This window comes from Amphiura filiformis, chromosome 7 (genome assembly GCF_039555335.1).
Source record: "Amphiura filiformis chromosome 7, Afil_fr2py, whole genome shotgun sequence".
Taxonomy (NCBI): domain Eukaryota; kingdom Metazoa; phylum Echinodermata; class Ophiuroidea; order Amphilepidida; family Amphiuridae; genus Amphiura; species Amphiura filiformis.
The window spans coordinates 70,019,776-70,082,974 of record NC_092634.1 but is presented as its reverse complement, the minus strand read 5'-3'; the positions used below and the strand labels follow the sequence as shown (position 1 = coordinate 70,082,974).

The 63,199-nt window shown below is 38.6% G+C and overlaps 1 protein-coding gene across 2 annotated transcripts; it reads right to left on the bottom strand.

Annotated features, from left to right (window-relative positions):
• Positions 1-20,862: 20,862 nt before the first annotated feature.
• LOC140157557 (protein GDAP2 homolog) lies at positions 20,863-62,502 on the bottom strand. 2 transcript variants are annotated; one of them, XM_072180786.1, is made up of 12 exons: positions 62,378-62,502; positions 53,564-53,834; positions 50,349-50,491; positions 46,840-46,993; positions 42,867-42,955; positions 41,594-41,670; positions 39,951-40,110; positions 34,837-35,014; positions 34,046-34,199; positions 32,065-32,259; positions 31,161-31,304; positions 20,863-24,974 (listed from the first exon to the last, which is right to left on the bottom strand). In XM_072180786.1, exons 2-12 carry the CDS (start codon positions 53,713-53,715, stop codon positions 24,915-24,917), a joined length of 1,506 nt encoding a protein of 501 aa, XP_072036887.1. In that variant the 5' UTR covers positions 53,716-53,834; positions 62,378-62,502; the 3' UTR covers positions 20,863-24,914. The 2 variants fall into 2 exon arrangements, with proteins under 2 accessions (XP_072036887.1, XP_072036889.1); XM_072180788.1 differs by having other exon boundaries at positions 39,963-40,110.
• Positions 62,503-63,199: the final 697 nt, after the last annotated feature.

Sequence of the window (63,199 nt, the reverse complement as noted above, 5' to 3'; positions counted from 1 at the left end):
TGGTGAAATATCAAGAAGAGAGAGTGGGAAGACAGACAGACAGACAGACAGACAGACAGACAGACAGACAGACAGACAAATAAACAGAAGCAGATAGACAAAAAGAGATACACGGAAGACTGAAGAAAAAAATATAGAGACAACACTGCACATGATGAGGCATATAATAAAAACGACATTGGCGCCTGCATACTGGCAATTCTTGCTATCTACTGAAGATAGCTTTTGACTAGTGTTGATCAAACCAGAAAACACAAAAACGTTTTACAGAAAGGGTAAATAAAAAAGGATATTTAGCATTTAAAAACATTTTTGAAAATTTGCTACAAAATATTCTAACATTATAGGCCTATTTGGCAAAAATGTTTGTCACGCAAAAAATATTTTACAATAACATTTTGACAATACTTTCAAAATGTTTTTGTAGAGTTTTTACAAAACGTTTTAAAACATGTTCATGACCTTTATAACCCCGACATTTAAATGTTATTAAAATGTTTTGAACAAAACCAAAACACGTTTATAGCGACAATACACATGGGGTTCCGGGATGGGGTTATTGGACGAATTTTTGATTTTCAAAAGATTATTTGAATTTGAAACAGGGTATATCAACATTGAATATTTAGTGTTTCCTTGCTTACGAAAGAAGACAATTCAAAATAATTTTCGCAGTTTAAAAAGTGTGTTTATCATCGAGGCATTTGTATCAAGACCTCACAGGAAAAACAACCTCCTGTATTTAGCAGACACCATAACTCTTTCCACGCGGGTGTCGACTGCAGACGACAAGTTTCCAAAAATTTTTTAAAAATTAAAAAATTAAAAAAATTCAGAACTGTAAATTTTCATGACCATATTTGGAATCAGCATGAAAAATGCATCAAAATGAGTACAAACAAGCATATTATTGGTTCAGTGGTTCTTAAGATAGCTCTTGATATTTCGACAAAATATCTCAAAACTTGAACTTTTTATGTTGAAGCTTATGGCTAGCACGCAGAGTAATAACAAGAAAATTGTGTCTCATTCGGGAATTGTAGCAAGCCTGCAAACAGACTTACAGTAGCTATGCACCAATCCCTTGCAGCTATCATGTGCTTGTTTACTACGACACTGATTGAATTTACAATGCAACTAATCACATCGTTAGCACCGAGCACGTTGCTTTGCCGTGTAAATTGACTAATTAAAAGACGTAATTAGTTCAAGAAAGACCTTCAATATGGCGACCTCCTTCCGAAGGGCGGGCCCCATTTGATACAAGGACATGTTTTCACCAAACCACGCGAGATTTGATTACTTTGAGCCTGCCACTTGTGAATCACCATGACGCACAAAGAACAGGATTTTTGTTTTCCTTTTGTTTTAAAATTAATGCATTATCGTAGCTTATTTGTAAATATTTCATGTCACTTTATACTGCGGTTGTGAAATGTGCTGGTAAGGGTTTGACGCACGCATTCTTAAAAAACTACTACCGGAGTGTTTTCTTTGTGTTTTTGTTCTTCTGCATGTTACGTGTCTCAGTCTGGCTGACATGTGTGTTCTCTCTCCTCTCTGTTTCTCCCTCTCATTCCCGTCTCGTGTCTCCTCATCACGCAACACAGCAAAATCCTGTCTTGTTATCTACTGCTGATGGGGGTGTGGATGACATACTTGGTATGCTATCTACTGCTGATAAGGGTGTGGATGACATACTTGGTATGTTATCTACTGCTGATAAGGGGGTGGATGAGATACATTGTATGCTATCTACTGCTGACGGGGGTGTGGATGACATACTTGGTATGCTATCTACTGTTGATAAGGGTGTGGATGACATACTTGGTATGCTATCTACTGCTGATAAGGATGTGAATGACATACTTGGTATGCTATCTACTGCTGATGGGGTGTGGATGACATACTTGGTATGCTATCTACTGTTGATAAGGGTGTGGATGACATACATGGTATGCGATCTACTGCTGATATGGGTGTGGATGACATACTTACTTGGTATGCTATCTACCGCTGATGAGGGTGTGGATGACATGCATGGTATGCTATCTACTACTGATGGGGGTGTGGATGACATACTTGGTTTGCTATCTACTGTTGATGAGGGTGTAGATAACATACTTGGTATGCTATCTACTGCTGATGAGGGTGTGGATGACATACTTGGTATGTTATCTACTGCAGATGAGGGTGTAGATAACATACTTGGTAAGTTATCTACTGCTGATGAGGGTGTGGATGACATACTTGGTATAACATTATGCTAGTATATTTTGCAGTAAATTAAAAAAAAGTTTTTGATTGTTATGAAAACGTTATATATATATATAGGCCTACGCTTTATATAACCCAATACGGTATGTAAACGTTTTTCTGGCAACCTTTCATAACCTTTTGCGAATAATGTTGGAAACGTTTTGTGTTTGCTGGGTAAGTTGGTAGGCCTATGCTATCTATACTGCTGATGATGGATGGCGTAGATACTTGGTTAATTGTTTACTGCCGAGTGATGTGTCAATACTAAAGGTATCTTCTATACAGATGAGGATGACATATCTACTGCTGGTAAAGATGTGTGATAGCATAATTGTCAGATCAGCTGTGCAGGGACAGATCCTGGTTTTCTCGCTTCGCTCGTCAAAATCTTTATGACTAATGCGCCGACTCTTATTGTCATTCTGGGGGTTGGCCGAGGTATACCTCCCCTATTCGGACTAAAATTGCAAAAAAATGAACAAAATCGCCGAAAATTGGCTTCATAGAGAAGGCCTAGGAGCTTGGGTCCAAACGGCCTTATATTTGCGACTAATTGAGCCAGGGACGTACGTACAGTATATACCGCATGTGAGGCAATTTTGCTGATCTGACATATTTGCCACGTGGTTGTATTGTACCAAAGTCTAAATAACACTAACCTATGTGAACCTATACTACACTGACCCCCGAGACTGCAAACACGACAAATCACATGTGAATAACATAATAGGTTGTCTCGGTCCCAGCCAGTTTGTGTTCCTCCGTCACTAGTGACGAAGGAGCACAAACCGGCTGGGACCGAGACTACAGAATAGGTAACAGGAACACCAAAATAAAATAGCTATCATGTGGATATCTCATGATAAATAATAACAATATTTGATTGACAAGTCCAAAGTCTAACGTGTAAACAGGAGCACGTGTCGGCACAAAGTAGTTCCGTATCATATTAATGTACCGGCCTCCAAAACGTTTTGAGGTAATGAATCAATAGGCCTACAAACATTTTTATCCAAATAAAATATTTATCCCCCCCCCCCCCCAATCCCCGGGATCTATCATCTGCGCCTATGCTGAAGGGCGCGGGTGCGGAGAGGTGATAGGATGCTGTCGATCTTGCAAAATTATTGCATCTTTGTTCTCAACTCGCTTGACCAACATCATCGGGCATCATTGTAGGCCTAATATACCAGACCAACCGGCCTTATCCCCCCCTCCCTCTTTTTTTTTTTGATAAGGGGCTATATGCTACTGGATGGAATCATGATATGCCAATTAGGGTCAGGGGTTGCTGGGGTTAGGTTTAGGGTTAGAGTTAGGGAAGCCTTTCAGCAATCAGTTGTCCCCCATGCCGTACGGAACCTATTAAAACCGGGATTTGAGAACCACATAAAAGTGAACCACTGCTGCCTATTCTAGAATTCTGACAATTGCAAGTTTTTGACAGGCTGCGTCAGAATCTTGGAATTGTCCAAATTTCGACAATTCCAAGATTCTGATGCAGCAGAGGTACAAAACATAACATGAAACAAAGCTGACCACTCGCCTTTAAATTTATCATGCCTGAGTATGAAAAATAAACTATTTACAGTCTTTGGCTTCAATATATCAATTAAGAAAGTGACTATTCTCAGTAATGCTTTCAGCCTCCCTCAGAATGCTGCCGCCGTGCTTTTAAAAATGATAAAGAATACACCGGGAGAATACAACGCAGGCTATACTGCGCCAATAAAGTATCCTTACAGTTGGAAAAATAATCACAATTTCAAAACTGAACAATATTGGGGTAAACTTATTTTTTTAATAGATGCACTATCTAATCCTGCACATTATGACACCACATTGAATCCAATGTGACCTCAAGAAGTAAAGTTACAAGCAATTGAATAGACGAAGGTCCAGTTTTAAAAGTGACAAACTGGCCTATACAAGGCGCAAAAAGATTCCAACAAGCGCAACAAAGAGACAACACAGTTTCTTCAATGAAGCGTTATTAAAGCAGTTTTTATTTCAGTTTTTACTTCTCTGTACTTGTCATAACTTTCATTTTATTTGTCAGTTCTTTTGTTTCAGTTTCCTTTTGTTCCTTTTGTTTTAAATTAAAGCCAAACGCATAAATTAGCCATTCACCACTCTCAAACCAGATGTCTAGTCTGTGGAGTTTTGAATAGGACAGTTTGTCACTTTTAAAACTGTACCTTCGTCTAATCAAATGCTTGTAACTTTGCTTCTTGAAGTCACATTGGATTCAATGTGGTGTCATAATGTGCAGGATTAAATAGTGCATCTATTAAAAAAACAAATTTACCCAAATATTGTTCAGTTTTGAAATTGTGATTATTTTTCCAACTGTAAGGATACTTTATTGGCGCAGTATAGTACAAACACTTTCTTTCACTTGCTACTTAAAGGCTTAACGGGTTATGTCAATATAAATCGACTTTCGAAAAGTTTTTTGATACATTCATTGATTTCTCAAAAAGTAAAAATCGCAGTTTAACAAATAACGGTTCAAATGAAAGCCATTATTGGGGGCTAATTGTTGTATCACTATGATAGGCCTGACACCAATATAAACACTTGTTTCGGTGACCCAAGTTCATGGTCATTTCTGCTCACGCACTTTTTTACAGATGGCCTGGAATTTCATATTTCGGTTTCAGCGATTGCCCGAAAAAGGTGGTATGTTTTTGAAAAGCGTTTCCGCTTGGAATGTAGATAGTTATTGTTGCTATTAGTATACTCTTCGCGATTTTAATTTATGCCCTCTTTAGCCGACAATTTTCAATGCATTTTACACAATAGATACGTCGCTTGCATAAATACCGCTATTTTTAACAGTATCGTTTTTGTTAACCAACATAACATCCAAAAGAGTTCTCAAGACTTTGATGAGACCATAGATACCAAATCGGACTACATGTGATGAACAGATTTTACACTAGAATCAAAAGAACCAGCGTAGGCCCTCTCAAAATGTACTTTTTAAAATATCGCGTTGTGATAAAAATGACTGCCTTTTCCTTGTTTTTTATAACAAGGAAAAGCTTTACTACCTCAAACTTCAAACGTAGTGCTGTCTCAGTGTCCGTTACTGGTTAGTATTATTCCGATTAAGCGATTTTCATGATTTAGGCCTACTTAGCCTACATTTGAGCAACTATTTGCCCACACCGTGTACGAATATATTCCAAATATGGCGCTGCATTCAGTATCACACTAACGACAAGGTTATACTAAGATGTGTAAGACTTTCTGACACTATATTCACGGTTGTTCTAATGGCTATTCAAACTTATGACAAATTTGGCTGGTTTGCGTTGTTCAATACCATTTCACCTAGTCTTGGTACCAGCCGGTTTGTGCTCCTCTGTCACTAACGGTGACGGAGGAGCACAAACCGGCTGGTACCGAGACTACATTTCACCCTGATGTGACAGTGACGTCACATCCGGGGTCACGTCAGTATAAAGCTGGTTTCCACAGAGGAGTAAGATATCTTACTCCTCTGTGCTGGTTTCATACTACCATGCCGGTTGCAATGAGCGGCGTGGCGCACGCGCATTGCAGACAAACGGACACAATCAAGACTTGTCATTGGTTGAAACGCTCTGCCGCTTGCCGGGTGTTCGCGCGCCATTATCGTGATGATCGGGGATTCCTTTTTTGTGATGAAGGCACCAGCCGAAATGTCCGTTTTCCAGAATGCAATGAACATAACTCTACTCCCCGGGGAGATGATGTATTTTGCGACACTCATGGCGGGAAAGAGATATGAAACGAATTTTATTAGGCGCAGCATCACTCGCTGGAGTTCGATGGCGCTGGTGTAGGCCCTACATACGCACGCGCTTAAGACACCGCATAGATGCGAGAGCGAAACAGCTGTTCACAACGCGTTGACATCACTGCCACATCGGGGTGAAAAATGGTATAGGTAATAGATGACTATGAAACCGCAAACTCGCCCCTCGATAAAGGTTGGCAAAGCAGGCCTCAGTTTAGCGAACTTTGTCTAGTTTAATGCGATGCGAGTGCAAGCGCCGCTCAGACTGTGAAGGTTTCTGGATACCGAATATGGGTTTAGATTAGGCCTATTCGCTACTTGCACGGTTCCGCCATTATGCACTATGTGCGGGGAGAGCCTCGAACTGGCAGCATACATGAATGGGAATTGAACTAGTCATAACGTTCTGTGTAAGGTTACATAATTCTTCCTTTCATGTATGCTGCCAGTTCGAGGCTCTCCCCGCACATAGTGCATAATGGCGGAACCGTGCAAGAAGCGAATATCATGTCCTCTAGGCCATATAATTTATTTTTGGAAAGGAAAGTCTAATCTCGGAGCCTATTCAATTGAGAAGGGACTGGATTTTGTCATAATAATATAAAAATTAATACTTAATGCCTCGCGATTTTTTTGATATCCAGCCATAGTATTTTAATTGATTAAACTGAACATAAAGCTATATCTTTACTAGCTTCATGCACTAATTTGCAGACCCGCCCGGCCTTCTACATGTAGTGAGTACCACATTAGATTGTGTTTACAAGAAATAATAAGCGCTGCCTCCTCGAAATTTCTTATGCCATCAGCTTTGATGATTAAATATTATTTACAACTCGGCACCTGTGTTCAAGGCCTTTCTTTTATCTATTGACCTCAAAAGAAAGGATTAGAATGATCAGAATGCCGTCCCTGACCCCTTTCCACACATTAAGAGTCGGTAAGGGAACGTGCTACCGTTATACTTCAATGAGTAGGGCCTACGTATGGCTACTACGCAGTTCAATGGCCTTATTGTGATCTGGCGGGAGTTTTAAAAGCACGGTCCCTGACTGCGTGGGCATATTTCCGGACAAGGAACAATAGAGACCAATTGCCTGGCAATGACGTCACATGTAATCCCAGTCTATAGTGTGATTAGAACATTATAGGCTGGTGGTCACTATAGTACGATCAGTACGAAAAGTCCAATGCGATTATTAATGTATTTTCTAAAATTAAAAGAACCACTTTTTAGCGGGAATTTTTGTAAGTTACACAGCTGAAGTTGTGAAAGGGTTGAAAGACTACAATATTACGGCTTAAACAAGAATTTCTTTGTTTGGTCGTTATTCCTATAGACTCATCCCTTAATGTACGATTTCCTTCAAATTTTATATTTGTCATTATATACTCAAAATACTGAAATAATACTAGTGATAATGATCGGGAATGGTTTCTGTCCATTTTGAGCTGAAATAAGGAGGTAACGTGAAAGAAACACTGCTTGTTATTTTGGCCGTTTAACACGCAGTTCTATGGGCGGACATAAAGTCATAATTTCTTGAATTATGACTTTATGTCGAACTTTTTGCTCTGTTTACCTACAAACACAACAAATTTGGCTGATTCCATTTAGGTGCAAGTTGTGACATGTGTAAACATTACAAATATGCCAAAAAATCAGGTTTGAAAAAAAATTAACCAAATTCATATTATAAGATCGTACATTATGACTTTAAAAATGTGTTCCTTAAGGGATCTAAAATGAGCGTTTTTGCGTTTCGACAGTATTTTTGTGGGACATGAGAGCACCTCAGACCTATCGAATTGCATTCTGAATACGAAGCATGTCTTTCTGATATCAAATAATTTTCATTTTTGAAAATCACAATATAATACAAATTTTATGACAAATTATAAAAATTTGATATTTTTCAAAGTAAATTATATAAATCTAATATTATATTCTTAAAGTGTATGTAGCAGGGAGGAAAAGCCGACGGTCAATTGAAAATTTTGACCTTTCATATTGAAGATATGGATTTTTTCCCAAAAAGACCTATTTATTTTTGGTGTTTTTGGGAAAAAAATCATATATCTTCAATACGAAAGGTCAAAATTTTCAATTGATCGTCGGCTTATCATCCCACCCACATACACTTTAAGTATACATCATCAGATTTATAAAGTTTACTTCAAGTACTGTTAAATATCAAAAATATCAATTTTTAATGATTTGCCATAAAATGTGTATTAAATTGCGAATTTCAAAAATCAAAATTATTTGATATCAGAATGACATTCTTCGTATTCAGAATGCAATTCGATATGTCTGATGTGCTCTAATGTCCCAAAATAAATACTGTCCAAACGTTCATACCCCTTCCCTTAAAGGAGTATTTCGTGATCCTAGCACCCTCTCTTTATGATATTTTCCTGTAGGGCCTAGATATCCACGAAAAAGCTTATTCCCAGTCAGTTTATTCCAATTTTGTGTTTGTGAGTTATCCATGATTATGTGTACTATAGGCCTACCAGAACGTAATTCAAACGAATTAAAGGAGTATTTCGTGATCCTAGCATCCTCTTTTTATGACATTTTTCAGTACATATCCACGAAAAAAGCATATTCCCAAAATTTCAGTTGATTCCGATATTGCGTTTGCGAGTTATGCATGATTTATGTGTACACTGCTCCATAGACAATACGTTGTAATTTCGTTCTGGTGCACCAGAACGAAATTCAAATTTCACAATATCTTTGCTAAACGAATTAATCTACAAGAAATATTTTGTACATAAACATTATGTAGCCAGAGGTTTCCAGTGATATAAAAATCTCAACTTTTTTGAGAAAAGTGGGGGATGAGGCTGTGGATCACGAAATGCCCTTTTAATTTGCAAGAAATATTTTGTAGTGTACATAAACATTGTGTAGCTAGAGATTTCCAGTACCTATTTTTGAACAACCATTTCTTAGAGAGACACGGGCACCTTAAATTTAAAGATCTTTTGTGTCTTTTTTTAAGAATAAAATTTGATTACAGGGCTTGGTTTACCTGCCTTTCCTATTTGCTAAAGATTTTGGTATTGAATGAAGCAGACCTTTGTTCTAATCAGTGGCGTAACTAGGGTTGGTAGCGCCCGGGGCAAGAAACAAAATTTGCGCCCCCCCCCCGAGAATATCTTAGACCCGGGCAATTCTTGAAACAATTGCGAGCGGAGCGCGCGAAATTTTGGACAAATAAGGCCTACCACTAATTAATTTTGGTTACTATTAAAATGTTCTTTCAATTGATTTTGTGCCGAAATGCGCGCGAACATTTTGACTTTCATCGCTTGGAGGGGCGCAGAATCTATGCTGAATTGGTCAATTTGGCACCCCCTTAAGCAGTGGCGTACCGTGGCCGCCCCAACCCCGGGGGCTGAAGAAAATTCAATTTTGCCGCCCCTTCCTCAAAAGCCCGAAAAGGTTGACCCTATTTTTTTCTCAGTCGTTTGAAAAAGTGAAGAGCAAAAAAAAAAAAAAAAAAAAACGGTTTCAGGCGCTAGCACCCTGAAATCAGCACATTTTGTTGTATACTACCATTTTTTCAATATTTTTTATGCATTATCAAATTTTTCCGCCCTTTTTTATTTACTAATTCTTTTGCCGCCCCTTTTTCTTTCCCTTCCTTTTGGCCGCCCCTGTTTTTGCCGCCTCTTCTTCTTCCGCCGCCCCTTCATTTTGGCCGCCCCTGCTTTTACCCCCCGGGGGCTGGCGCTTCAAAGCCCCCCAAAAAATACGCGCATGCTAAGGGTAGCGCCCGGGGCACGTTGCCCCCTCTGCCCCCCCCGTAGTTACGCCACTGGTTCCAATCATTCGCATTATTTAAAATCACATTATTTGTAATATACTTCTCAGTGTTAGTGTTGAAGAAACGGTATTTTAAGGTAACTTGGTGTACACGTCCACCATTTCCAAAACATTACTTCATCCGCATTTTATTTAGATAAGACCGGCCCGAATTATAGAATACGTCTACCGTTCAGTGGCATAGCCAGGCTTCCCGTGTGAGATGTTTTGCCCTCCCCCTTCCCCCTGTGGCATAGCCAGGCTTCCCGAGTGAGATGTTTTGCCCTCCCCTGTGGCATAGCCAGGCTTCCCGAGTGAGATGTTTTGCCCTCCCCTGTGGCATAGCCAGGCTTCCCGTGTGAGATGTTTTGCCCTCCCCCTTCCCCCTGTGGCATAGCCAGGCTTCCCGAGTGAGATGTTTTGCCCTCCCCCTTCCCCCTGTGGGATGCAGGCTGCCCTGATATGGGATTTGTAGGTCAGTATTTTTTATAAGTCCAATTTCGTCAAATAGACTGGTTCTATTTTTGAAAAATCGTGTTCCTAGCGGCAAGTTTGCGTAAAAGTTGGCGACCAGCTTATTTCTGTTAATTGGGTATGCTGAACTCGAATCTGTTGTCTGCCAAGCAATATTTTGAGATCGTGACCCTCAAAAGACCCCATTTTATTCCAATAACACATTTTTATGCATAAAACTAAAAGATCATAAAGTGCCATATAATATATAAATTTGAGATCAGCCGAGGACAAAATGTAATTTCATCCCGTTACTTTGTTGTCGTTGCAAACTCATATGATAGCTTAGTGTTTATCAGAGGCAAAGACATATAGCACACTTGGGGAAAGCTAAGGTTACCTGATTATTTTACCAACTATGATTAATGGGTAATTAATCCACTTTATTATCTTTTGTATATATCCTGGAACCTTCCTGAACCGTTAACCCATTAGTGTTAATGAAATGTTGGAATGTCAAATTATGCGTCTGGCCCCACGGATCCCAGAAATGTAATGTTTGTGCGTATTCGACCTACCATTATTAAGAAGTTATGGGGCACAAAAGATCACAGGTCAATTTGCTTATTGTGTATGGGCCAAAAGTCAAAGTTGCTCAAATTTTCGTAAAAGTTGTGACAAATTGTTCGCCTAGTTTCAGAAAAAAAAAAAAAAGAATAGTTTGCACTATCTGTGATGTGGAGTTAGCATGTTACACAGCAACGAGTAAAAATATATGTAGGATTCAATGGGATTCAATGGAATTAGTATTTATTTCTTATCTATCTTCTGAAATTGACATCACAGATAGTAAAAACTATTCTTTTCCTGAATCGCTTGAACTTGAGGAACAGTTTTTATCCATTTTTACGAAAATTGGAGCAACTTTAATTTTTCACCCCTGTATTGACTGTGGACCTGCTGAGCCTCACACGCAAATATGTTCCATTTGTTTGTGATCCTCAGACCAAGACGAATAATTTGACATGTTTTTAGTGAATTTGGAACATTTTAAACTTTTGCTTCCTATATGAGCATGTAAGGAGTTGGGGCAGTGGCATGCGCAAAGGGGGGGGGGGGGCAGGGGGCCATGGTTCCCCCACTTTTGTTGGTCATTCGGGGGTTTCGGGAAAAAAACGTTATAAACGTCAAAATTTGCTCCTAATCAGACTCCATTTGGGGGATCTGAACAACCTGCCCCCCCCCCCCCACTTTCAATGTGCTGCGCACACCACTGAGTTGGGTCATTTTTTAGGGTCACTGGGTTCCAATATAGCTTGGCAGACAAAATATTTGAATTTAGCATACCCGAATTGACCAAAATAATATGGCTGCCAACTTTAACACAAACTTGCCGCTTGATGCTTTAAATTAGCACATTTCCCAAAATAGAACCAGTCTACAAGTTGTCCCCTTATAAGTTGCATTGTCTCCTCTCTGAACACGGTCCTGGCTATGCCACTGTTATTAAGCAGGGCTGTCAACTTTTTGGAATTGCTTGGCGTGAGACACAGGCGTACCGGGATTTGCCGACTCCAATGTTCATTTTGTACCATGATTATTTGAGCCACGGCGCTCGGGAATGTGAAAAGCAGGGGGGTAGGAGCAACAAATTATTCATGACGATCGTGAGATTTTACTCATTTCCAGCTTTTTGCGGGAGATTTACTACCTAGGCGTGAGATTATACTACCTTGGCGTGAGACCGTGAGAAAGTGACCCAATGCGTGAGACTCACGGCCAATGCGTGACAGTTGACAGAAACAAACATAATTGATGAGGGCATGAATAACTGGTTATTTTAGAATAACTGGTCTACATGTAAGTAACAATAACACCCTTTGTACAATTTCTGGGATATGATTTGCATATTTACAATAAACATCTTTATTATTTTTCCTTTCTCACACTGTATGAATCATTTTACATCTAAATCTAAACAAAGCAATATAATTATCAAAATATACATACCAAAATGTAAAAAACATCTGTGCATTACTTGAATTAAAGTTGTCATTGTTATATATCAACTCCATTACAACCATAGTTATATCATATAAGGCCAAAAAAAAAAGGTTTGTCTCAAAGCTCACGAGTGGTTTGAAAACAAATGCGAAATGCGATTTTTTTAATTTTTATTATTCCTGACTTTTTTTATGGTATTTTGAGAAAAAGTCTGATTTTCGCCGATTTTTCTGGAAAAACTATAAAATTTTTTTTTTTTTTGAAATAAAAAAAAATTCCACATTTCTTTTTTGTCAAATCGTGTGATTTTACAAACGCGCGAGAAAGCTTTGAGACAACCCTTTTTTTTTTGGCCTAATACATAATTAGCAAAGATGCAATCTTATTTTATCTTATGTATGCAAGCCCTAGGGGTCTACTCCGGATTCAAGAAAAATACAGCACTAATATTTTGGAATTAAAAAATATTATCTTGTTTTGCCAAATGAAACATCCTTATCCTTTATTTAGTTCTTACTGGCAATAAAAGTCCAATTTTAATATTTGTGCAATTTGAGTGAAAATGGGTGAAAAATGTCATCACACAATCCTAAGACTTGTCACCGTCTATGCATTCAAAATATTGAGTAGAAACCAAGAGTTAATTCATAATTTTAATATTTTACGTTATTTTTTATAACTGATAAAAAAAAAGATTAGAAAATGTGTTTTCCAAAACTTAGAATGCATATCTTGACATATTAGACTTTGTACAAGTCTTTGGCTTTGGTTGTCACAGTACGGGAGAAATGCTGTTTGCCCTTATTCCCAAAAATTAACCAAATATTACAACTTGACTTAGGATTAGGATTTAGCGGCTTCATTCGGCAAAACAGGATAATATTTTTTTGATCCAAAAATTTTCTGCTGTATATTTCTGGAATCATGGGGGCAGTAGATGTTGTGTAAAAACAAGACCTATGTGTACGTACAATTTACAACTAAAAGAATGATAGTACATACATGTCAACACACTGCACATTTTAGGCTGCATCTGGCATGTAACCTCATTAATATATGCAAAGCTGTGATCCAACAAAAGAAATTGATTGCCTGACAGCGCACTAATTGTGAGGTCATTAATAACTCACAATGACTCCAGACGCGCTACAATGACTTCTGCGCACGCGCGCATGCGTGTATACGCTAAGGGTTATGGCAACGCGCACGCCTACATGATTCAGTCACGCTTCTGCGATTGGTAGCTCTTCTTGTCGGCGCGAATGTTAAATTCACCTGGTTATCTCGATAGATGATTCACATCTATCGAGACTGCCCAGACAGGGTCCATTTCACTTTCTCTCACTGGCCATATGTCATTGTGACTCTCTCTCTCTCTTAATCGCACAACATGATCAGCTCGTAACAGGCGAGAATTATTTGTTTTTTGTTACTGCGCGAGTCAATAAAGTCCAAACTTACACTTGCGTAAATTCATTAAAGTGTGTATCAGTCATCCAATACGCAACTGCGCCCAGTTGTGTGTACACCGGACATTTCAACATTTTCTGACAAGCACCCTTTTGAAAATGCTGGGTCATTCATTTTACACCATTTTGCGAGTAATTCTAGTTACAGGACACTTGTGATACTTTTAATAACATTCTGTCATATAAACATGATCTACCAGCAAATGAAATATACATGCTTCTCTTTATTAAAAAAACAGCACTATTTTTGTGCACAGGGCAGTGTCATCTCCTGTAAAAAATTCTTTCATCATCCTAATTGCACATAATTGATAACACTTTATAATACCCATTCCAGAAACATAATCACACTAAATGCATTTATATAGGCAGAAATCAGACAAATTGAAAATAAAATACAACTTCATCATAGAGGAAAAGGTCAATTTAAAACCAGGGGCATAGCTACACAAATGTTTTCCTTCAGGCCAGGGGCCTTATGAATGAAAAGGCCCCTGCAGTACTCCACACAGTGGACTTGCTTATCCAAAAGTGATTCTTGTTTGTGAAATTATGTTCCAAATTGTCTTGTTTGTGAAATTATGTTCCAAATTGTCATGTTGAGAGAGAGCCGAATGCAGATGTCGCACCTGCACATATATGCCCCTGGTTAAAGCGATAATATACTGTAGTATATCAATAACTTGTAGAACAAGGGAAATTTCAACTGTCTACTAGATACATAGGTAGCGGAAGTGCATCTTCCTTTTTGTGTTTACGGCTGAAATAGGGTAATTGCACAATTGTATGTGCATTGCCTGCACTGGCCCTTCAAGGAGTTCACCGTCATTTGGGGCAAAATTAGTCTGAAATTGAAAATGCTTCACACACAAATGTTCCAGTAATAATATTTTCACCACCCCTAAATATGAATGCTTCCACTGTCTAGATGGCACCACAGCATGTGTCTTCACCACTTGCTTTAGTACTTATAGCAGCCCACATTATTTGATAAATATTTTTAGAGTCTAGATCAAATGTCTAGTCCTTTGTTTACAGACCATAAGGGACTATATGTCAAAGGTTACTAGCTATTGGGTTATCCCAGTTGAAATACCCAATATGAAAGACATTTTGAGTGGGGTTACCTTAAGCATCCGAAAAAAAAAACCACGATTTGGGAAGCCAAAAAACGCACCACGGTTTTCTAAAAAACACATTTTTTTTTATTTTTAAATTTAATTTAAAGTTATAGACCCTACATTTATTGTTATTCAAGGTTGGAACCAGAGAAAAACTGCTATTAAAAAACAACTATAAGTTCTGAGGTTTTGATTCAAAGCTGGATAAAGTTGTACATTTTAAATACTGTTGCTTCTATTGGAAAGCCAGGCACATATTGAATTAACATGCATTGCTAGCTGTTCATACACTCTCAGATAGCGAGAACCAATCAGAGCCATAATCAGAAAAATCCAAACCATGCATTGATTGTGTATATTGTGCACTAAGCGTACTACGCGCAGTGCTTGCAAGGCGTGCGCATCACATAGGCTTGATTCATTTTTCGGGCGGGTAGATGCACTTATATTTGGTTCTGTTTTCCAATAGTGGGAATATTGTTTAAAAAACAGCAAAAATCATGTGTTTTTTCTTCTCGTGTATGAAATAGGTTAATGAGCGCGTATTACTTGTACCTCGAGAAATTAGTCCAAATAATGCACTTGCGCTGATGTTGATGTTGATGCGTCTAATGCACTCCCCCCTCCGGGCTCATGCATTAGACGCATCAACATCAGCACGCATGCATTATTTTGTCTAATTTCTCTCCCAACAAGTAATATGCGTTCATTAACCTATAATTCAATAGAAGCAAAAGTATTTAAAAAGTACAACTTTATCCAGCTTTGAATAAAAACCTCAGAATTTGTAATTGTTTTTCTTTCTTTTTTAAATAGCAGTTAATCTCTAGTTCCAACCTTGAATAACAATAAAGTTAGGGTCAAAAACTTTTTAAAAAATTACAAAATTACAAAAAAAAAAAAAAACCCATTGCACTCAAAAAACGCAATTGCAGCCGTGAAAACCACGATCGTGTTTTCCTCCGGTGCTTAGGTTACCTGAATGGGTGACTATGTTTGCACCTGTATGGGAGTCTTCCATACGGTGTATGGATCGCAAGTGGAATATCCCATTGTAGGCCTGTAATCCACTGGCAGACATCATCTGTACACAACTTTCTGCAATGTTTGACACAAAATGCCCCAATAATAAAAATGATCATGTTCATATCGTTATGAATTTGGCAGACGGCGAATCCGGATTCGCTTTTGGTAAATTCATTTTACGCATGCATTACATTTGAATTAGAGAACAAGGGATCAATGCAGTACATAATAGAGGGCAGCATATCAATTTTTTAACGGAGATCAGATGATAACTGCATAATAAGTAATCAAAAGAGGGCGACATACAGGGTTAGCTAACGGTGCATCGTGAGTGCGGTCAACTTGACGATAACCGTTAAAAAATCGATATGCTGCCCTCTATAGGTAAAACATAGATCCCTTGTTCTCTAATTCAAAAATAATGCATGCGTAAAATGAATTTACCAAAAGCCGAATCTGGATTCGGCCGTCTGCCGAATTCATAACGATATCATAGAATACCTTATCCTTCACAGAAATTGTGAATTTTATAAATTGGTTCTTATTTTTATCAAAAGACAACTTACAAATAAATAAAACACCTTCATTTGCAATTCTCAGATATGAATGGTCAAAGTTCCATAATATATCCACAAATAATTTGAATTCAAAGACTGAAATCACTTTTTGTAAAATAATGCAGATGTCAAATGCAAAGAAAGTGTGAAATCTTGTGAACATCTGTATTTGTGAATGCAACTTGGTTTGTGGGGTGTCCTTTCAAATGATCTTGCATTGCAAACTAAAATAGGTACATTCATTAAATATCAGAAATAACAGTTAATGTTGTCAAAATTTCCTGAAAAACATGGAAAAGTCCTGAAAATGCAATTTTCCCTATCCCTTTGCACAGGAAGGGTAGAGCACAAATTTGCTGAAATTGGTCAATTTTCTTTGAAATTTCCTAAAACCAGTGACATCTCTGAAACGGATGCAACAGACCGCATCTAGCGTATCCTGGAATTTAAACACGGCTAAATATTTCTGTAAAGATGTGTACAGATAACTCACCCTGTACATAGGGCTATTCCAATTGAAATCCATACACCCCCTATGCAAGACATGACCTTAATCTCCCACACAAGGGGTGTAGATTTCAAATGGGGACACCCATTCAGGAAACTTCATTTAAAATGCACACTCTCTGAGTGGAAGATTAATGCTATGCGTGCTAGCCATAGGCCTCAACATAAAAAATCCAAGTTTTGAGATTTTCTGTCAAAATATCAAGAGCTATCATAAGAACCACTGACCCAATACTAGGCTTGTTTGTACTCATTTTGATACATTTTTCAAGCTGATTCCAAATATGGTCATGAAAACTTACAATTCTGAAATTTTTTGAATTTTGAATTTTTTTTTAACTTGTCGTCTGCAGTCGACACCAGCGTGGAGAGCGTTAAGGTCATGTTGTCCATAGGGGCTGTATGCATTTCAACTGGAATAACCCATTGCTTAATATAGGGTTTTACATGCAAGATACATTTTATGAAGATATTTCACAATATTATATTGTTACTGTTTTTATAAAACAAATTATTTTCCAGAATTTGTCAGCTTCATTCCATAATGGCGTAAGGTGATTTTTTTGTCATTTAAAAAAAATATTGGCACATGTTTTTTAATAATGTTTTCTTGTTTGCTAAGTCTCAGCAGCCAAAATTAGCAAATTTGGTGTGTGGTTATGAAGAAAAATATTATGTTTTGTGATTTTATAATAGTAAACAAAGAATTATCAGCGAAATGAAAAATATTGCACTGTATACTGGCATACCAACTTCACTATGGAATGAAGCCAACGAAAAGTAACACCATAGGGATTACACGGTGGCCAAGGTGGCGTAAGGTTATGGACATGTGTTTTACATGTTTTCCATACTGACATACTTTTTGTTTTCAATTTGTCAGTAATAATAAAATCTTTATTTCTTTTGAAAGTTATATAAGGATAAAATCTATTTATTTTGCTGCAGAAATTTCACATCAAGTACAACATAATGAATGTCTGATTTACACAACCCGACTTTATATTGGCATTCTTCAAACCTGATTTCTTGAAAAGTTGTTTATTCACAGTGCCTCAACTTATGCCACTATGGAATGAAGCCAACAAATTTCTATGATATGCTAACTTATTACATAATAAATAAAGTATGATTTTGATGTAACTTGTATGGAATATATAACTTATTTTACAATGACGCAAATATTGTTAGCTATCTATTATGTATATTTTGTAAAGTAAGCTTCATAATGAACTGATGAATCGCTTTGTACAATCAGCTTTACTCGATGCCTTGAAAATCTGGAAAAATGTTTACTGCACAAAAGAATATCGACCTAATTTTGGAAATTCCAGAAAAGGTTTCTTTTCTTTTCAGAAATGTTGATATTCTGACAAGATTTTGAAACAGTTTCTTTATACTTCTAAACTTCAAAATCATGAATGAATATCCCAATTCATACTATATTTTATTAAGCTAATTAGGAAACACATGGAATGTTCAGTTTCATTTATTGTTTAATTCACCAAAAACAAACTTATATCTCAATTGTTACATGCTAATTGACCCTGGGCACTGACCTTGCCTGACCCTGGGCACTGACCTCAGGAAGTACAAGTCTATGATGAGTTTATACCATAGAATTAGAGAAGGAGAACTGGGACTCGATCACCATCTTGATACAAGCATGGAGCAAAAATTGGGGGTATTCGGTTGTCATGGATAATGGGATGCATTGAGAGACGCACTTGATGCGACCTGCACGCGAATACAAAGACGCTTGAGATGAGATGCAGAATTGTTTTCGTTCATCTCCGTGCACTGCCTGCAAGGACCGAATACCCCTAATTTTCTCCCCATAGCGATTGTACATGGCGGTATAGGGAGTCCCGGAACTCCTACTAATTCTGTGGCTTATACTCTAGTGTCCCCATATAGATAACAAAATAATCATCATATTAATAATCAGTATTTACATAATATTTCACATTGTATAGAGAGAATAATTTCAGTTCATCATAAAAGGCACCCAAATACTCTACACACGCTTAATAGAAAATAAAATCAAGTCAAGGTGCCAGTATATGTTGGGCCAAAACAAGGAGAGAGATAGCGTCATTAGCGTGATAGCTTGGTTCTGGACTAAGATGGATGTTACTTCTGTCAACTAATAAAATGCAGTCCACACACCAACAGGCAAAGTCCTTGTATCTGCCGTTAATGCGGCCAGGCCAATTGTTCCCTCACCAACAGGCAAAGTCCTTGTATCTGCCGTTAATGCGGCCAGGCCAATTGTTCCATGATGTGAGATGAAACACAGTTGGGCCTTTCATGTAAATGCCAAAATACATAATGTTATATCAACATGTGCATGATTTGTTACACACAGCCGATCAAACAATCAGCCCCCATGAATATGCGAGAATTGCCAGCATACAAAGCATTTGACATTGCCTGTTGGTGGATGGTCTGTATCTCTTTAGTCTATGGTTACTTCACTCAACTTCTAATCAACCTTTAAATCAGAGTTTCCTAACAGTTAGGTTGCAAGACCTTTGGGGTCACAACACTATACCATGAATGAGATGAGACATGTGAGTGAGTGTGTGAGACCATTTTGACCTAGGGTGGGTCACAAGTAGTCTGCGTTTCAAGAAATGGGATTAGCATTCCTAGAAAAGTTGGGAACCCATTTTGTTGAAAACTCAAGCATATATAAAATATCATATGGTTGTTATTTTCAAGAGATTCAACGCTTCAGAATAATTATTAACTATTATTTTTAATGTAGTTGCATGATCAAAGGACACACAAGTCTCATCAATTATTTTCAGAACTTACGTTTCTACAAATAGAACAATGACATATTGTACTTTCCGGAGTGGAGTGCACAATTTGTCAGTATTGAACTAAGATAAAAAGTATTTGTGCATGAAATTAGGGTGTACATTTTCTTTTAGACCACGACCTGTGTACACCCCGGGCGGGGTCTATACCATAACTTGGGCTGGGCTGTCTTGACTTATAGTTTTCACAGGCAGTGATTGTTTCAGAGCCTGAGACACAAGTGAAGATTTTGTCAAAATAAATTAAGAGGTCACAAATAAAATGAACCATCAAAGGCAGTCTTTCGATCACCAAACGCTACATGATCGCATGTCATAAGGTGGGTACCCAAAAAAGGTGGAGGGATTACATTTTTCCAAAAGTTGCTGTACAAGTTTGATTGTCATTTCGCAACCCCTGGCCCTATACTGGACTGGTTTATGCCTCATTTTAAGCCTAATTTTATGTCCTTTCAGTGTGCTAAAACTTAAAAAACAATGCAGTTTTCAATATAAAAACCATATTAATGTAAGTGACAAATTTACCGCAGGCGGATGCGGTAATGGTGCTTTTTGGCAATGTTTTTAAAGCCATATTATAACATTTGCTGAGGAAGACGCCCTCACTGAATTTTTAAAATTCCTTTTTTACACGATTAAATTGTACTTTATTAAACCAATATACCCTGCAAAAATCAAGACTCTAAGTGTTGTAGTTTTGTCAAAATCCGTGATTTTGAATTAAAGGCTGATTCAGCGCTTTATTATTATGATGGAATTATTAGTCGAACGCATACACGATGTTCATAACACACAGTACGTCACGGCGTGCGGGACGGTGATATACACAACAAAGGGTCGTACCACAACATGACCGAAGGAGTGAGTACGTATTGGCGTGTTACATGTGCGCTGGTAGTAAATTCCAATTTTCTTTGCTTTGCCGTAGTTGTTCGGCTCAAAAATAAAAGGGATATATCTGACAGTAAAAGATAACATTTTATGGCAAAGAAATGCTAATCTATTTTGTTTGAAAATGTTATAATATTGCTAATATTTCCAACATGGTCATGTCTTTTGGCACCGGCTGTACATTCTTTCTTATGTATCTTGTCAGATGAAATCTGTCATCTTGACCATTTTGGCATCACTAGAACACAACTCTCTCTCTCCCTCTCTCTGGGTCAGATGGCGCAGGATTGCGCTGCTGTGGTCTTCACAAGAGTACGCCATCTACTTCTATCAAAAGCCAAACGTGTTGCACCATACATTCCGTGTGATGAAACGTTCTTCACATCATTTGTCCCAGATGTTGATGACGTCCCCTTCCACGATGGCCTTCCACAGCTCCCTGAAGAATCTGCTTCTCAACTCCACCATCCTTTCTTACAATGTGGCCAAAGTAGTGCAATTTCCTCTCAATGATGGACTTCGATGTTTAAGTCTGTGCCAATCTTATTCAGGACCCAGATATTTGTTTTCTTGTCTTTCCAAGATACTCCCAACAGCCTCCTATAGCACCACATCTCAAATGCATCTATCTTCTTCCTGTCATTCTTTGTCATTGCCCAGGATTCGCAACCGCATGTAGCAATTGAGAAGACTGTTGCACAGAGTAACCGTACCTTGAGGTTGATTGATAAACCACGACTCTTCCAGATCTTTGACATACTCTGAGTTGTTGTCCTTGCCATAGCTAATCTTCTTTTGATCTCGGATCTGCTATCACCTTTGTTGTCTATCATTGAACCCAGGTATTCAAATTGTTTAACCTCCTCGATCTTTTGACCATCTATCGCAAAGTCCTCTCCAGTTCCATTTCTATCAATAACCATTACTTTAGTCTTCTTGGCATTTAGCAGAAGGCCTTTCTCCTCACTGGCTTCCTTGATGCATTTCAAAAGTGCCAGCAGTTCCTCTCTACTGCTGCATATTAGGGTGGTATCATCAGCATAGCGTAGATTTGTGATACTGCTACCTGTGTAACACAACATGTGTTATGATTTTCCTTTGTAAGTTGCACCAGTTTGAGGTTACATGCATTGTACATTTCTTAGCTGTATGCAATTTAAAAAAACAGCTGTTTTTAGCCAAAGTGGATTGATTTGACACTGAAATTTTTGGAAGAATTCAGAAAAATTATCAAAATATGTTTACAAAAATTGTTCAGATTTTTCTAGCTTTCTCTGATTTTTAGGGTAATCCCCTAAATGCCACTAACCCTAACAGGTTTGTTACCTACAGCAGATAATACAATTGCAATTACAATTTTTTTTAAAATAATGATCAAAGCATATTATAATATTCTTACACTTCTCTGGCATTTAACAAAATACTGGTGCCAAGCTTTCACTTCAATTCTCTGAGAAATTGGTCAACTAATGGTATATTCAACTAAGTATTGTATAGCAACACCATGAATTTCAAATCCTGTGAAAAGAGTTTGGACCCATAACTTTACCATGTACCAGTGTGAAGCTGTTAGAATTCATGATGTTACTGTATGGTATTGGAAAACCATGATTTTATGAGACTATCATATTTTTCAAGAATACTGTGTTCTGTCTGCATAAATTGCATAGTATACTGTAAAAGTCAATATTTTCGCTAGAAGATATTTTCACGATTTTGAAGATTTTGTCAATTGCGCGAGAATTAAATTTCGCGGTTTTGATATTGATACAATAGAAACCTAATGCAAAAGGTTATTTCCGCGAGTTTTTATTTTCACGATTTTATGTCCACTCGCGAAATTCGCGAAAATAAATTCAAATTTCTACTTTTACAGTATACACCTACCTATTCTGTATAACATGCAAAGTGACATGATTCATGGCAATTAAATACAATAAAATATTCTGTGTATATATATATATATATATATATACATTTAAATTTGAAACTTAATTTAATATAATTTATGGGAAGAAACAGTAAACCTGTATAAAAACTGTTGGTTGATATTCTAAACACACTAATAATCTTGTATCAGATTTGCACCACTCCAATCCCGGGGGGGGGGGGGGGAACTCAGTACAAATGACCATACGGGGACGTGCCGCAAACATGGGTAGCATTTTCGGCCTTCTGGTATATCAATGACCCCTTTTTCAAAGCCTATTTTGGTATATGAATGGGTCCTTTTTTCAAAATTTTCTCAATTTTTTCGAAAAACAGCCCAATTTTTCCTTAATCTAGCCAAAATTTTCAAAATTTTCCCAAAATTTTGGGAAAATTTGTAAAAGCTAAGACAATTTTGGTTAAATTCGGCCGACAATTTTGACTTTTGATATATCAATGGGTCCAAATTTCTTGAAAAGTTGGTATATTTATGGGTCCACTTCCAAAATCTCAGCGGCATGTCCCTACCCAAACCAAACTTGAGTACCCCCCCCCCGGGCTCCAATCATCTTTCACTGATATCTGTTTCACCATATACCAAGATGAAGAGATGTACTCATGGGTAATCACCAAGGACATGGAAAACAAAATCAATGCCTTTGCAACATCTTGCTACAGAGTCATGTTATAAATCAAGCGTGTGGATCGGATTCCAAATGAAACCATCTACAATCTGACCAACACCACTCCACTGGTTGCCAGAGTCAAGATTCATCAACTCAAATTTCTCGGCCATATACTGCGTCTTGAAGACGGCGAGCCTGTGGAAGAATATGCCCTTTATATTCCACCACATGGGAAGAGGAAACCGGGACGGTCAAGCACACTGTACTTACAGTATGTCTGGCACCTCCTGGGAGATACTGAAGGGATGTTGCAGCCAAACAAAATTGTTTCACTTGCCCAAGATCGCAATAGTTGGAGAAAGCTTGTAGTCGCCTGCTCCGCAGCCGACTGATGATGATGATGACTCAAAAGCAACAAGTGGTGTCTCACACACATGTCTTAATTGCATCTTAAAATAACCTGTTTGCTTACATTTTGCACTTTCAAAGGAACTAGTCAGTCTCAGACCTACGCTCAAATGGGAAATGGTGTCCACTTTATATCTCAAAATATCACCTCAAATTATTCAGTCACCTGTTCAAATAACTCCATTTGAAATTCACACTCCCTGTGTGGAAGATTAAGATTGTATCTTCCATAGGGGGTATATGGATTTCAACTGGAATAGCCTTGTTGAGTCTTAGAGCAGTTTGGTTTTGCCATTTTTCAAAGTATCATATAATTATTACATGTTGTGACATCATTAAATTTGTAAATAATACAACCGAAACCAAATTTTAATACAAAGAGATGTAAATGTGTAAATCAGGTCAGCAACAACAAACAAACCCATTCTACATGATTTGGTCAAATTGTCATTACTGTTATCACACTTTGGAAGAAGGACATATTCAATATTATTTATAGCAAGTTTTTATCACAAATTACATTTCCAACTTGCTGTCATGGTGAAATGACATTGAACAACAAGCAGCACAATTTAACTACCGCTTGGATAACTTTGTCATCGCTTTCTACAAATGAGTTAATTGAAATGCATAGGCCCTATGGAAGACACGCCCTTATTATTCCACACAGGGAGTGTGAATGGGTGACGCCATTAGAAATTCACACCCCTGTGTGGGAGATTAAGGTCATGTCTTCAATAGGGGGTGTATGGATTTCAGCTGGAATAGCCCAATCAGCTTGTGTAAATGAACTCCTTGACTCTGTGACAGAAAGACATATCTCCATCAGATACTGTGCATATTGAGTTCACCTATATGCCCAGTGCAAACATTCATATATATATATAGAGCCTGTACTGTACATTGAGTGAAATCGTACACATCACAGCAATCATACACACATCAGCTAATGGAGATACGCCTTTCTGCTGCTGAGTAATCAAACTTGATATCACATTGTGACGTAGGTCTGAAGATTATACACATACGTTAAAAATGCAGTTATAATTTGAGTTGATACATAGCTAGATGTGTAAATATCACAAATCTGAATTCATTTGTTCAAATCCCAAGTTGTCACTTAAGTCTAGACTGTAACCTGTTATACCTTGGTAGAAATGACGTCATCACACTGATTCCTATGTCATAAGTAATTTGACCTATTTTGATCATATTGCATTTGATTATTTCATTCTTCAGAGACCGTCTGGTGTTTCTGAATCCCCATCAGCGCTGTAATAATTAGGACCATTCACCTAAGAGTGAGAAAAACAGACAATAATATAATTAGTCCTTACTAGCGGTCACCCGTCTTTCGCTGTCACTGTCTTTTGCGGTACTGATGTTTTATATTCTTGTTAATGTACTGGTCAGGTGTAATGGTCAGGTACAATACCAGTATTTGAGATAATTTTCTTACACCCCAATTTGAAAGTTATGATATAATTTCACCTGGTGCATAATGTATAATTTTGTAGAACACTTACTTTCAACATGGGCCAAAATATTTTGAACAGACACTGATTACCTGTGAGTTATGGTGAGCCTTACCAGACTTGTACCTACATTGCTAAAACGTCACCCATTTTTCTTAATCATCTGTCTCTATGGGACAGCAAATTGTCAAAAGTTGCAAGGAAAATCTTCAAAAGTCACCCATTTGGGCTACATGTACCAAATTGCAGTTTGGCAACCCTGATTAATTTGGGTGATTTGGAAACTTGGATATTCTTTCACTGGTCCTTCAACACAAAAGCATCAAACACTTGATTCAATAAACAAACACTTGACTGTTGACAATAGGTTCTCTATAAAAAGCAGTCATCCTTTAAGTTTGAACACTGACATGATAATGTTGATAAATTAGTTGAATAAACAATACATGTTAATTACTCAAGTGAGATTCTATTGTGTAATGGTATGAGTGACCCAATATCAGACCAGACATAGGATTTGCAGGTCTTCATGTTAAACAGCATGACTGTATTGTAGTGTATTGAGACTGTTTACTCAGTGTTTACTCAGTGCTTAGCATGCAGGGAGCTTTCAGTGCTTTTGAAACTAATTACCTTAATTTGACACGCTTAACGTAAACAAAAACAAAATTCGACGTTTTATTGAAGTGTGCACGACCTTGTTCTTCGCATCGCAAAAGTCTGTTTTCCAAAATAATGTAAACTGTAAAAGTTTTTAGCCTCACCAATCTGCCAGTTTCAGTAATTTATTATAGATTTCAGAGGAGTAGGTCAGATTTTTTTAATGAAAGGAGGGTCCTAAATGCATTTGAATTGTCATACCTTTAAGGGTAGACGAGGTATTGTTGGTCGAAGCAACCTAAAAATCGATTTTCATTATCTAGACCAATATATTATTGAAAATTAACACCTTGATGTTTTGCAAAAGTTCATTCTACAAACCGTATACTTTGCAAACTTGCTTAATTTATTGTTGTTAATGAGTTATGTACGCTTTTACAAAAGTGTTGTTGTTTCAGCCCTCTTTACAACGTAACTCAAGAACCGCAGCACCTATAAAAGTATATCTGTGATATTTTAATTCTTCTACACGCTCGCTATGAATTGCGCAATGCAGTTTTTGCCAAAGCTCACTACCATTCGTAAGATGCTGTGAACTACCAAATCACAACAATTTAAAATATAATAACCTTAAAGAGGTCTGATTACAAAACAAAAATTTTAGATAAAACATTAATTTGACTAGGCTTTTGGTAAAGGGGATTTTGCATATCGTTATGATTTTTGCAGAATGTCATATAAGTATGTGCCTTATATAGAAAGATTTGAATTCTTAATCTCAATAAAGAAATATTTACCTCTGCAATTTTCAGCTGTTTTAATACTACTACAGCTTTCGTGAGCGGAATGACCCAATTGTGCACTCCTGAAGTGCAATGCAGCACCTTGTCTCGGTCCCAGCCGGTTTGTGTTCCTTTGTCACTAAACAAACCGTCTGGCGACAAACCCAAATTTTCAATTGGCTATAGCTGATGAATTAGGGCGTGACTTGTGTAAGTGACGTAAGTGACACAAACATCATACTTTGTAGATACATGTACCACAAACGCAAAATGTACGCTATCTTGCAGCCACTGAGGCGCCAATTGTCTGATATTGCCTTTCATGTCAGCGACTCGCAACACGCACTCACATACATTGTGTTGATTAATACGGGGATTTATATCACCGCATGGCTGTCCATCACTTGCCTTATATGGCAACAAAATATTTTACGGAGTTAATTTAGCCAATCAGGAAAGATGTTTCATGAGGTTGTCGCCAGACGGTTTGTTTAGTGACGAAGGAGCACAAATCGGCTAGGACCTAGACTATGCAGCACCTGTCCTTGTTCACACATATCGGCTAGGACCTAGACTATGCAGCACCTATCCTTGTTCACACATATCGGCTAGGACCTAGACTATGCAGCACCTGTCCTTGTTCACACATATCGGCTAGGACCTAGACTATGCAGCACCTGTCCTTGTTCACACATATTGGCTAGGACCTAGACTATGCAGCACCTGTCCTTGTTCACACATATCGGCTAGGACCTAGACTATGCAGCACCTGTCCTTGTTCACACATATCGGCTAGGACCTAGACTATGCAGCACCTGTCCTTGTTCACACATATCGGCTAGGACCTAGACTATGCAGCACCTGTCCTTGTTCACACATTACGGCTAGGACCTAGACTATGCAGCACCTGTCCTTGTTCACACATATCGGCTAGGACCTAGACTATGCTGCACCTGTCCTTGTTCACACATTACGGCTAGGACCTAGACTATGCAGCACCTGTCCTTGTTCACACATATCGGCTAGGACCTAGACTATGCAGCACCTGTCCTTGTTCACACATATCGGCTAGGACCTAGACTATGCAGCACCTGTCCTTGTTCACACATATCGGCTAGGACCTAGACTATGCAGCACCTGTCCTTGTTCACACATTACGGCTAGGACCTAGACTATGCAGCACCTGTCCTTGTTCACACATATCGGCTGGGACCTAGACTATGCAGCACCTGTCCTTGTTCACACATTACGGCTAGGACCTAGACTATGCAGCACCTGTCCTTGTTCACACATATCGGCTAGGACCTAGACTATGCAGCACCTGTCCTTGTTCACACATTACGGCTAGGACCTAGACTATGCAGCACATGTCCTTGTTCACACATTAGTACCTAGACTATGCAACACCTGTCCTTGTTCACACATATCGGCTAGGACCTAGACTATGCAGCACCTGTCCTTGTTCACACATATCGGCTAGGACCTAGACTATGCAGCACCTGTCCTTGTTCACACATATCGGCTAGGACCTAGACTATGCAGCACCTGTCCTTGTTCACACATCACGGCGAGGACCTAGACTATGCAGCACCTGTCCTTGTTCACACATATCGGCTAGGACCTAGACTATGCAGCACCTGTCCTTGTTCACACATATCGGCTAGGACCTAGACTATGCAGCACCTGTCCTTGTTCACACATATCGGCTAGGACCTAGACTATGCAGCACCTGTCCTTGTTCACACATTACGGCTAGGACCTAGACTATGCAGCACCTGTCCTTGTTCACACATATCGGCTAGGACCTAGACTATGCAGCACCTGTCCTTGTTCACACATTACGGCTAGGACCTAGACTATGCAGCACCTGTCCTTGTTCACACATATCGGCTAGGACCTAGACTATGCAGCACCTGTCCTTGTTCACACATATCGGCTAGGACCTAGACTATGCAGCACCTGTCCTTGTTCACACATATCGGCTAGGACCTAGACTATGCAGCACCTGTCCTTGTTCACACATTACGGCTAGGACCTAGACTATGCAGCACCTGTCCTTGTTCACACATATCGGCTAGGACCTAGACTATGCAGCACCTGTCCTTGTTCACACATTACGGCTAGGACCTAGACTATGCAGCACCTGTCCTTGTTCACACATATCGGCTAGGACCTAGACTATGCAGCACCTGTCCTTGTTCACACATTACGGCTAGGACCTAGACTATGATGTCCTTGTTCACACATTAGGACCTAGACTATGCAACACCTGTCCTTGTTCACACATTACGGCTAGGACCTAGACTATGCAGCACCTGTCCTTGTTCACACATATCGGCTAGGACCTAGACTATGCAGCACCTGTCCTTGTTCACACATATCGGCTAGGACCTAGACTATGCAGCACCTGTCCTTGTTCACACATATCGGCTAGGACCTAGACTATGCAGCACCTGTCCTTGTTCACACATATCGGCTAGGACCTAGACTATGCAGCACCTGTCCTTGTTCACACATTACGGCTAGGACCTAGACTATGCAGCACCTGTCCTTGTTCACACATATCGGCTAGGACCTAGACTATGCAGCACCTGTCCTTGTTCACACATTACGGCTAGGACCTAGACTATGCAGCACATGTCCTTGTTCACACATTAGGACCTAGACTATGCAACACCTGTCCTTGTTCACACATTACGGCTAGGACCTAGACTATGCAGCACCTGTCCTTGTTCACACATATCGGCTAGGACCTAGACTATGCAGCACCTGTCCTTGTTCACACATATCGGCTAGGACCTAGACTATGCAGCACCTGTCCTTGTTCACACATATCGGCTAGGACCTAGACTATGCAGCACCTGTCCTTGTTCACACATATCGGCTAGGACCTAGACTATGCAGCACCTGTCCTTGTTCACACATATCGGCTAGGACCTAGACTATGCAGCACCTGTCCTTGTTCACACATTACGGCTAGGACCTAGACTATGCAGCACATGTCCTTGTTCACACATTAGGACCTAGACTATGCAACACCTGTCCTTGTTCACACATTACGGCTAGGACCTAGACTATGCAGCACCTGTCCTTGTTCACACATATCGGCTAGGACCTAGACTATGCAGCACCTGTCCTTGTTCACACATTAGGACCTAGACTATGCAGCACCTGTCCTTCTTCACACATTAGGACCTAGACTATGCAGCACCTGTCCTTGTTCACACATATCGGCTAGGACCTAGACTATGCAGCACCTGTCCTTGTTCACACATATCGGCTAGGACCTAGACTATGCAGCACCTGTCCTTGTTCACACATATCGGCTAGGACCTAGACTATGCAGCACCTGTCCTTGTTCACACATTACGGCTAGGACCTAGACTATGCAGCACCTGTCCTTGTTCACACATTACGGTCATTTGTGGTGGATGGTCACAATTATTGGTAAACAGAATCATTGGGCTATTCTAGTTTAAATCCATACATTACACCCGCTATGGAAAACATGACGTTAATCTCTCACATAGGGGGTGTGGATTTCAAATGGAGTCACTCATTCAGGTAACCCCCATTTGAAATTCACACTCCCTGTGTGGAAGATTAAGGTCATGTATTCCATAGGGGGTGTATGGATTTCAACTGGAATGTCTCTAACAGTGGTCATTATAGCAATCACAGTCATGACGATTCAGTGCTGACTAATTGGCCACTAAAAAAGTTGTGCAACTCTAGTGCACACCAGGTATTGACAGCCATATTGGTAACAAACAACCATGCTGACCTATAAGCTTTCATGGATTTACTTCTTACAGGCTGAGTCAAAGAGAAGTAAACTCATGTTTGAGTGGCTGTAACTAGAGATCTGTAAGGAATCTGATATAAATGAAAATATCATTGGAAAGAGCAAACTCTACTCGTCTAACTAAAAACAAGAATTATTGCAATTGCTCACAGTAAACTAAAGTTATACTTATTTGAATACAACTACCCATTTTTGTTGCTGCACACGGCTGATTGATTTTTATCCATTTCAATGTCAACGAATCAGCTAAGTCCTAACAGGATTTATTGTTGAAATGACAACGTTTGCTTTTAATTAATATTCAACAAACAGGATGTAATCCATGATGGCATTTGAATATCATGCCTTACCAATCAATAATAGGTACTTGGGAAGTGAAACCGTGTGCAGCTACGAAAATGGGTGGTTGTATTCAAATGAGTATAACTTAGTTTGCCTTAAGCAATTGCAACAATTCTTTTTTTTATTTAGACCTTTAGAATTTGCTCTGTCCAACGATATTTTCATTTTTCTCAGATTCCTTACAGATCTCTAGTTACAGCCCCTCAAACACGAGTTTACTTCTTTTTGATTCAACCTGTATCTGTGATGTGATCAAGCTAAATGAGCTCACTCATTTTGAGATACAGGTAATAATAGTGCTCAACTTCCTTTGTATTTTATTGTTCTGAGCAACACAAAAATGACCGTATCTCTGGAGCCGTAAGTCCAGTTGCAATGGGATTTGATCAAAATAAAGGGCTGTAAATGACCCATATAATGAACTTGAAAACTGAATTTTATATTTGCCCGACAAATGAGCCATTTTGCTTGACTAACCTGTAAGTCATGATCCAATACAAACGGTGGTATATCGAGTTGATCTGGGTGTATGCTATGGTACAGATAATGTACACCAGTTACATTGTGAACTTTGTCTTTGATGGGTGATGCTGTGAATGTCGTGAAGTACCATGTAACAAGCTGCAGATAAAACATAATAGAGGATTTGAGTATGGGCAATTATATCACACAAATGCTTTAAAGGAGTATTTCGTGATCCTAGCATCCTCTTTTTATGACATTTTTCAGTACATATCCACAAAAAAGCCTATTCCCAAAATTTCAGTTGATTCCGATTTTATGCGTTATGCGAGTTATGCATGATTATGTGTATTACACTGCTCCATAGACAATACGTTGTAATTTCGTTCTGGTGCACCAGAACGAAATTCAAATTTCAAGCGATATCTTTGCTAAACGAATTAATCTGCAAGAAATATTTTGTACATAAACATTATGTAGCCAGAGTATTCCAGTGATATAAAAATCTCAACTTTTTTGAGAAAAGTGGGGGATGAGGCTGTGGATCACGAAATGCCCTTTTAATTAATTAGCCATAACTACCAGATCACCCATCTTTCGCAGTTTGTAAAAGAAAAGACTCCATAATAGAGCATTTTTTGTTCCAGTTTTACTGAGTTTTTCAGAGAATTTCAGACTATTTTAGCCCCAAATGAAGGTGTGTGTTACTATTTGAGGTGCTAATGCGTGTGAAATGTGCAAAATTTGGCAATTTTACCCTATTTGGGCCCCAAATCACAGTGTTTTTCAAGCTAAAAAGGAAGATGCATAGAGCAATTATTGTTTTATTTTTCTTCTATTATGATTTTTGTGGGGATATCACCCCTTGCAAAAAGTTAGGGGGGACCCCTGTATTGCCACCTATGATAGGGGTACTCACCCTGGACCAAACTGTGGGATGGACAATGTAGAAAGACTTGAGATTCTTGCGATAACGGTTGTCTACAGCGTGATACACATCTTTCAGCCATGACAGTTCAGGTTGGTTGTCACCAGTGCTTAATGTATGGAAATAAACCGCTACATAATCTTGGTTCACTATTGGATCTAACACATGGATGAAGTATAGCAAAGCCTGAAATAAAATTAATATACAAGTTGCTATTATGAAACATCTTGCAGTGCAATCAACTTTTTATGGAATCTGTTACGTGTATAGTCCCACATACAATGTTATATAGACACAACCATAAAACCTGTTAGTACATTGGGCTATCCTAGTTGATATCCGTACACCCCCTATGGATGCCATGACCTAAATCTCCCACACAGGGGTGTAGATTCCAAATGGAATCGGCATTCAAGTAGCCCCATTTTAAATCTACACTCCCTGTGTAAAAGATTAAGGTTATGTCTTTCATAGGGGTTATGGATTTCAACTGAAATAGCCCATTGTGAGCTGTTGGCAATCATTAGAGCATTTTTGCCAATGGAAAAAAAAAAGATTCCTGATGACAGAATATATTTTTTAATCATAAAGCAATCCTGCCCAAGCCCCTTATTACAGTTTTTGTTAGAGAAGAACGGCAGTTGTTTACATTTTGAGAGCGTGCAGAGTGTAAACACAGAAGGGGGTTGTGATTGAACCGATAATCTTATTGGCCGATTACGCGTCAAAACGTTGGTCGGCGTGGTGAAGGGAACACAAAGCTTCACATAGGTTGCTCATTAACAGGGTGCTCGCATCAATCTGAGCAAGGGACTGCCATTCTTCTCTGATATCCAAAAAAATGTTGACATAATTATAACAAAGATATTATATACCCAAAGATTATGACTCACAATTGCACCATGTGTAACACTATGGTAAATCCGCTAACGGGTCACTCCATATGAAATCAAGGAGGCTCCCCACCTGACCCCCTCAGATTTGCTTTATATTTTAGTCATATGTTGTACCTGTAAAAAAATTAAAAACCTGCCAGTTTACAAAACATTACATTTTTTCTTGCATATTTAATGACCCTGTGACACAACACGCAATTACAGAATTTTTTTTTTTTTTTTACTTTTTGACAAATTGGGCATGCAGTTAGTGTGTATACAAGATTTCAGACCTCTCTCTCTTTTTATAAAGAAGGCACAGACTCTCAAAGATGAAATTTATTTAAAGGGCAACTTTTTAGTTCAAATTTAGACCCCCCTACTCCAACTTTAAATGGCTGTCACAGAAAATCCGTAAGAGCTACAGACCTCAAATTTGCAGGTTTTTAATTTTTTTACAGGTACAACATATGACTAAAATATAAAGCAAATCTGAGGGGGTCAGGTGGGGAGCCTCCTTGATTTCATATGGAGTGACCCTAAACATGGTTTGTCACTTATGGAGGGCAAAGATTACGACTCACAACTGCACCATGTGTAACACTATGGTAAATCCGCTACCATGGTTTGTCACTTATGGAGGGAAGATAACGTACCTACGGCATTCATCGGCAAGAGCCCGAAATGAAATGATAATTTGTGTCTTCAAGCTTGTGCATTTCAAAGGTTTACACATGCAGTGCTTTAGCAAGCGTTTTTGCCTAAACATGTTAAACAGAATGCAAATAGTTTACCGGTCCCATAGCGAAATAAGGCCAAAAAGAAAAAAAAAAGGTTTGTCTCAAAGCGTGCGCGCGCGTTTGTAAAATCGCACGATTTGAAAAAAAAATGAAATGTGGAAATTTTTTTTATTTCAAAATTTTTTTTATAGTTTTTCCAGAAAATAAAATTTTTTTTAAAAATCGCATTTCGCATTTGATTTTAAATTTCTCGTGAGCTTTGAGACAAACCTTCTTTTTTTTTTGGCCTAATCTGGAGGTACATTAATCATGGCAGAGTTGGTACTCTTTGCTTCTACCTCATTGATTTCTACTTACTTTATCTAGATCAATAATGGAAGCAGGGAAATTTCTAGCCACAAATATAACGATTGGTCTGCCAAATATATCTGTACCGGTCTGATATATGCATCGATGGGCTGCTATGTCAGATAGGTCCTCTGTTCTAGCACGTCTCAGTAACCTCTCATATCTAAACAGACAAACCAAGGTACCATCAAATTAAATCTATTTAGTGCATTATTGAAAACTGCTATTTTTATACAATTTGCTTTCACTTCAGGTGAGAAAAGTAAAAAATTTAATTTGGCATATTTTAAAAGGCATACAACTGTAAAAGAGATGATATTTTGCTCTTCTTCTTATTTCATGTGAAATCTTTTTGCAGATCCTGTAAAAGCAAAGATAAAAGCAATGAATACTACAAAGGAAAGCTATTGGCCAATAGGACATGTCCATAATAATGTGGAAAACATACTGGCTAGACAAATCTCGTCAAATATCTCAGGAACAGCCTCCATGTTAGTGAACACATGTTATTTCACATGCTTCAATGTCAACCCCATTAATGCTCTGCATGCTAGCATGCGCTTCAACGAAAAAAGTTCAGGTTTTGAAATATTTTCTCAAAATATCAAGAGCTATCTTAAGAACTACTGGATCAATACTAGGCATGTTTGTACTCATTTTAATGCATTTTTCATACTGATTCCAAATATGGTCATGAAAATTTACATTTCTGAAATTTTTGAATTAAAAAAAAATTGAAACTTGTCGTCTGCAGTCGACACCCGCGTGAAGAGAGTTAAACATAAAGTCATCAAGCTTACCTTCTTCTGAGGTCTATCTCTGACTCCAGGGGTGTGGCAGCTTTGTTGCCTCGTTGTTTCTTGATCCTATCAGGATCAGCCTCCATATTAGTGAATGCATGTTGTCCCACGTGCATCTTGGAGAGTTCCTCTTCCCACTTCTCTTCTGCTTCCTCACCGTCAGAATCTTCCCCATTCTCTGTTTAACAAAATAAGGTGGGATGTTGGATTGGTGAGGGGAAGGGGAAAGCAGGCCCATTGTACTGGGGGAGGGGGAAGGGATCACATCTTAAGGGATCAAGTTCGAGACCATACAAAGGCAAAAGATAGCCCATTTCAAGAAGTTGCCTTTATTAGAGGAGCACAGTGTAAAAATATAATTTACTTGCATACTTCATGTGTATTATGTGTGACCGAGTACAGTGGCGTACCGTGGCCGCCCCTTCCCCGGGGGGCTGAAGACAATCCAATTTTGCCGCCCCTTCCTCAACAGCCCGAAAAGGTTGCCCCAATTTTTATTACGGTCGTTTGAAAAAGTGAAGAGCAAAAAAAACAAAAAAAAACAACACATTTTGATGTATAGTACAATTTTTTCACACTTTCCGCCCTTTTTCTTTACTAATTCTTTTTGCCGCCTTCTTCTTCCGCCGCCCTCTTTTTGCCGCCCTTCTTCTTCACCGCCCCCTTCGTTTTGGCCGCCCCTGCTTTGACCCGAGGGGCTGGCGCCCAAAAAAATACGTGCATGGAGTAGGGAGGGGGAGATTCCACTAGGTCATATCTTAGGGGATCACGCTTTGATACAAAGATAAAAGATAACCCAATTCAATAGGTTGCCTCAAGCTACTTCAATGTAAATATAAAACTCCCATACGTAGCATGTATTTTCTACAAACAGCGCCTATCTTAATTATGGCTATTTCCATGGAGTTTTAATCAAATTGGAGCGATTTACAATTTGGCTTGTACATGCCCTGTGGCTTTAGTGGACTTCCCACACCTTTATTTCCAGCATTTGCCCAATCAGATATAAATTACTCCCTATTCCAGAAAAATACAGTACTGATTTGTTTGGATTTAACAAATATTATACTGTTTTGCGAAATGAAATAACTATAGCTAAATCCTAATCCTTGAGTTAGTTCTAACTGGCAATGAAAGTCAAATTTTAATAATTGGTCAATTTTGTGAAATAAGGGCCAAAGACATGCTTTTTAGGGCATTTTTCATATGCTATGACAATAAAGTCAAAAGACTTGTACAAAGACTAATTTCCAGTTATGCATTCTAATTTTTGGAAAATGTGTTTTATAAACTTCTTCATAACCAAATATCAAAACTAACATAAAATATTAACATTATGAGCTAACCCTTAGACTTAGTGCTTAGACTTGTTCCATGTCTTAAAATTTTGTGACTACAATTGTAAGAAAACATGCAAAATTGCATGTTTTTGGCCAATTTTCCCTCAAATTGGAAACATATTAAAATTTGACTTATATTGCCGGTAATAACCACAGCAGCAAAAGGGAGTATCCCATCATGCAGTCTCTCTGCTTGCTGCATAGCAAATGTATACAAAATATAAACACGAGCCGCTTAGATATTGAGAGCTATGGATTGTTTCACAATACTTTAAAGATCATATTTTTTCCAAACAAAGGTCTAAGCTCCCCTGATATAAGCGAGTAATTGAAAGTTGAAGTGAGGGATTTTGTGTACACTTTCTATGTCATGTGCATTTCTACTATGGTACTGCAGAGCATGATGGGATACACCTATCAGCTTCTGTGGGTAATAACTAACCAAAGGATTAGGATTTAGCTATATTTCATGTGAACAAGGATAATTAATTCCAGAAAATTAGTGCAGTGAGTAAATTTTTAGCAAAAATATGACCCTTGACCTCAACATCCTTTGGATCACCTTAAGGTTAGCAACTATTTTAAACTGTTGCAATTTGATAGTTCACAGCATCTTGCAAATGGTAGTGAACTTTGGCAAAAATTGCATTGATCATTTCATAGCGAGTGTGTAGAAGAATTCAAATATCACAGATACTTTTGTAGGTCCTGTGGTTCTTGAGTTATGTTGTAAAGAGGGCTGAAACAGCAACACTTTTGTAAAACGTACATAACTCATTAACAACAATAAATCAAGCAAGTTTTCAAAGTATATGATTTGTAGAATGAACTTTTGCAAAACATCAAAGTGTTATTTTTCAATAATATATTGATTTAGATAATGAAAATCAAATTTTCGGCTGCTTCAACCAACAATACCTAGTCTACTCATTATATACTCATCGCTACATGTTCCTGCTATCAAACGTAGACATGGGTAAAAACCAGTAAAAATCATCTAGCCATCAGGGGTGTAGCAAGAGCCTCGGGGGCAATGGACAAGAAGCAGTGCGAGGCCCTATCCCTAACCCACTTCATTTTCCCTTAGGCCCCTGAACCCTGGGGCCCCTGACTACCCTGTCCACCTGCTTGCTAAGCCCCTGCTAACCATGGACACACCTGGTCAAACTGCAGCGAACCGTGGACTTTTCATATATAGCCGTCTATGGGATACATATATTACGTATAGCATCAAATGTATATTCATAACATGTAGGCTAACTGCAACCGGAATTGCTCAAAAGACATATATCTGGCTGCACGGATGTAGTCATATGTAACAATGATCATTTGGTGTCTATTTTAATAAAAGTAGCAGAATTTATGTGAGAAAAATAATTATTTATTAATTTGTAAAATTCTATGCTGCCAAACTATTTTCCAATCTGGTAATACTGCCAGGTTACTGCGGAGACATATTGATGAAACAGGTGTTCAGGGTCACAACATCACAACAAAATTAGGTCTTATACTCACAGGAACCTTTGATAATATTATGTGCCCTGAAAATGTTGCTTTAAATTTACAATGTGGCAAAATAATGGTAAAAAAAGTTTTAAAAAAAATAGGCTCAAGAAGTAGGGTCAGTCGGTTAAGGACAACCAAACAACTTTTTTTAAAGCCTAAGTTAAATTACAAGAAAAACAAAACCTAACTACATTACACCCCATAGGGAGGGTGGGTTAGTGTGGTGGTCTTCTCACTCGCTTCTCACCACTGTGGCCTGGGTTCAATTCCCCGCAGGGCCACTTGTGAGTTTGGTTGCCGATCCATGTTCGTCCTCGCAGGTTTTTCTCTCCTGCATCTAAAATCGGACCTCTCCCCATATCCCTGTCCCGTCATATCCGGATGGCATCCCTTGAATTTAGTAGCCTCTGAGCACTATTAGGCTTAGCCTGGCTTCAGCCAAATGTTATAAATAAAAATATAAATAAAAAGACACATACCGTACACCCAAATATAAGCACATAATGCATACTTATTACATACACCTACTTCATTAGCATACACACCCCCACACATACATATCTTATACTCACACCATCACACACACAACATATACACACACCCACACACCCACCCCTATGCACCCCCATATACTAGTAAAGACCAGCAAATAAAGACCGAGACCTAGAATTGTACGTTTTTAAACAAGGGCTTTTTAACCTCATACTCTGCGACAAACCATGGACCCCATACCAGCAAATGAGATACATGTGGTATTGTCACGGAGGTATAAGTGCGTTATAGACCTGACGGGGAAGTCCTCTTTTGGTCTATACACTAGCGCGCTCGCCTCTTAATACCAGGGTCGTGGGTTCAGAGTCCCGGCAGGACCGGAGGTGGCTCGAGGAGGCGCAGGATACTTTCGTGAGCGGTTTGTGACAGTATCATGCATTTTTACATTGTTTGCAATACACTAGTGGGGAAAGGAACAAAAGACATCTGTAGTTGAAGGTTGTCCATGGTTATCGGAGTATATCCAAGGACTCTCGAGTAATAATAAACTATAGGATAAGCCACACGTTTGCGCAAATGAAATCAGTCACATACTCAATGCGCAATCATGCATGTGGCGGCATGTATTGTGGAAGAGCTGATGCATATTCTTGTTGTTCGGTTAAGGGATCTGGAATGAGCGTTTTGACAGTATTTTTTGTGGGACATGAGAACACATCAGACATATCGAATTACATTCTGAATACGAAGAATGTCTTTCTGATATCAAATAATTTTCATTTTTTGAAATTCACGGTATAATACAAATTTTATGACAAATTATTAAAATTTGATATTTTTCACATTTTTGATATATAACTGTTACAGTCCTCGAAGTAAATTTTTATAAATTTAATGATATAGTCTTAAAGTGTATGTAGCTGGGAGAAAAAGCCGACGATCAATTGAAAATTTTGACTTTTCATATTGAATATATGGATTTTTTCCCCAAAAAGACCTAATTTTTTGTGTTTTGGGAAAAAAATCCATACCTTCAATACGAAAGGTCAAAATTTTCAATTGATCGTCGGCTTTTCATCCCACCTACATACACTTTAAATATAAATCATCAGATTTATAAAGTTTACTTCGAGTACTGTTAAATATCAAAAATATCAATTTTTAATCATTTGCCATAAAATGTGTATTACATTGCAAAATTATTTGATATCAGAAGGGCATTCTTCATATTCAGAATGCAATTCGATATTTCTGATGTGCTCTAATGTCCCACAATAAATACTGTCCAAACGTTCATACCCCACCCCTTAAAAAATCTTAACAAAGGAAAATGACCAAATTTTCCTGTGTCTTTCCATTACCATCACATTTTGAAAGACCAAGTAGTGGAGGTATTAGGAAAATATGCTAGGAAAATATTTTAACCGATGCCCCTGTTGATATTGGCTAAATAAGCTGTATTTTTTCCGGAAAGGGTCCGAATTAATGGCAGTCAACGTTCGCCATCTTGGAAAAATTTAGTGTACCAAACTGCCCAGCAACTGTCAATTAAAATACGGGACAAGTCTATTTCACTATTAAGTAGTAAGCACAACTTTGTTGTGGCAACTGTCAATCAACCTCCCAATTGTCATTGTTTGCTGGCATTTACAAATGCACCCCCACACGCCAGCACACGCCTACACACACATCCCAGCATACGCCCACCACGCACACCATAAAGATCTTCCTGATGACATGAGGCGACCTTTACATAAGGCACTGTTGGCAACCTACCCATTGACCCACCAATAGTTCCCATGATGCGGATCTGTCTCTCTGCTATCACTGGTTCCCCATCCTGATTACCTACATTCTCTGGTAGTAAATCTATGGCCCATTGCTCTTCTATGGTATTACGTGGGAAATATAACGGAAGCAGATCTTGATAGATATCCTAGAAGAGACACAACAAGTACATTAGTAAACTACACAGTGACCCCTCAAGTGACCCCTTGATGACCTGTTGACATGATACATGTCATGTACCCAAAGGCTATTGTGCCCAAGTCACATTGAAATTCATTCATACACTCTTAGATAGCGAGAACCAATCAGAAAAATTCAAACCATGAATTGATTGTGTCTAATTGCACTCTGCGTACTACGCGCAGTGCTTTCGCGTGCGTTCGCGTCTCGTAGGCTTGATTCATTTTTCAGGCGGGTTGATGCATTAATATTTTTAGAGATAATTTTGTTATAAAAACAGCAAATATCTTGTGTTTTTTCTTCTCGTGTATGAAATAGGTTAATGCACTTTCGTATTACTTGTTAGTCTAATGCACTCCCCCTTCGGGCCTCGTGCATTAGGCGCATCAACATCAGCGTCGTGCATTATTTTGTCTAATTCCTCTCCCAACAAGTAATACGCGTTCATTATAACCTATAATCAAAAATCAACAAAGAACTCATGGTTAACATTATTATAACATTTTTGGTATATGGATAGGTCGTTATGTGACTGGACACTACGAATCAGCCGTAAAGTCGGCCCCGGTCATTTTGTTTTATTTCATGTTTAGAAAATATATATCATAAGCTTCAAAATAGTATATCATTTGACTTCAAACGATATCCATAAGCGGAGTTATGGTTTGTTGAACTCTGCTCCTTCAACAAAATGGTATATTTTTTTCGGTTCTACATGTGTCTCTTTTTCCACATTGCTGGTAATAAAGTCATAATTGGCGGTCATTTCACATGATCCCCAAGTCAACGCGGTTCAGGAATGTCCTCTCATTGTTATTGTTGGTTATACATACCTAGACAAAATACAATGCAATTGTAACCCACCACTTGAACAGGATTTAGCCATAGCAAACAAAGAGTAGAGCTATTTAATGATTCTATGTAGAAGATTATTATCCTCTTCAGCAATAGGATTATTGACTGGTTTAAACGCTATCAAATGAGAAACATGTCGTGCCTAATTGAAACACATATGAATACGACCTTCACACACATTTTGCACTGTATCTCGGAATACAATTTGCCGAGTTTACGGCTCATTCGTAGTGTCCACTCACATATTTTCCAAATATTCCTAAGATTTTCCGTAAAATATTTGTTTAACAGCAGCCACAAAATTTTTGAAATTTGCAAAAAAATTTTTTGGTATTTGGCAATTTGCAATGCACTTGGCATCAGATGGAGTGAGATGGCGTACTCATGTGAAGACCACAGCAGCGCTACACAGCGCCACCTAGCACAAAGAGAGATGGGTTCAAATTCTGTGTAAAATTGGTATACATTGTATGGATGGGTCCACTTTCAAATTCTCCACGGCATATCCCTACCCAAACCCAGATTTCGACTGTCCCAGGAGCAAACTCCCTGTCCATAGACAGGTGTTGAAACTGCTGTACAGCCATTTGACTTACCTCATTAATTCCCATGTTAACTAATACTATACATTCAAATGATTTGCCATGCTTCTCTAGGAATCTTCTAATCGTTCCTGAAAATTTAAAAAAGAACAAAATTCCTTAAAAATAAGAACTGCAGCAGAAGCTAATAACAAAATAGTGGTTCTCAAACCACAAATTGCTGAAATATTGACATAAATCATAGAAAATTAAAAAAAATCCCTTTAGGTGACAAAAACACCCTAGGTCATGTTTTTATGCTGGGAATCTAAAGAGGGTGGTTTTGTTGCATTCTTAATCATCAAGACGTGTTTACAAGCATGTATTTTGTTTATTTGATATTAATTATGAGCTTGTTTAGTACTATTTTTTCCTTAGACATTGGCCTTTCCATTTCTGAAACAAAAAGTAATGATTTTCATTTGCACTAATTACTGTAACTCGTTAAGTCTAATTAGTCAGGGGTGGCTCATGTGGCGGAGGATCACAATGCTGCACAATGGTGATTTATAAACTATTGCTTCAATAAACATTATTGATGGATTTCTACTTGTTTCTGTACTTGATCTCATCAGCCAAGTGATATCACATTTAATATTCATTGCCTCAGTTAAATTAGACAATTAAAAATTACTAATTACTTGTTGCTTTAAAGTTCATTGACCTCTATGCATTTGAATAGGGATTTAATGTTGTGGGTAACATTCAAAAGGGAACATTTAATGCATGGATTAAATAGAAAAATATTGGCAAAAATTGAAGAAATAAAGAGTAATGCTTTATCCTTTACACCCAAATAATGTGTCGAGGCAGTAAAAGCGTAAATAATGGGTGAGGCGCAGGCCGAACCCATTATTTAAACGCTTTTACTGCCGAGGACACATTATTTGCATGTAAGAGATAATGCTGCACCTTTATTTCTATTCTATTACCAGAAAATAGTGCGATTTAAAGAGAAAATATCATTTTTGGCACAAATATTTTAAGTTGTTTACTTCAAGGTGGAGCGCGTACGCGTAAGTGACAGCGCGTATCGCGGAAATATTGCACGCGTAACCAAGCGTGATGCTGTGCGTAGAATGTGTTACGGCGCTCGACCCATTATTGCAGAATAATGGGCTCTCACGTGATACGTTTCAACCAATCACAGTGCGCGATTTTGAATAATGGGTCGTGGAGGTAATAAAATACATATTAATGAGCCTTTTCAGTGATCTTAGCTCACTAACTATATTGATTACAATATAAAAGAAAATATAAATGGATGTATGATGAGCCGTGTACTTACGAATAGCTATATGAGCCGCTTCTTCAGGTGGGTATCCTCTCTTGACTGAGTTGATGGCACACATTGATAACGAGTAGATTTGTTGTTCTCTGAAATCATACCATATTTAGACAATCAAACTCTTGTCTCCTGATCAAACCAGAGCTCAGCATGTCTACAGAACACTCATGCATAATAATCCATTGTTTTGTTCAATGCACACTTTTTTGGCATAATTTACATCTCTGTCGCCAGTGGCTGAATAGAAACAGGGACCTTGTATGGAGGGACTGGAAACGCCTTTCATCCATTGTACCATGCGAGTTGCTGGTTTACAAATTATCCTCAGTTGAGCAAGCATGAATATTGAATAATATGTTGATCAATAGACCCTAGTACGAATCCAAGCACAGTTACAACACTGCACTTGGCTTGTCTTGTACATAGCGAAATGAGCCTACATGTTTGCTAGTATAATGACAGACTCTAGAAATGCCAACATAAATCTTCAAAGAACATCATCTTAAGAATTATTTCAGTATCGAAATCAGTAGGAATACCAAGCATACTGGTGTACACATTCCAGAAAAAATATAATTTTGTTTGTTCTAGCATTCTGTATCTCCACAAAATTATCACATTTTGTCTCTAAAATCCTATGTAAATGATTCTCGATGCTACATAGAAATTATTTTCGACAAAGGATAGACATTTTACACAATTTGTCATAACTTAAAAAGATATTGGAATACTTTGATGTGTTTTTGATATTTTGTAGAGCAACATGAGTAAATAATAAAATTCAAAGCAACTCGCATACAAGCGAAGGTCGTGAAAGATAATCTGATAACAATAGCTTGACAATAGCTATCAATAATCCCGTTTCCAGTCCCTTTATACACGGTCCCTGATAGAAATAACTATTATGTATTATTCTTTGCACCATGAAATGAGTGACAAGAGAATAAATCTATCTATATTTTGTGCACTACTTTGAGAGCACTTAGCTGCACTTTTGCAGCTTTACCCAACGTAAGTATTTTCGGCTTATAATAGCTAAAAATTATTCAGTTTTTGTTTCTGCCCATCAATAACGTCCCAACTCACGCTTGCATGTATTCACCGAAGTGTGTGCCAGTCATGCATTATGCAACGCACAGCTAGCATACATAGGCGTAGATCCCGGGGGATGGGGATTTATCCCCCAATATTTTGCCAGGGGGATGGTCCATACAATCATCCCCCCAATGTTGACGCCTGATAATGGGTTTCTGACCAAATTAACCTCATATTCGCCCATTTTAGCCCCAAAAGTGCAAATTTTCGCGGGCTTTGCGCGCATTTAATCTACGTTTACACCATATTTCATCAGTTTAGCTTCAAAATAGCAAACATTTTCGCGCGCTTCGCGCGCATTTATATCATAAACTAATTCGGTCGCCAAAGGGTGCTGGACTATACTTCATCCCCCCCAATGTCAAAAAGAAATCTACGCCACTGCTAGCATAAGCATTGCGCCCAACTGCGCACACGCCATTCTATATCAATACACATGGTTTTCTCCAGGTTTTACTATAATTCCCACTCTTACAACATACCGTAAACGTTCGCCTAATGGCGCACCTGGGCTCCTTTGCCTTGGAGTAAATTTCATGTACATGTACAAATAGAGAGCTCCCTCCTCTAAAAATCCCAACAAGAATTCAGGGTATGTGCCCTTATTTACTGGTGGGATTTTTATGGGAGGGCACTTTTAGTTTGTGTCTAAAAATTCCAGTTATGTCAAGGGAGCCCATAGCACCATTAGGCGAATGTTTACGGTATGTAATGAAAGACCTAATATCATGTTCTAATATCAGATACTGCTTGTATACACATTTCTATTGCTATTAATCTGGGGATTCTCTCTGGGTTTTTCCCAGCATGATGTCAAAACTACAAGGGGATTTCAAGAAATCTCAGGGGATTCCTGGATTAGCAGTTTTCCCAGGTCACATGAACCAAGTTTAAAATGCCAAAACAAAATGTATGATCAAATTAGCAGTGGCGCAGCTGGGGGTTGTGGCGCCTGGGTGCAAGTATACAGAATCACCCTCCCTCTATTTCTGAAACAAAAATTTGCATAAATATCACTAAATTTTTTAACAAGTTGAATTTCGGTGTTAAAACGGTCTTTCAAATGACTATTTATGTTAAATTGCATGCAAAGCATGCAAAAATTGTGACTTTCACCGCTTGGAGGGGAGCACAGAATCGATCTACATGTAGGGAGCGCTGGTGAATTGGTCAATTTGGCACCCCCTATTGTCTCAGTCTCAGCCGGTTTGTGTTCATGTCACTAAACCACCCCCTTGGCGACAACCCAAATAAAACTGTTTTCAATTGGCTATAGGATGTGACTTGTGTAAGTGACACTAAACATCGTAGGCCCCCCACTATTTGTAGATACCGCAAATGCAAAATATATGCTAGCTTAGCAGCCACTGAGGCACCAACAATGGTGATATTGTCTTTCATGTAGGCGACTCGCAGTCCATACTCGTGTAAGTTTACTTAGAGAATAAACGATATGAATTTTTTGAGTAGTGGATGACGGCGCACTACGATAAAAATATTGGACCTGCCTGTCGTCTATCATAGGTAGAGGATAGACAAAATAAAAATTCCTATCGTTTATTCTCATTCTTAGTCAGTTAAATATTATTTTAATAACTGTAAACTATTTTTTAAAGCAAAAATTAAGTTACAGTCATAAAAACTCCCCTTTTTCTAAAAATGAATGAAACTTGTTTACAACTTCACCTCTTTTGTTGCGCGTACTGCTAGCGTGTGCGAGTATTCCGCACTGCGTCTACGCATACAACGCGATACATACACGCACCTCTATGAGCGTGTTATCAACACTCATGATGACGTGGGGTCGTCTACGGAACACCCAAAATCATGCGATTCTCCAATCAGATTATGTGTCTACGTAATAGACCATTCCCACTGACTAAGAATGTATGTTGTGTGGATTTATGTAACCGGCGCTACCGCATAGCTGGCCATCCACCCAGGGTCTTAGCTAGATAGAAATTGAGAGTTGCCCGTCATTTGAATAAAATTGCCTGTCCTAATTTGACCTTTAAATCATTTACCAGATGTCTATAGCCCACTGGGCACTGGGGTTCAAAGAGTTCCAAATATGTGTTGATATGGCCTTGTTCTACAAATTGGGTCTACTAAAAAGGTCAATTAGCTTCTCAAAATTAACATACAATTTGTAATATAGCATCTGTCAAAGCATAGGCATTACTTTTGCCCGTCCCAGGAGCAAACTCCCCGTCTAAAAGACCCTGCATCCACCGCTGCATGCGCTGAAGCCCAGCACTGATTGACAGCCAATTTTCATTTTAACATTTTATAATGATGATGAATGGCCAATCAGAAAAGACTTACTATGAGGTTGTTGCCAGATGGGTTGTTTAGTGATGAAGGAGCACAAATCGACTGGGACCGAGGGGGGGGGGGGCACTGGTCATTGACAAGGGGGTATCATGCGTGGCCACGAAGTTTCAAATAGCACCCTAAACAAGTATTTACGAGGTCTGAAAATGCAACCCTAAACAAGTATGACAAGTGCAATTTCATACCCTAAATAAGTATTGACATTATTTTTGCCCCCATTAGAAGCAAGTAAATCAGTCATATTTTGACTCTAAAACCCTTCATGATAACTGGGAAAACACAAATTCAAAAGTTCATAACTTTTAACCTTTATTACATACTACATTTGTCTCAAAGGACCCTAAACACTGATTTATTGTACAAGGTATACCCTTTTTCTCAAATTTCCTTGTTTTAGATACCCTATTCACGATACTTAAGTACAGTGTCTGATCATGAAAAAAGACCCTTTTTACTTGAATCTTTGGCCACGCATGATACCCCTGGTCAATGACCAGTGGCCCCCCTGGGTGTGCTGGTTGTGTTGCACAAAGATTCCACTTACTTTGCCAGCATAAGAACATTTCTGTAACAATTATAGAGGGCGCTCTCCGCTGCGGTTTTGTACTTGATATTATATCTTGGTCCTACAGTGTGAATGACAAATCGTGCTGGTAGTTGGTAGCCTTTGGTCAGCTTAGCCTCTCCTGTCCTGCAACCTGCAATTAACAGTTGAAAGAGAAGTACATGTACTCTTTGAATAAGTTCATCAGGACTGATATAATTAAATTAAATATCAGATTATGTTGTTCAAGTCCAAAGATTTACTCACGTTTTAGACGTTTCATCTTCCGTGCGGAAGATTTCATCAGTAATGCGCCTGTATCGGCACATTACTGATGAAATCTTCAGTGAGTAAATCTTTGGACTTGAACAACATAATCTGATATTTAAGAAGTACATGTACATTTGAAATGGCGTAAAGCACTTGTTAAAAATAAAACGATGTTCTAAATCAAAGCTCTATTATCATTTTGTATGGCATTTAAAAATAAAAATAATTATAAAAATCTTTTTAAAACAAAACAGCAATTACATCAGATATATACCACCCAATATACCGTATGTTACAATTATCTCAAATGACAATGAAATTTAAAAAAAAGTGCCAGCGTAAACTCTACATAAAAAATCTGAGAATGTGCCAACACAAACCTGGGACCTTGTGCGTAATAGGCAGACATCCAAACTATGTACTACCAGACTGTTGACTATTATCTCTCCCTGATAAACATGATTGAAACCAGTTAACCCTAACACTGACCCAGGTTTTTTGCTATCGGAAGTCACAGAAGATCCGAATTTTTCAAGAAGAAGAAGAATTTTGACTTGGCACCCATGGGATTCGAACCTTTGACCCCCCAAGCATGCCAACCACACGATCATGGACCGGGAGCTACACAGCTAATTGCTGCCCGGCCCGCAATTCTGTGAGCGTTTGACACTTAGGGTGATTGTGTCATCGCAGACCCTGGGATGCATGCATGCGCAGAATTTTTCATCGTGGTATTCTGTGGTTTTTTTGGGTGTAAGGGTTAATAGATGTAGGACAGTCACAACACATGCACACTGCAGTGGACATTCTCCAAGATTTAATTGGTCCAAATAAGAAAGAAAAATTGACAAAGGGACCACTCACTCATGTCTTACAGGTCATTTTTTGTGGGGAAACATCCATTTTATAAATTCTGTACTCCCCGCAAAGAAATCCTGCATACATGTAGAGATCACTGTTTAACACAACAAACGGTCGGTGGTAATAGTTATACAATGTGAATTAGGGGTTCATTCATAGGATTGAGGGCATGATCGCTGTTTATGCCCGAGGCGAAAGCCGAGGGCATAAACAGCGATCATCTCGAATCCTATGAATGAACCCCGCTCATCATACCAACATTCTTAGCAAGGCAATACAGATGAAAATAATAAGGGTTTACAAGTTTAAATAACATTTCCATACCGTTTTCCTTCATAAATTGGAAGAAAATGAGTAGGCCTACTTGCAGGAAGCAGCTCGGCTCATGAGATCAACGGCCGGGGGTCAACGCGTGATCCACGTCATCTTTTGCGGTCCGCGTGAGATGGGCGCGGTGACATGCGCGTGTACGCAACCCTAGCAAATTGTGGATCGTGTTAATTGGGTTCCAACGCTGCGTGGCGCGAGCTTGTTTATGCCCTGCGTACTGGTCATAAACGGTATTTATGACCAGCAAAAGAGAGCGCAAATCCAATCAGAAACGTCGTTATATCGTGAGTATGTATGAACACCTGTTCTGGTTCATGATGCATAAGGCAAAAAAAAAAATTTGTTTGTTTGTCCATAGAGGCTTATGAAACAGTTGGGTCGGTAGGTCGGATTTTTTTAAAAATTTTTTTACAGATATTGCACTTGAAACTGACAATTTGAAGACTGGTAAATAAGTCAAAACACACAGCACTTTACTGGTTTAACTCTTGAGATGGTTCTGCATTTTATACTGTTCATTTTCTTTACATTTTCTTTCTTTAAATTTATACTAACCACTGTTTTACTAGCACATTCAACGCAAATTAAAAAAAAAAAAAAAAAAATAGGACACGGTCGGGACCAGGATACATGGTCGGTCGGACGTGGACAAACAAACAATTTTTTTTTGCCTAACTCTATTACCACATGTGCCATATTTTCTCTTATTAATACCCCTCTAATAAATGCCCCGAATTTGTTTTCAACCAAACTCTTCCATAAATGCTGTAAATACCATACAGTATCCGTATTTTCAAACATGTGATCGCTGATTTCAAGATCCATGTGTGTGTCCATAGTTAGCGACTATATTTACTGTATTTGTAAATAATAGAGATGTTTTTAATGAGAATGATGACCTTTACTTAATCTGAGAGTACTAAATTAAGAGAGGCGCTACATCGATCGCTCAAGTGAGGACAGCGTGAGCTCGATACCTGTATAAGAGTCTGTTCGTCACGCCACAAATCCTGAAAGGTGATTATGAATACATGTATGTAATGATATGAATGAGCTAAATGTGACGTAGCTACGAAAAGGCGATGTTATTGTTGTTGTTGTTTTAAATGTTTGTTTTTTTGTCTTTTATATGAACGCACCGCCAATTAAGGCGTGTGCCACTGATTTAAAAGCGTCTGTTCAAATAAATAAATAAAATAAAATATGCCATATTGTTGTTGTTGGGGAGACGTCACGCTCTGCATGCATGCTGCGAACGGTACAAAAAGGTGACTAATAGAAATATATTACGGCTCTTAGCAGCAGACAGATTGCGCTGTTCTCTGACCCTGAGTGTTTGTCACATAGACATACCGTGACCTGGGAACATGTACAAAGCAGGGGATGCGACTGTGCCACAGGTTTTTGTCTTCGGAATCGGTATAGGCAATTTGTACAGAGTGCCGCTAGCCTGACTTAATCCCCCCCCCCAATTTTGGAAAATGCAGGGCGTTAATTAGAAAGAATACAGTACTTAATTAACACACAGAGATCACTTGATATAGAATGGATTTCACACTGGACAAACAGGGTTGCCAAACCTGCAGTTTGGTAGCCCAATTTGCAATTTGGTAGCCCAATTGGCTGACTTTTGAAGATTTACCCCGCAACTTTTGACAATGATTAAGAAAAAAAGTGGGCGACTTTTCAACATTGGTAATTTTCTATCCCATACAACTAGAAACCAATGGTTAAGAGGAAAATTGGGCGACTTTGGGATTCATTTGACCCCAGATATGGACTGACATTTTTTAGCTACCCTGAAGTGACAAAGATGATTTTGATATTGATAAGGGTGTCTACGTTTACACGTTTCACGTTTAACCGACCGTAAAATACACTATCCGTTTAGGAAAATCACTAACCGTTTAAACGTAAAAAAAAAAAAAAAAAAAAAATTAGGATTTTTTTTACATACGTTTACACTGTTAACCGATCGGATTGTGGTCCGTTTAAGCGGTTAGACAAATAACCGTTAATTTACACCCCTAGATATTGAAGACAGTTACCTCTGACTTTAGTCTTGACTTCTTGTCTGAGATCAGGTCCTGCTAGCTTGTGTATTTTCTCTGTGAGTGGACTTGGTTCATTGAGGGACTCGTTGGTTGGATGTACCATGCCTACACAGTCTAACGTTGTAATATCCCCCTCCCTGAAAATTGAATAGATTTAATTAGAATTTAGTTTGTTTGTGGAAAAAAACAAATCAAATACTATTAAATGTAAGATATTATACTGCCGTAAAAACTCGATAGTTAGCATATGTGCTTACTATCGAGCGCTTTTACAACATGCAAACATGAAGAGCCCCATCCACAAAAGTGTAAAGGGTTTTGAGCAAATCATCGATACATATAGTTATATACGAACAAGTAAACCTGCAAATGTGTGTCTCAACCCCATTACCTCAGTTAGTAAAGCGCCGGACTTTAGTACAATTTCATGCTTTCAAAAGCGCTCGATAGTAAGCACATATGCTAACTATCAAGTTTTAACGGTATAGTGTGTAGAAGTGCCTTACATGGCTAAACTTAGGCTCAAAACACTTGGATTGGGCAATGGGCAACAACTAAAAAACACCCTGTTTTACAGGCGGACAGACTAATTATCCAAGTACGGTCGGTCAGGATCTTTTTTTTTAAACTTTTTTATTTGAGGCTTAAATGACCCTAAAATATGACCGAAAGTTTTTAAAATGTGACAGAAAATTGATTATTTTTTGCAAACATACCACACTGACAAGTACTTAGTCCCACCCCTTTTTTTAGGTGATTTTTTTCCAAATTGGAGGAGGGGTGGGACTATGTACTGGAATTTAAAAAAATTATGCATTGAATTGGTATCCATAAGTTTTGAAATCATAGAGTATGAACACAAATTATAACTTTGCATATTAAAAACACAAAACTTTTTGAAAGTCAACCATGAATGATCCTAGCATTTAGCTGCTATGTCGAGGGACACTCCACACTCGAAAATATAAATAACTTTTTTTTACAATATCTGGAATTTTTGGAAAAATTGAAGGTGGGACTATACTCGCATCAATACGGTATTTTGAAAATGTTCTCAAATTTTCCCAACAAATTTCAGTCAAAATCAATTAATTTTGGCCAAAATCCGCTGATTTGAAATGACTTTAGCAAAATTAACCAAAAAATTCTACCAGAACGCAAAAATTTGGTCGATGGGGTCCAGTAAAACAGGTTTTTTCCGCCCTCTTAACCACATGTGGCTAAACGGCTTCAAGGCCAGGTTATAATCCAACATTTTTGCGGGCATGTCCCAGACTGTATTGGTACATGTAGTTTCTCTCATATTTGTTTGGACTGATTCCGTCAGTAGGGTCATATTGAATTTATAAGTGACTCTGTGAGCAGAGAAGGATTAAGGGTTGATATCAGCTACACTAGGATCCACAACATGCTCATCTATCTGGGCTCAGTTCTATAACCCCAATATATTTGCACATTCATTGAATGACCTTTGAAAATTTGGGTACAAAAACTCATACTCTGCAACATGAGGTCAAATGTTGCACTCTGATTGTTTAATTGAGGTAATTGAACTATGGAATTGAGGTGAGGCTATATTGTGGTCCATAGTGCTACATGTACCTGCGACAATTAGAAAAACTCCAGGAGTGGGGTAAATCCATTATACAGAGGTCAAAAATAAAAAACACTTAGAATACATCAAACTATCTGTCTTGTCACAAAGATAGAAAATGTAAGTTTCTACTAGATGTCCGACAAAATGGGTCAAATATCAAAGGTCATTCAGATTGTTGTCTGGCCACAAAGATTTAAAAAAGTATATTTTGTGCAGTGTCTTCCATGTTTCCTTTAACACTGAGTTAAACAGAACAGAAGTGCTTCCAAGTTCAATATCTAGAGTTAAATGGCCATTTAATTTGAGCCTATTTTGAAAGAAATTGGAGCATTTTAAAATTTTGACCGTGTGTGATTAACCTTTGACATTTGACACCTTTTGTCTTATATCTCCTATAAGTCGTGTTCACATTTTGAGTTACACCCGGTGTAAACTTACGCTAACATTGATCAAAATTCCACAAATATTTTCCCTACTCCTACCGCGTGTCCACACCTAGCCTACTCCTAGCACTACGCCGACTAGTTTCACCAAGCATTCACTTCTGGTCGGTATAAACATAGGCTACCACTTCCGGTGTTTCTGTGACCTTTATCAACCACGCGATATGTAATTTCTTAGTTCCGACCAACTTAAGGTCAAACTTACTCCGGGTGCCAGGCGTAATCTGCGTTTACATTGCAAATACGCATGGAGGAGGTTACCCAGCTCGCTACTCCTGACTTTTGTCAGGAGTAAATCATCGGACGTACGCCTGGCAGAACTTACGCTGACCATCGTTCACACTGCAGCTACTCCTGGCAGCGCATATACCGCTACTCCTAGCAACTTGTGCCGACCAAGTTCCGCCGGGCGTACGTCCGACAATGTGAACACAACTATTAAAACCTAATTCAAGCATTTTTATTTTGACTCCTGTATAATGCAATTACCTCCTTCCTGGAGTTAGCCCACACTTTTGGGAGGTACATAGGAGCTTATTTTTTTCTAATTGTTGCAGGGAACTGATAATGCCAACCATCAATCCTTCTTCTGCTCACAGAGTCACTTCAAAATTCAATATGACCCTTACAGTACATGGAGCCCCCGGTCCCCGCACTCCGTGCATCCGCGGGTATTCATGCTTGTCGGTGAACTTTAAAAACACCCCCTTTTGCATCTCATTTCGCGAAGTTTTTAGGGGAAAAACACCCCTTTTTTTATCGATTTCGTGAATTATTTGCCCTTATCTCTATTTTCGCAAAAACGCGAATGATATTTCTAATATACCCTTTTCTGGCAGAAACGCGTAGGCTGCTCGATGAAAATACCCTTTTTTTTCAATATTGCGAACATGTGGTTTGAAAAAACACCCTTTTTTTGTGTTTCATCTGAAAACACCCCTTATTTCGCGAAATTTTCGACGAGCATGAATACCCGCGGATGCACGGAGTGCGGGGACCGGGATGGAGCCCCAAAACTTGCAAATGCTTTGAGGTCCTACAGAACAATATTAAAACAAATTATTTAAAAATGTTACATGAAATTTTATAACTAATTGTACATAATGTATGTAACTATCATGTTAACAGATCTATGACACACACACAGAAGAGGAAGGCAAACTACTTACCACAAAGCAATTTTACGATTGAGATCTGGTCGCCATGGAAACCTGGAAGTCTTCTTGATATCTGTCACACTATATTTTGGAATTTCCGTCTCATTCCACTTAGGAATGACATCCACCTTCACGATCCCTGTTTGGGTTCCTATAGGATCCATGCTTGCCTCCTTTCACCATTTATTGTTTTTTGTTTGTATTTTTCCACTGAATTGTATTCAGCTATTTACCTTGGGGCGACAATGGAATTATTTCTGTCTTAAGCACATGATCAAGGCATCTGAAAAAAAAAATACAATGTACAAGCCGAAATTAGAAACTTACTATAAACTACTCCCTATTCCAGAAAAATACAGCACTAATTTTTTGGGATTAAAAAAATATTATCCTGTTTTGCCAAATAAAACATAGCTAAATCCTAATCCTTTAGTTAATTAAAATTTTAATATTTTGTCAATTTTTGGAAATAAGGGCCAAAAACATGCGTTTTTAGGGTGTTTTTCGTATGCTGTGACAATCAAGCCCAAAGACTTGTACCAAGACTAATTTCAGTTTATGCAGTCTAATTTTTGGAAAAGACTTGTTTTATTCTGATAACCAATCATTTAATTAAAGAAACACAAATAATTGAAAATTATAGCAAAATTTCGGCATATACTCAATATTTTGAATGCTTAGACTTGTTCCAAGTCTTTGATTTTTAATGACTCGATTGTCAGAAAATATGCGAAAATGCATGTTTTTGCTCTTTTTTCAAGAAATTAGTGAAATAGTGAATTTTTCTTTTATTGCCAGTTAGGACTAACTAAAGGATTAGGATTGAGCTATGATTCATTTGGCAGAACTGATAATATTTTATTAATCCCAAAAAATTAGTGCTGTATTTTTCTGGAATAGGGAGTAGAGCGGTTACCGCACCATAGCTGAACCATGGACCTTTGGCAGTATATTATGTAGATGTGAGATGTAGAGGATCATACCTTTTTGGTATTTTAAGATATGAAAAGGACCCAAAACATGAATATTGACCCAGGTCTTATGAGGAGTGTCACCCGGTGTGGAAATGGTTTTATTATATTCTTTACTTTGTTCTCTTTCATTTGACACCACTTGGGGGGTCATACCTTCTTGGCATTTTGAGATATGAAGGACCCAAAATATGGATATTGACCCAGGTCTTACGAGGAGTGTGACCCCCGGTGGGGAAATTATTTGTATTATATTGTTTACATTTTTCTTTCTCATTTGATACCACTCAGGGGGTTATACCTTCTTGGCATTTTGAGATATGAAAATGACCCATATGAATATTGACCCAAGTCTTATGATGAGTGGCACCCCCGGGTGTGGAAATATTTTTATTATATTCTTTATGTTTTCCTCTTTCATATGACACTACTCATGGTGCCATACCTCTGTGGCATTTAGAGATATATCCATTTCAGACCAAATGATTAGTTACAATGTAGTAACCTAGTAACATACACTAATATAGGCTGATACCATTTCATGGTTCAGCAAAAATTACTAGCAGATTTTGGGTACAAATTATTCACCTCAACTGAACTTTCCAAGACCTTTTACAGATACAGATCTTTGAAATGTGCGGTAGCAAACCAAAGGTGTATTTGGGCCTCAAATACAGATCTTTGAAATGTGCGGTAGCAAACCAAGGTGTATTTGGGCCTCAAATACAGATCTTTGAAATGTAAGGTAGCACACCAAGGTGTATTGGGCCTCAAATACAGATCTTTGAAATGTAAGGTAGCAAACAAAGGTGTATTGGGCCTCAAATACAGATCTTTGAAATGTAAGGTAGCAAACCAAGGTGTATTTGGGCCTCAAATACAGATCTTTGAAATGTGCGGTAGCAAACCAAGGTGTATTTGGGCCTCAAATACAGATCTTTGAAATGTAAGGTAGCACACCAAGGTGTATTGGGCCTCAAATACAGATCTTTGAAATGTAAGGTAGCAAACCAATGTGTATTTGGGCCTCAAATACAGATCTTTGAAATGTAATTAGCAAACCAAGGTGTATTTGGGCCTCAAATACAGATCTTTGAAATGTAAGGTAGCAAACCAAGGTGTATTTGGGCCTCAAATACAGATCTTTGAAATGTAAGGTAGCAAACCAAGGTGTATTTGGGCCTCAAATACAGATCTTTGAAATGTGAGGTAGCAAACCAAGGTGTATTTGGGCCTCAAATACAGATCTTTGAAATGTAAGGTAGCACACCAAGGTGTATTGGGCCTCAAATACAGATCTTTGAAATGTAAGGTAGCAAACCAAGGTGTATTTGGGCCTCAAATACAGATCTTTGAAATGTCTGCGTAGCAAACCAAGGTGTATTTGGGCCTCAAATACAGATCTTTGAAATGTAAGGTAGCAAACCAAGGTGTATTTGGGCCTCAAATACAGATCTTTGAAATGTAAGGTAGCAAACCAAGGTGTATTTGGGCCTCAAATACAGATCTTTGAAATGTAAGGTAGCAAACCAAGGTGTATTTGGGCCTCAAATACAGATCTTTGAAATGTGCGGTAGCAAACCAAGGTGTATTTGGGCCACAAATACAGATCTTTGAAATGTGCGGTAGCAAACCAAGGTGTATTTGGGCCTCAAATACAGATCTTTGAAATGTAAGGTAGCAAACCAAGGTGTATTTGGGCCTCAAATACAGATCTTTGAAATGTAAGGTAGCAAACCAAGGTGTATTTGGGCCTCAAATACAGATCTTTGAAATGTGCGGTAGCAAACCAAGGTGTATTTGGGCCTCAAATACAGATCTTTGAAATGTAAGGTAGCAAACCAAGGTGTATTTGGGCCTCAAATACAGATCTTTGAAATGTGCGGTAGCAAACCAAGGTGTATTTGGGCCTCAAATACAGATCTTTGAAATGTAAGGTAGCAAACCAAGGTGTATTTGGGCCTCAAATACAGATCTTTGAAATGTAAGGTAGCAAACCAAGGTGTATTTGGGCCTCAAATACAGATCTTTGAAATGTAAGGTAGCAAACCAAGGTGTATTTGGGCCTCAAATACAGATCTTTGAAATGTGCGGTAGCAAACCAAGGTGTATTTGGGCCTCAAATACAGATCTTTGAAATGTGCGGTAGCAAACCAAGGTGTATTTGGGCCTCAAATACAGATCTTTGAAATGTAAGGTAGCACACCAAGGTGTATTGGGCCTCAAATACAGATCTTTGAAATGTGCGGTAGCAAACCAAGGTGTATTTGGGCCTCAAATACAGATCTTTGAAATGTAAGGTAGCAAACCAAGGTGTATTTGGGCCTCAAATACAGATCTTTGAAATGTAAGGTAGCAAACCAAGGTGTATTTGGGCCTCAAATACAGATCTTTGAAATGTGCGGTAGCAAACCAAGGTGTATTTGGGCCTCAAATACAGATCTTTGAAATGTAAGGTAGCACACCAAGGTGTATTGGGCCTCAAATACAGATCTTTGAAATGTAAGGTAGCAAACCAAGGTGTATTTGGGCCTCAAATACAGATCTTTGAAATGTAAGGTAGCAAACCAAGGTGTATTTGGGCCTCAAATACAGATCTTTGAAATGTAAGGTAGCAAACCAAGGTGTATTTGGGCCTCAAATACAGATCTTTGAAATGTGCTTGGTAGCAAACCAAGGTGTATTTGGGCCTCAAATACAGATCTTTGAAATGTAAGGTAGCACACCAAGGTGTATTGGGCCTCAAATACAGATCTTTGAAATGTAAGGTACCACACCAAGGTGTATTGGGCCTCAAATACAGATCTTTGAAATGTAAGGTAGCAAACAAAGGTGTATTTGGGCCTCAAATACAGATCTTTGAAATGTAAGGTAGCAAACCAAGGTGTATTTGGGCCTCAAATACAGATCTTTGAAATGTAAGGTAGCAAACCAAGGTGTATTTGGGCCTCAAATACAGATCTTTGAAATGTAAGGTAGCAAACCAAGGTGTATTTGGGCCTCAAATACAGATCTTTGAAATGTGCGGTAGCAAACCAAGGTGTATTTGGGCCTCAAATACAGATCTTTGAAATGTAAGGTAGCACACCAAGGTGTATTGGGCCTCAAATACAGATCTTTGAAATGTCCGGTAGCAACCCAAGGTGTATTTGGGCCTCAAATACAGATCTTTGAAATGTAAGGTAGCAAACCAAGGTGTATTTGGGCCTCAAATACAGATCTTTGAAATGTAAGGTAGCAAACCAAGGTGTATTTGGGCCTCAAATACAGATCTTTGAAATGTAAGGTAGCAAACCAAGGTGTATTTGGGCCTCAAATACAGATCTTTGAAATGTCTTGGTAGCAAACCAAGGTGTATTTGGGCCTCAAATACAGATCTTTGAAATGTAAGGTAGCAAACCAAGGTGTATTTGGGCCTCAAATACAGATCTTTGAAATGATTTCATGGCCCTCTGTGGCCTGTGAGAACTAGCTAATAAAAAGCAGTGATTTATATACCATAACCACTCGGGTATAAGCCCACCCCCCTAGATGGCAGATTTCACTTCAAAAATGGGGGTGGGCTTATAACCGGGGAAGGGCTAGTGCTTGAATTTAAAAATAAGAACAATCACCCCCCATTTGAATATGCCCAATGTACCAGTAATTTCTATCATCTATGTCAATTACTTAAAATTATAAGTGTGGAATGTTAATTTTCAACTGATATTGTTTAATATTTGTTCTTAAATATGAGAGCAAAGCATTGATTTGATTTAAGAACTTGGCCAAAATTGACTACTGGGCTTATACCCGAGTACACCCTTGCTCCCAGAATGTTTTGAAAAATAGGGGGTGGGCTTATAGCCGAAGGTGGGCTTATACCCGGGTGGTTACGGTAATTATGTATAGTACGCGCACGCAGGCACAACACCTAGACGTTGATCCACAGGCCTCAGCACACTTTACAGGTTGTCACTACGGCCCCACATCATTCCACCATAATGTTTTTAAAGTAAGATGAGGTGTTAGCCATACAAGTAGGTTTGATGGTCTGGATGTTAGTGTATGCGTTAACCCCTGATCGTGGGTGAATGACCCCCTAAATTTAAAAAATATAAATTTTTCACCCTCCATATGTTGGGAATGTGCAAGCTCGGGGGTGAACTCTGACCCTCTACTTTTGGACCTTACTCCTACCCCTGACTACAATGCAAAATATTTTAATTTTTTCACCCCCAAGATTTAATTTTCACCCCATGTATTTGGATTTTCTGCAAGCTCGGAAGTGAAAAACACAGGAAAACGACTACTGACTTTCGGGCCTTAATGCTACCCCTGGCCTTGACAAGGTTCAATATTCCACATGCTGCTGGAAAAGGTCATCAAACTTTACCGTTACTGGGTCAAATTTCATAGTTGCACAAATTGTGGAACCGTCCCACTGTTCTTTACTGCTAGATGTATGCAATGACAGTGGCGTAGCTGTGATTTTTTCCAGGGGGGTGGGCAAGCCTGTATGGGGCGGGGGCCCAAATCCACCAAACGAAAATGGGGGTAGGTGCGAGTGGTGCAATGCACCCACATCGAAAAGAAAGTGTACTTTCAAAGAAAAGTACACTTTCAAATATATCAAAGAAAAATAAAGTGGCCCAAGAGAGAAAATTGTAAACCTGGTTATTACTGTGAAAATTTTGCTTTTTTATTACTAATTTGGTCTTAATAGAAATGAATTTTGGCCATAATTCCTGCTAATTTCCTGGTTAAAGTGCGCGCTTCCGCGCGCTCAAAATTACCGATTTCAGACAATTTTAGCCCAAAATGAAGGTAAATATTACGTAAAGGCCAGTGTGCGCGAAGCGCGCAAAATTTAGCAATGTTACCATATTTCGGTCCAAAACATGGTGTTTTGGGGAACATACCATAGGCTATTTTAGGGGCCTGGACCCGGTACCCATCTGGTCTAATCGTAAATCGGGCCCCAAGTTTGAAATAGCTCAATGGTAAATGACTTAATCGGCCAATTTTGTGTCGATACTGAAAATTAGCATTTCTCTTTGTCTTCAAGAAGTCATTACAAGTATATTGTCGAGTATATTGATAATAATCGTATGGCCCTATATCGTAGGCCTATGGATTCCCTCTTTCTCTTTCCCTTCTCTTCCCCATCTTTTCCTCTCTCTCCATCCTTTCTCTTTTTTCCCCGCACTAGACTATTTTTGCCAGGCTTATTGACAATAATCGTATGGTATTGCATATCGTATGGATTCCCCATCTCTTTTCCCCTCCTCTCCCTATCTCCCTCTCTCTTTTCCCCTTCTCTCCCTTCAAAAGTAACCAGGGTCAAATTCAGCAACCCTTGGATCACGCAGGAAATTAGGCGCATGAGTAAGAAAAAGCAACGCCTGTACAACAAGGCTCATCTGACCGACAAACCTGATGATTGGAAACGCTTTAAAGAATATCAGAAAGCAATCCAGAAGAGAATTCGCCAGAATTACTGGTCATTCCAGAACAACATATTTGACGAAAGTGACAAGTCTAACAAAGCGTTTTGGAAGTTTATCAAATCCAAGAAAATTGACTCGACTACCATTTCCTCGCTAAAAGACGGGACTAAGGTTGTGTTCAGCAACAAAGGCAAAGTCACCTGTTTCAACGAACAATTTCATTCGGTTTTTACATGTGAGGACACTACATGTAGCACAATTCCTGACTTGGGCACTTCAGAGTATCCCACAGCTGGTCACATCAATGTAACCTGTGAAGGCGTCCTTAAGCTCCTGATGTCGCTAAAAACCAACAAGGCCACAGGACCGGATGCAATTTCAGCCCGAATATTAAAAGATCTTGCCGAAGAAATTGCTCCAATTTTGACAAGTATATTTCAACAATCTCTAAACACTGGTGAAGTGCCTTTAGACTGGAGGATGGCAAACATATCCCCGATCTACAAAAAGGGCGACCGTAGCATTCCATCCAACTACCGTCCAGTTTCCATTACCTCCGTCTGTTCCAAGATCATTGAACATATTATATTCAGCCATGTAATGCCCCACTACGATAGCAACAACATCCTTATCGACGCACAGCATGGGTTCAGACCAGGCAGATCATGTGAGACACAATTGACCATCACTTGCAATGAATTAGCAAGCTCACTTGATAAGGGAAGAGCAGGTTGACGCCGTAGTCCTGGACTTCTCCAAGGCGTTTGACCGTGTGCCTCACCAGCGGCTGATCAGTAAACTGCGCCATTATGGAGTCAGGGACTCCCTCCTGCTGTGGATCAACAATTTTCTCACCAAACGGTCCCTACGTGTAGTGGTTGATGGAGAGGCACCCAGCTGGGTACCAGTAACATCAGGTGTCCCCCAAGGCACAGTGTTGGGTCCGCTACTATTTCTGAGCTTCATCAATGATTTGCCATCTGGAACAACATCTAAGACTACATGTAGGCTTTTCGCAGATGACTGCTTGCTTGATGTACTGGACCATAAATAACAGCAACGACTCTGCAGCCTTGCAATGAGACTTTGACTCTCTCCATCTCTGGTCCACCACATGGAATATGAAGTTCAACACCGACAAGTGTCATACCATCAGGTTCACTCTTCGGCATAACTTAATTAATTTACATACTACCATATGGGAGAAAGTCTGCACGGTTGTTTGATGTATATATGTATAGAATTGGCTTCATTATTTTAAATGCAAACTATAGATGGTGCTATTTATCCTAAATCATATTTCTCTATTTGCAAGAGGTAGGTGATTAATACTGCCATTAAAACAGCTGTACAATAGTTGAAACAAGCAACAAGGAAATTTTATAAACATATTTTATCAAACTATAAAAGGAATTATTTGTATTAAAAGCTTGAAAGAGTAATTTTCAGTAACTAAATAGCGCCACCAATTTTGTCATTAATAGGCACATTTTATATCCGAAAAAGCTTTAAAAAATGCTATAAAAAGTGAATAATTTTGTAAAAGAGGGGAAATCAAAGTTGCAAATGACTCAAAAGCATCAGTATACATTAGCATGATATCGCTTTTAGCTGTTTAAGCCTAAAATTTGGATGTACATTATGTTTTGTTTGAAAAAGTAATAAATGATCCTATCAAACAACAGTGCTGCTGACCATGGTGCCTGACTACCCTTACCTTGGGACTATTGCCATAAATCCAGACCACTACCTCACTCCTACATGTATGGTCCAGAGCAGCACCAGGTCCTATCACCCTCTCAAGTTAGTTCCAGTAACTGTATTGTAACTCGTCATACATGTACCTAGATAAAGACTGAAGTCTTGCTTGCTGGCAGGACTACCTCTCAAGTACCAACAAGCCATTCAATCTCGCATCCAACTGTACAGATACTCATTTTTCCCATGGCCATGCACCGTCAACTGGTGGAACAACCTGATCCCTCGAGATGTCCTTGCCCTGCCAACAGCTGAGGCCTTCAAGGGAGCAGTTGCAGCACACATTTAAAGGACCAGACTTTTTTACTTGCACCATGTATAATATGCACCGCAACTTTGGCACCGCAGAGCATTCTAAGTTATTTCCTTGGCTCTACATCCTCTGGAGGATTATGCCGAGTATCAATGTATCAACGTAGAAGTGGAAGTGCCCCCACCCACCTCCCTGGAGATGTACTCGCCCTGCCAACAGCTGAGGCCTTCAAGGGAGCAGTTGCAACAAGATTTCATATGGAAACAGTTCAGACCCAGAACAGGATCATGTCAGAAATTAATATTTTGTTCTGGGTCTGATTATTCGGACTAGAATTGTAGGATCTACTCTCGATGCTCTAGGAACATTTAAACACTAAATTTGGATAACACACAGCCCACAAGGGTCAACTTACCAAATGAGAAATACTCGACAAATTAGTTATCTCAGGTTAGCAATCACAAAATCTGACAAATTGCATGAGAAATCCGTTTTACTGGAGGTTCTTTCCGTGAAAATTATTCGTCGAAAAGGCAGGTCAAAGTTCGCATGCTGGAAGTCATGTGACCAGACCCTTTGATCACATGATTACATTCGAACCACACAATTGAGATGTTGTCAACACATAGCGCTCCTGGAGCACAAGTCACAGTGAACCAGCGTGATCTCGCCCGGGGATCTTAGTATGGGGAAATGTCATTTATTTTTTGCTTTCATTTTTTTCATACACAATCTTGCCACCAAGGTTTTTCTGAAGCAGAATTTTATGTAGAATCAAAATATCATGGGTGTCATTTTTAAAAACTGTTCTTGGGTGTTTTTTGGTGGTTTTTGGCAACTATCATATTTTTCAATAATTCATATGTTTTCAGCCCAATTTCCATTTTATTTGCTGTATAATATGAACTAATGTGTGCTGAATATTTTTTTTTTTTTTTTTTTATTTGTCAAATGTTATCCCAGAAGAAATTTGGACAGACACTTTTATCAAATTGGGTGATTGTAGGTGTTTTTGGGTGTTTTTTGGGTGCTTTTGGGTGCAATTTATAATGTATATAGGCCTATATAGAGTGTTTTCAAATGTGAAAAGATAACAAGTTTGTCACTATTCGCCGTAGAAGTGACGTCAAAATTGGATTCACTACCATAGTAATAGATATATACAATTTTTGACTATATCGCCCTGCACTACAAGCAGGTTGCACTCATCACCTGTGTATGTCTGCATTCATAGATT

Excerpts from the sequence above, each read along its gene's own strand:
- LOC140157557 (XM_072180786.1), bottom strand. The coding sequence starts at position 53,715 with ATGGATCCTATAGGAACCCAAACAGGGATCGTGAAGGTGGATGTCATT. Across the intron at positions 42,956-46,839 it reads AATGTTCTTATGCTGGCAAA|AGAACAACAAATCTACTCGT; the intron begins GTAAGTGGAATC and ends GTATGATTTCAG. Across the intron at positions 24,975-31,160 it reads TATTGGATCATGACTTACAG|GTGAATGGTCCTAATTATTA; the intron begins GTTAGTCAAGCA and ends TCTCACTCTTAG.